Source organism: Phyllobates terribilis, unplaced genomic scaffold (genome assembly GCF_046119375.1).
Source record: "Phyllobates terribilis strain yellow unplaced genomic scaffold, ASM4611937v1 Scaffold_8__6_contigs__length_399053987, whole genome shotgun sequence".
NCBI lineage: Eukaryota > Metazoa > Chordata > Amphibia > Anura > Dendrobatidae > Phyllobates > Phyllobates terribilis.
The window spans coordinates 234671459-234743547 of record NW_027362768.1 but is presented as its reverse complement, the minus strand read 5'-3'; positions in this window follow the sequence as shown (position 1 = coordinate 234743547).

Genomic DNA, 72089 nt, shown 5'->3' with positions numbered 1-72089 from the left:
TGAAAACGACTAAATATCAAGGACTCATTGGTCAAATCGCTCTGGAACTGAAATCGGAACGCTCACTGACATTTCCCCTATCTGAAAGTCTGATGAACGCCGGAAAAATAACAAAGTCCAAAAAAAAAAATTTTTCAACTTTTTTCAATTTTACCCCCGTGGGATATATATTCTACCCACACACATTTGGAACTCTCCTGGGGTACCCTCACACATATTATTCCCTCATTTAGTGGATATTTTCACAAAAAAGTGAAATTTTCAAAAATCCAGAAAATTGGCTGAAAACAACTAAATATCAAGGACTCAATGGGCGAATCGCTCTGGAACTGAAATCGGAATGCTCACTAACATTTCCCCTATCTGAAAGTCTGATAAACGTAGGAAAAATGACAAAGTCCAAAAAAAAAAATTTTTTCAACTTTTTTCAATTTTACCCCCGTGGGATATATATTCTACCCACACACATTTGGAACTCTCCTGGGGTACCCTCACACATATTATTCCCTCATTTAGTGGATATTTTCACAAAAAAGTGACATTTTCAAAAATCCAGAAAATTGTCTGAAAACGACTAAATATCAAGGACTCATTGGTCAAATCGCTCTGGAACTGAAATCGGAACGCTCATTGACATTTCCCCTATCTGAAAGTCTGATAAACGCAGGAAAAATGACTAAGTCCAAAAAAAAAAATTTTTAAACTTTTTAAAATTTTACCCCCGTGGGATATATATTCTACACATTTGGAACTCTCCTGGGGTACCCTCACACATATTATTCCCTTATTTTGTTGATATTTTCACAAAAAATTAAAATTTTCAAAAATCAAGAAAATTGGCTGAAAGCGACTTAATATCAAGGAATCATTGGGCGAATCGCTCTGGAACTGAAATCGGAACGCTCACTGACATTTCCCCTATCTGAAAGTCTGATAAACGCGGGAAAAATGACTAAGTCCAAAAAAAATTTTTTTTCAACTTTTTTCAATTGTACCCCCGTGGGATATATATTCTACCCACACACATTTGGAACTCTCCTGGGGTACCCTCACACATATTATTCCCTCATTTAGTTGATATTTTCACAAAAAAGTGAAATTTTACAAAATCCAGAAAATTGGCTGAAAACGACTTAATATCAAGGAATCATTGGGCGAATCGCTCTGGAACTGAAATCGGAACGCTCACTGACATTTCCCCTATCTGAAAGTCTGATAAACGCCGGAAAAATAAAGTCCAAAAAAAAATATTTTTCAACTTTTTTCAATTTTACCCCCGTGGGATATATATTCTACCCACACACATTTGGAACTCTCCTGGGGTACCCTCACACATATTATTCCCTCATTTAGTGGATATTTTCACAAAAAAGTGAAATTTTCAAAAATCCAGAAAATTGGCTGAAAACGACTAAATATCAAGGACTCATTGGGCAAATCGCTCTGGAACTGAAATCGGAACGCTCATTGACATTTCCCCTATCTGAAAGTCTGATAAACGCAGGAAAAATGACTAAGTCCAAAAAAAAAAATTTTTAAACTTTTTAAAATTTTACCCCCGTGGGATATATATTCTACACATTTGGAACTCTCCTGGGGTACCCTCACACATATTATTCCCTTATTTTGTTGATATTTTCACAAAAAATTAAAATTTTCAAAAATCAAGAAAATTGGCTGAAAGCGACTTAATATCAAGGAATCATTGGGCGAATCGCTCTGGAACTGAAATCGGAACGCTCACTGACATTTCCCCTATCTGAAAGTCTGATAAACGCGGGAAAAATGACTAAGTCCAAAAAAGATTTTTTTTCAACTTTTTTCAATTGTACCCCCGTGGGATATATATTCTACCCACACACATTTGGAACTCTCCTGGGGTACCCTCACACATATTATTCCCTCATTTAGTTGATATTTTCACAAAAAAGTGAAATTTTACAAAATCCAGAAAATTGGCTGAAAACGACTTAATATCAAGGAATCATTGGGCGAATCGCTCTGGAACTGAAATCGGAACGCTCACTGACATTTCCCCTATCTGAAAGTCTGATAAACGCCGGAAAAATAAAGTCCAAAAAAAAATATTTTTCAACTTTTTTCAATTTTACCCCCGTGGGATATATATTCTACCCACACACATTTGGAACTCTCCTGGGGTACCCTCACACATATTATTACCTCATTTAGTTGATATTTTCACAAAAAAGTAAAATTTTCAAAAATCAAGAAAATTGGCTGAAAGCGACTTAATATCAAGGAATTATTGGGCGAATCGCTCTGGAACTGAAATCGGAACGCTCACTGACATTTCCCCTATCTGAAAGTCTGATAAACGCGGGAAAAATGACTAAGTCCCAAAAAAAAATTTTTCAACTTTTTTCAATTTTACCCCCGTGGGATATTTATTCTACCCAAACACATTTGTAACTCTCCTGGGGTACCCTCACACATATTATTCCCACATTTAGTGGATATTTTCGCAAAAAAGTGAAATTTTCAAAAATCCAGAAAATTGGCTGAAAACGACTTTATATCAAGGACTCATTGGGTGAATCGCTCTGGAACTGAAATCGGAATGCTCACTGACATTTCCCCTATCTGAAAGTCTGATAAACGCCGGAAGAATAAAGTCCAAAAAAAAAATTTTTTCAACTTTTTTCAATTTTACCCCCGTGGGATATATATTCTACCCACACACATTTGGAACTCTCCTGGGGTACCCTCACACATATTATTCCCTCATTTAGTGGATATTTTCACAAAAAAGTGAAATTTTCAAAAATCCAGAAAATTGGCTGAAAACGACTAAATATCAAGGACTCATTGGGCAAATCGCTCTGGAACTGAAATCGGAACGCTCACTGACATTTCCCCTATCTGAAAGTCTGCTAAACGCCGGAAAAATAACTAAGTCCAAAAAAAAAAAATTTTTCAACTTTTTTCAATTTTACCCCCGTGGGATATATATTCTACCCACACACATTTGGAACTCTCCTGGGGTACCCTCACACATATTATTCCCTCATTTAGTGGATATTTTCACAAAAAAGTGAAATTTTCAAAAATCCAGAAAATTGGCTGAAAACGACTAAATATCAAGGACTCATTGGGCAAATCGCTCTGGAACTGAAATCGGAACGCTCATTGACATTTCCCCTATCTGAAAGTCTGATAAACGCAGGAAAAATGACTAAGTCCAAAAAAAAAAATTTTTAAACTTTTTAAAATTTTACCCCCGTGGGATATATATTCTACACATTTGGAACTCTCCTGGGGTACCCTCACACATATTATTCCCTTATTTTGTTGATATTTTCACAAAAAATTAAAATTTTCAAAAATCAAGAAAATTGGCTGAAAGCGACTTAATATCAAGGAATCATTGGGCGAATCGCTCTGGAACTGAAATCGGAACGCTCACTGACATTTCCCCTATCTGAAAGTCTGATAAACGCGGGAAAAATGACTAAGTCCCAAAAAAAAATTTTTCAACTTTTTTCAATTTTACCCCCGTGGGATATATATTCTACCCAAACACATTTGTAACTCTCCTGGGGTACCCTCACACATATTATTCCCACATTTAGTGGATATTTTCGCAAAAAAGTGAAATTTTCAAAAATCCAGAAAATTGGGTGAAAACGACTTTATATCAAGGACTCATTGGGTGAATCGCTCTGGAACTGAAATCGGAATGCTCACTGACATTTCCCCTATCTGAAAGTCTGATAAACGCCGGAAGAATAAAGTCCAAAAAAAAAATTTTTTCAACTTTTTTCAATTTTACCCCCGTGGGATATATATTCTACCCACACACATTTGGAACTCTCCTGGGGTACCCTCACACATATTATTCCCTCATTTAGTGGATATTTTCACAAAAAAGTGAAATTTTCAAAAATCCAGAAAATTGGCTGAAAACGACTAAATATCAAGCACTCAATGGGCGAATCGCTCTGGAGCTGAAATCGGAATGCTCACTAACATTTCCCCTATCTGAAAGTCTGATAAACGTAGGAAAAATGACTAAGTCCAAAAAAAAAATTTTTTTCAACTTTTTTCAATTTTACCCCCGTGGGATATATATTCTACGCACACACATTTGGAACTCTCCTGGGGTACCCTCACACATATTATTCCCTCATTTAGTGGATATTTTCACAAAAAAGTGAAATTTTCAAAAATCCAGAAAATTCGCTGAAAACGACTAAATATTAAGGACTCATTGGTCAAATCGCTCTGGAACTGAAATCGGAACGCTCACTGACATTTCCCCTATCTGAAAGTCTGATAAACGCCGGAAAAATAACAAAGTCCAAAAAAAAAAATTTTTCAACTTTTTTCAATTTTACCCCCGTGGGATATATATTCTACCCACACACATTTGGAACTCTCCTGGGGTACCCTCACATATTATTCCCTCATTTAGTGGATATTTTCACAAAAAAGTGAAATTTTCAAAAATCCAGAAAATTGGCTGAAAACGACTAAATATCAAGCACTCAATGGGCGAATCGCTCTGGAACTGAAATCGGAATGCTCACTAACATTTCCCCTATCTGAAAGTCTGATAAACGTAGGAAAAATGACTAAGTCCAAAAAAAAATATTTTTTCAACTTTTTTCAATTTTACCCCCGTGGGATATATATTCTACCCACACACATTTGGAACTCTCCTGGGGTACCCTCACACATATTATTCCCTCATTTAGTGGATATTTTCACAAAAAAGTGAAATTTTCAAAAATCCAGAAAATTGGCTGAAAACGACTAAATATCAAGGACTCATTGGGCAAATCGCTCTGGAACTGAAATCGGAACGCTCACTGACATTTCCCCTATCTGAAAGTGTGATAAACGCAGGAAAAATGACTAAGTCCAAAAAAAAAAATTTTTAAACTTTTTTAAATTTTACCCCCGTGGGATATATATTATACCCACACACATTTGGAACTCTCCTGGGGTACCCTCACACATATTATTCCCTCATTTAGTTGATATTTTCACAAAATAGTAAAATTTTCAAAAATCAAGAAAATTGGCTGAAAGCGACTTAATATCAAGGAATCATTGGGCGAATCACTCTGGAACTGAAATCGGAACGCTCACTGACATTTCCCCTATCTGAAAGTCTGATAAACGCCGGAAGAATAAGGTCCAAAAAAATAATTTTTTCAACTTTTTTCAATTTTACCCCCGTGGGATATATATTCTACCCACACACATTTGGAACTCTCCTGGGGTACCCTCACACATATTATTCCCTCATTTAGTGGATATTTTCACAAAAAAGTGAAATTTTCAAAAATCCAGAAAATTGGCTGAAAACAACTAAATATCAAGGACTCATTGGGCAAATCGCTCTGGAACTGAAATCGGAACGCTCACTGACATTTCCCCTATCTGAAAGTCTGATAAACGCAGGAAAAATGACTAAGTCCAAAAAAAAAAATTTTTCAACTTTTTTCAATTTTACCCCCATGGGATATATATTCTACCCACACACATTTGGAACTCTCCTGGGGTACCCTCACACATATTATTCCCTCATTTAGTGGATATTTTCACAAAAAAGTGAAATTTTCAAAAATCCAGAAAATTGGCTGAAAACGACTAAATATCAAGGACTCATTGGGCAAATCGCTCTGGAACTGAAATCGGAACGCTCACTGACATTTCCCCTATCTGAAAGTCTGATAAACGTAGGAAAAATGACTAAGTCCAAAAAAAAAAATTTTTAAACTTTTTTAAATTTTACCCCCGTGGGATATATATTCTACCCACACACATTTGGAACTCTCCTGGGGTACCCTCACACATATTATTCCCTCATTTAGTTGATATTTTCACAAAAAAGTAAAATTTTCAAAAATCAAGAAAATTGGCTGAAAGCGACTTAATATCAAGGAATCATTGGGCGAATCGCTCTGGAACTGAAATCGGAACGCTCACTGACATTTCCCCTATCTGAAAGTCTGATAAACGCGGGAAAAATGACTAAGTCCAAAAAAAAAATTTTTCAAGTTTTTTCAATTTTACCCCCTTGGGATATATATTCTACCCAAACACATTTGGAACTCTCCTGGGGTACCCTCACACATATTATTCCCTCATTTAGTGGATATTTTCACAAAAAAGTGAAATTTTCAAAAATCCAGAAAATTGGCTGAAAACGACTAAATATCAAGGACTCATTGGGTGAATCGCTCTGGAACTGAAATCGGAATGCTCACTGACATTTCCCCTATCTGAAAGTCTGATAAACTTAGGAAAAATGACTAAGTCCAAAAAAAAATTTTTTTTCAACTTTTTTCAATTTTACCCCCGTGGGATATATATTCTACCCACACACATTTGGAACTCTCCTGGGGTACCCTCACACATATTATTCCCTTATTTTGTTGATATTTTCACAAAAAATTAAAATTTTCAAAAATCAAGAAAATTGGCTGAAAGCGACTTAATATCAAGGAATCATTGGGCGAATCGCTCTGGAACTGAAATCGGAACGCTCACTGACATTTCCCCTATCTGAAAGTCTGATAAACGCGGGAAAAATGACTAAGTCCAAAAAAAATTTTTTTTCAACTTTTTTCAATTGTACCCCCGTGGGATATATATTCTACCCACACACATTTGGAACTCTCCTGGGGTACCCTCACACATATTATTCCCTCATTTAGTTGATATTTTCACAAAAAAGTGAAATTTTACAAAATCCAGAAAATTGGCTGAAAACGACTTAATATCAAGGAATCATTGGGCGAATCGCTCTGGAACTGAAATCGGAACGCTCACTGACATTTCCCCTATCTGAAAGTCTGATAAACGCCGGAAAAATAAAGTCCAAAAAAAAATATTTTCCAACTTTTTTCAATTTTACCCCCGTGGGATATATATTCTACCCACACACATTTGGAACTCTCCTGGGGTACCCTCACACATATTATTACCTCATTTAGTTGATATTTTCACAAAAAAGTAAAATTTTCAAAAATCAAGAAAATTGGCTGAAAGCGACTTAATATCAAGGAATTATTGGGCGAATCGCTCTGGAACTGAAATCGGAACGCTCACTGACATTTCCCCTATCTGAAAGTCTGATAAACGCGGGAAAAATGACTAAGTCCCAAAAAAAAATTTTTCAACTTTTTTCAATTTTACCCCCGTGGGATATATATTCTACCCAAACACATTTGTAACTCTCCTGGGGTACCCTCACACATATTATTCCCACATTTAGTGGATATTTTCGCAAAAAAGTGAAATTTTCAAAAATCCAGAAAATTGGCTGAAAACGACTTTATATCAAGGACTCATTGGGTGAATCGCTCTGGAACTGAAATCGGAATGCTCACTGACATTTCCCCTATCTGAAAGTCTGATAAACGCCGGAAGAATAAAGTCCAAAAAAAAAATTTTTTCAACTTTTTTCAATTTTACCCCCGTGGGATATATATTCTACCCACACACATTTGGAACTCTCCTGGGTTACCCTCACACATATTATTCCCTCATTTAGTGGATATTTTCACAAAAAAGTGAAATTTTCAAAAATCCAGAAAATTGGCTGAAAACGACTAAATATCAAGGACTCATTGGGCAAATCGCTCTGGAACTGAAATCGGAACGCTCACTGACATTTCCCCTATCTGAAAGTCTGCTAAACGCCGGAAAAATAACTAAGTCCAAAAAAAAAAAATTTTTCAACTTTTTTCAATTTTACCCCCGTGGGATATATATTCTACCCACACACATTTGGAACTCTCCTGGGGTACCCTCACACATATTATTCCCTCATTTAGTGGATATTTTCACAAAAAAGTGAAATTTTCAAAAATCCAGAAAATTGGCTGAAAATGACTAAATATCAAGGACTCATTGGGCAAATCGCTCTGGAACTGAAATCGGAACGCTCATTGACATTTCCCCTATCTGAAAGTCTGATAAACGCAGGAAAAATGACTAAGTCCAAAAAAAAAAATTTTTAAACTTTTTAAAATTTTACCCCCGTGGGATATATATTCTACACATTTGGAACTCTCCTGGGGTACCCTCACACATATTATTCCCTTATTTTGTTGATATTTTCACAAAAAATTAAAATTTTCAAAAATCAAGAAAATTGGCTGAAAGCGACTTAATATCAAGGAATCATTGGGCGAATCGCTCTGGAACTGAAATCGGAACGCTCACTGACATTTCCCCTATCTGAAAGTCTGATAAACGCGGGAAAAATGACTAAGTCCAAAAAAAATTTTTTTTCAACTTTTTTCAATTGTACCCCCGTGGGATATATATTCTACCCACACACATTTGGAACTCTCCTGGGGTACCCTCACACATATTATTCCCTCATTTAGTTGATATTTTCACAAAAAAGTGAAATTTTACAAAATCCAGAAAATTGGCTGAAAACGACTTAATATCAAAGAATCATTGGGCGAATCGCTCTGGAACTGAAATCGGAACGCTCACTGACATTTCCCCTATCTGAAAGTCTGATAAACGCCGGAAAAATAAAGTCCAAAAAAAAATATTTTTCAACTTTTTTCAATTTTACCCCCGTGGGATATATATTCTACCCACACACATTTGGAACTCTCCTGGGGTACCCTCACACATATTATTCCCTCATTTAGTTGATATTTTCACAAAAAAGTAAAATTTTCAAAAATCAAGAAAATTGGCTGAAAGCGACTTAATATCAAGGAATTATTGGGCGAATCGCTCTGGAACTGAAATCGGAACGCTCACTGACATTTCCCCTATCTGAAAGTCTGATAAACGCGGGAAAAATGACTAAGTCCCAAAAAAAAATTTTTCAACTTTTTTCAATTTTACCCCCGTGGGATATATATTCTACCCAAACACATTTGTAACTCTCCTGGGGTACCCTCACACATATTATTCCCACATTTAGTGGATATTTTCGCAAAAAAGTGAAATTTTCAAAAATCCAGAAAATTGGCTGAAAACGACTTTATATCAAGGACTCATTGGGTGAATCGCTCTGGAACTGAAATCGGAATGCTCACTGACATTTCCCCTATCTGAAAGTCTGATAAACGCCGGAAGAATAAAGTCCAAAAAAAAATTTTTTTCAACTTTTTTCAATTTTACCCCCGTGGGATATATATTCTACCCACACACATTTGGAACTCTCCTGGGGTACCCTCACACATATTATTCCCTCATTTAGTGGATATTTTCACAAAAAAGTGAAATTTTCAAAAATCCAGAAAATTGGCTGAAAACGACTAAATATCAAGCACTCAATGGGCGAATCGCTCTGGAGCTGAAATCGGAATGCTCACTAACATTTCCCCTATCTGAAAGTCTGATAAACGTAGGAAAAATGACTAAGTCCAAAAAAAAAAATTTTTTCAACTTTCTTGAATTTTACCCCCGTGGGATATATATTCTACGCACACACATTTGGAACTCTCCTGGGGTACCCTCACACATATTATTCCCTCATTTAGTGGATATTTTCACAAAAAAGTGAAATTTTCAAAAATCCAGAAAATTCGCTGAAAACGACTAAATATTAAGGACTCATTGGTCAAATCGCTCTGGAACTGAAATCGGAACGCTCACTGACATTTCCCCTATCTGAAAGTCTGATAAACGCCGGAAAAATAACAAAGTCCAAAAAAAAAAATTTTTCAACTTTTTTCAATTTTACCCCCGTGGGATATATATTATACCCACACACATTTGGAACTCTCCTGGAGTACCCTCACACATTTTATTCCCTCATTTAGTGGATATTTTCGCAAAAAAGTGAAATTTTCAAAAATCCAGAAAATTGGCTGAAAACGACTAAATATCAAGGACTCATTGGGTGAATCGCTCTGGAACTGAAATCGGGACGCTCACTGACATTTGCCCTATCGGAAAGTCTGATAAACGCCGGAAAAATGATTAAGTCCAAAAAAAAAAATTTTTCAACTTTTTTCAATTTTACCCCCGTGGGATATATATTCTACCCACACACATTTGGAACTCTCCTGGGGTAACCTCACACATATCATTCCCTCATTTAGTGGATATTTTCACAAAAAAGTGAAATTTTCAAAAATCCAGAAAATTGACTGAAAGCGACTAAATATCAAGGACTCATTGGGCGAATCGCTCTGGAACTGAAATCGGAACGCTCACTGACATTTGCCCTATCTGAAAGTCTGATAAACGGCGGAAAAATGACTAAGTCGAAAAAAAAAAATGTTTCAACATTTTTCAATTTTACCCCCGTGGGATATATATTCTACCCACACACATTTGGAACTCTCCTGGGGTACCCTCACACATATTATTCCCTCATTTAGTTGAAATTTTCACAAAAAAGTGAAATTTTACAAAATCCAGAAAATTGGCTGAAAACGACTTAATATCAAGGAATCATTGGGCGAATCGCTCTGGAACTGAAATCAGAACGCTCACTGACATTTCCCCTATCTGAAAGTCTGATAAACGCCGGAAAAATAAAGTCCAAAAAAAAATTTTTTTCAACTTTTTTCAATTTTACCCCCGTGGGATATATATTCTACCCACACACATTTGGAACTCTCCTGGGGTACGCTCACACATATTATTCCCTCATTTAGTGGATATTTTCACAAAAAAGTGAAATTTTCAAAAATCCAGAAAATTGGCTGAAAACGACTAAATATCAAGCACTCAATGGGCGAATCGCTCTGGAGCTGAAATCGGAATGCTCACTAACATTTCCCCTATCTGAAAGTCTGATAAACGTAGGAAAAATGACTAAGTCCAAAAAAAAAATTTTTCAACTTTTTTCAATTTTACCCCCGTGGGATATATATTCTACCCACACACATTTGGAACTCTCCTGGGGTACCCTCACACATATTATTCCCTCATTTAGTGGATATTTTCACAAAAAAGTGAAATTTTCAAAAATCCAGAAAATTGGCTGAAAACGACTAAATATCAAGGACTCATTGGGCAAATCGCTCTGGAACTGAAATCGGAACGCTCACTGACATTTCCCCTATCTGAAAGTCTGATAAACGCAGGAAAAATAACTAAGTCCAAAAAAAAAAATTTTTAAACTTTTTTAAATTTTACCCCCGTGGGATATATATTCTACCCACACACATTTGGAACTCTCCTGGGGTACCCTCACACATATTATTCCCTCATTTAGTTGATATTTTCACAAAAAAGTAAAATTTTCAAAAATCAAGAAAATTGGCTGAAAGCGACTTAATATCAAGGAATCATTGGGCGAATCGCTCTGGAACTGAAATCGGAACGCTCACTGACATTTCCCCTATCTGAAAGTCTGATAAACGCGGGAAAAATGACTAAGTCCAAAAAAAAAATTTTTCAAGTTTTTTCAATTTTACCCCCTTGGGATATATATTCTACCCAAACACATTTGGAACTCTCCTGGGGTACCCTCACACATATTATTCCCTCATTTAGTGGATATTTTCACAAAAAAGTGAAATTTTCAAAAATCCAGAAAATTGGCTGAAAACGACTAAATATCAAGGACTCATTGGGTGAATCGCTCTGGAACTGAAATCGGAATGCTCACTGACATTTCCCCTATCTGAAAGTCTGATAAACGCAGGAAAAATGACTAAGTCCCAAAAAAAATTTTTTTCAACTTTTTTCAATTTTACCCCCGTGGGATATATATTCTACCCACACACATTTGGAACTCTCCTGGGGTACCCTCACACATATTATTCCCTCATTTAGTTGATATTTTCACAAAAAAGTGAAATTTTACAAAATCCAGAAAATTGGCTGAAAACGACTTAATATCAAGGAAACATTGGGCGAATCGCTCTGGAACTGAAATCGGAACGCTCACTGACATTTCCCCTATCTGAAAGTCTGATAAACGCCGGAAAAATAAAGTCCAAAAAAAAAATTTTTTCAACTTTTTTCAATTTTACCCCCGTGGGATATATATTCTACCCACACACATTTGGAACTCTCCTGGGGTACCCTCACACATATTATTCCCTCATTTAGTGGATATTTTCACAAAAAAGTGACATTTTCAAAAATCCAGAAAATTGGCTGAAAACGACTAAATATCAAGCACTCAATGGGCGAATCGCTCTGGAGCTGAAATCGGAATGCTCACTAACATTTCCCCTATCTGAAAGTCTGATAAACGTAGGAAAAATGACTAAGTCCAAAAAAAAAATTTTTTTCAACTTTTTTCAATTTTACCCCCGTGGGATATATATTCTACCCACACACATTTGGAACTCTCCTGGGGTACCCTCACACATATTATTCCCTCATTTAGTGGATATTTTCACAAAAAAGTGAAATTTTCAAAAATCCAGAAAATTGGCTGAAAACGACTAAATATCAAGGACTCATTGGGCAAATCGCTCTGGAGCTGAAATCGGAATGCTCACTAACATTTCCCCTATCTGAAAGTCTGATAAACGTAGGAAAAATGACTAAGTCCAAAAAAAAAATTTTTTTCAACTTTTTTCAATTTTACCCCCGTGGGATATATATTATACCCACACACATTTGGAACTCTCCTGGAGTACCCTCACACATTTTATTCCCTCATTTAGTGGATATTTTCGCAAAAAAGTGAAATTTTCAAAGATCCAGAAAATTGGCTGAAAACGACTAAATATCAAGGACTCATTGGGCGAATCGCTCTGGAACTGAAATCGGAACGCTCACTGACATTTGCCCTATCTGAAAGTCTGATAAACGGCGGAAAAATGACTAAGTCGAAAAAAAAAAATGTTTCAACATTTTTCAATTTTACCCCCGTGGGATATATATTCTACCCACACACATTTGGAACTCTCCTGGGGTACCCTCACATATATTATTCCCTCATTTAGTGGATATTTTCACAAAAAAGTGAAATTTTCAAAAATCCAGAAAATTGGCTGAAAACGACTAAATATCAAGCACTCAATGGGCGAATCGCTCTGGAACTGAAAACGGAATGCTCACTAACATTTCCCCTATCTGAAAGTCTGATAAACGTAGGAAAAATGACTAAGTCCAAAGAAAAAAATTTTTTCAACTTTTTTCAATTTTACCCCCGTGGGATATATATTCTACCCACACACATTTGGAACTCTCCTGGGGTACCCTCACACATATTATTCCCTCATTTAGTTGAAATTTTCACAAAAAAGTGAAATTTTACAAAATCCAGAAAATTGGCTGAAAACGACTTAATATCAAGGAATCATTGGGCGAATCGCTCTGGAACTGAAATCAGAACGCTCACTGACATTTCCCCTATCTGAAAGTCTGATAAACGCCGGAAAAATAAAGTCCAAAAAAAAAATTTTTTCAACTTTTTTCAATTTTACCCCCGTGGGATATATATTCTACCCACACACATTTGGAACTCTCCTGGGGTACCCTCACACATATTATTCCCTCATTTAGTGGATATTTTCACAAAAAAGTGAAATTTTCAAAAATCCAGAAAATTGGCTGAAAACGACTAAATATCAAGCACTCAATGGGCGAATCGCTCTGGAGCTGAAATCGGAATGCTCACTAACATTTCCCCTATCTGAAAGTCTGATAAACGTAGGAAAAATGACTAAGTCCAAAAAAAAAATTTTTTTCAACTTTTTTCAATTTTACCCCCGTGGGATATATATTCTACCCACACACATTTGGAACTCTCCTGGGGTACCCTCACACATATTATTCCCTCATTTAGTGGATATTTTCACAAAAAAGTGAAATTTTCAAAAATCCAGAAAATTCGCTGAAAACGACTAAATATTAAGGACTCATTGGTCAAATCGCTCTGGAACTGAAATCGGAATGCTCACTGACATTTCCCCTATCTGAAAGTCTGATAAACGCCGGAAAAATAACAAAGTCCAAAAAAAAAAATTTTTCAACTTTTTTCAATTTTACCCCCGTGGGATATATATTATACCCACACACATTTGGAACTCTCCTGGAGTACCCTCACACATATTATTCCCTCATTTAGTTGATATTTTCACAAAAAAGTGAAATTTTACAAAATCCAGAAAATTGGCTGAAAACGACTTAATATCAAGGAATCATTGGGCGAATCGCTCTGGAACTGAAATCGGGACGCTCACAAACATTTGCCCTATCGGAAAGTCTGATAAACGCCGGAAAAATAACAAAGTCCAAAAAAAAAAATTTTTCAACTTTTTTCAATTTTACCCCCGTGGGATATATATTCTACCCACACACATTTGGAACTCTCCTGGGGTACCCTCACACATATTATTCCCTCATTTAGTGGATATTTTCACAAAAAAGTGAAATTTTCAAAAATCCAGAAAATTGGCTGAAAACGACTAAATATCAAGCACTCAATGGGCGAATCGCTCTGGAACTGAAAACGGAATGCTCACTAACATTTCCCCTATCTGAAAGTCTGATAAACGTAGGAAAAATGACTAAGTCCAAAGAAAAAAATTTTTTCAACTTTTTTCAATTTTACCCCCGTGGGATATATATTCTACCCACACACATTTGGAACTCTCCTGGGGTACCCTCACACATATTATTCCCTCATTTAGTGGATATTTTCACAAAAAAGTGAAATTTTCAAAAATCCAGAAAATTGGCTGAAAACGACTAAATATCAAGGACTCATTGGGCAAATCGCTCTGGAGCTGAAATCGGAATGCTCACTAACATTTCCCCTATCTGAAAGTCTGATAAACGTAGGAAAAATGACTAAGTCCAAAAAAAATATTTTTTTCAACTTTTTTCAATTTTACCCCCGTGGGATATATATTATACCCACACACATTTGGAACTCTCCTGGAGTACCCTCACACATTTTATTCCCTCATTTAGTGGATATTTTCGCAAAAAAGTGAAATTTTCAAAAATCCAGAAAATTGGCTGAAAACGACTAAATATCAAGGACTCATTGGGCGAATCGCTCTGGAACTGAAATCGGAACGCTCACTGACATTTGCCCTATCTGAAAGTCTGATAAACGGCGGAAAAATGACTAAGTCGAAAAAAAAAAATGTTTCAACATTTTTCAATTTTACCCCCGTGGGATATATATTCTACCCACACACATTTGGAACTCTCCTGGGGTACCCTCACATATATTATTCCCTCATTTAGTGGATATTTTCACAAAAAAGTGAAATTTTCAAAAATCCAGAAAATTGGCTGAAATCGACTAAATATCAAGCACTCAATGGGCGAATCGCTCTGGAACTGAAAACGGAATGCTCACTAACATTTCCCCTATCTGAAAGTCTGATAAACGTAGGAAAAATGACTAAGTCCAAAGAAAAAAATTTTTTCAACTTTTTTCAATTTTACCCCCGTGGGATATATATTCTACCCACACACATTTGGAACTCTCCTGGGGTACCCTCACACATATTATTCCCTCATTTAGTGGATATTTTCACAAAAAAGTGACATTTTCAAAAATCCAGAAAATTGGCTGAAAACGACTAAATATCAAGGACTCATTGGTCAAATCGCTCTGGAACTGAAATCGGAACGCTCACTGACATTTCCCCTATCTGAAAGTCTGATAAACGCCGGAAAAATAACAAAGTCCAAAAAAAAAAATTTTTCAACTTTTTTCAATTTTACCCCCGTGGGATATATATTCTACCCACACACATTTGGAACTCTCCTGGGGTACCCTCACACATATTATTCCCTCATTTAGTGGATATTTTCGCAAAAAAGTGAAATTTTCAAAAATCCAGAAAATTGGCTGAAAACGACTAAATATCAAGCACTCAATGGGCGAATCGCTCTGGAACTGAAATCGGAATGCTCACTAACATTTCCCCTATCTGAAAGTCTGATAAACGTAGGAAAAATGACTAAGTCCAAAAAAAAAAATTTTTTCAACTTTTTTCAATTTTACCCCCGTGGGATATATATTCTACCCACACACATTTGGAAATCTCCTGGGGTACCCTCACACATATTATTCCCTCATTTAGTGGATATTTTCACAAAAAAGTGAAATTTTCAAAAATCCAGAAAATTGGCTGAAAACGACTAAATATTAAGGACGCATTGGTCAAATCGCTCTGGAACTGAAATCGGAACGCTCACTGACATTTCCCCTATCTGAAAGTCTGATAAACGCCGGAAAAATAACAAAGTCCAAAAAAAAAAATTTTTCAACTTTTTTCAATTTTACCCCCGTGGGATATATATTATACCCACACACATTTGGAACTCTCCTGGAGTACCCTCACACATTTTATTCCCTCATTTAGTGGATATTTTCGCAAAAAAGTGAAATTTTCAAAAATCCAGAAAATTGGCTGAAAACGACTAAATATCAAGGACTCATTGGGTGAATCGCTCTGGAACTGAAATCGGGACGCTCACTGACATTTGCCCTATCGGAAAGTCTGATAAATGCCGGAAAAATGATTAAGTCCAAAAAAAAAAATTTTTCAACTTTTTTCAATTTTACCCCCGTGGGATATATATTCTACCCACACACATTTGGAACTCTCCTGGGGTAACCTCACACATATCATTCCCTCATTTAGTGGATATTTTCACAAAAAAGTGAAATTTTCAAAAATCCAGAAAATTGACTGAAAGCGACTAAATATCAAGGACTCATTGGGCGAATCGCTCTGGAACTGAAATCGGAACGCTCACTGACATTTGCCCTATCTGAAAGTCTGATAAACGGCGGAAAAATGACTAAGTCGAAAAAAAAAATGTTTTAACATTTTTCAATTTTACCCCCGTGGGATATATATTCTACCCACACACATTTGGAACTCTCCTGGGGTACGCTCACACATATTATTCCCTCATTTAGTGGATATTTTCACAAAAAAGTGAAATTTTCAAAAATCCAGAAAATTGGCTGAAAACGACTAAATATCAAGCACTCAATGGGCAAATCGCTCTGGAACTGAAATCGGAATGCTCACTAACATTTCCCCTATCTGAAAGTCTGATAAACGTAGGAAAAATGACAGTCCAAAAAAAAAAATGTTTCAACATTTTTCAATTTTACCCCCGTGGGATATATATTCTACCCACACACATTTGGAACTCTCCTGGGGTACGCTCACACATATTATTCCCTCATTTAGTGGATATTTTCACAAAAAAGTGAAATTTTCAAAAATCCAGAAAATTGGCTGAAAACGACTAAATATCAAGCACTCAATGGGCAAATCGCTCTGGAACTGAAATCGGAACACTCACTGACATTTCCCCTATCTGAAAGTCTGATAAACGGCGGAAAAATGACTAAGTCGAAAAAAAAAAATGTTTCAACATTTTTCAATTTTACCCCCGTGGGATATATATTCTACCCACACACATTTGGAACTCTCCTGGGGTACCCTCACATATATTATTCCCTCATTTAGTGGATATTTTCACAAAAAAGTGAAATTTTCAAAAATCCAGAAAATTGGCTGAAAACGACTAAATATCAAGCACTCAATGGGCGAATCGCTCTGGAACTGAAAACGGAATGCTCACTAACATTTCCCCTATCTGAAAGTCTGATAAACGTAGGAAAAATGACTAAGTCCAAAGAAAAAAATTTTTTCAACTTTTTTCAATTTTACCCCCGTGGGATATATATTCTACCCACACACATTTGGAACTCTCCTGGGGTACCCTCACACATATTATTCCCTCATTTAGTGGATATTTTCACAAAAAAGTGACATTTTCAAAAATCCAGAAAATTGGCTGAAAACGACTAAATATCAAGGACTCATTGGTCAAATCGCTCTGGAACTGAAATCGGAATGCTCACTGACATTTCCCCTATCTGAAAGTCTGATAAACGCCGGAAAAATAACAAAGTCCAAAAAAAAAAATTTTTCAACTTTTTTCAATTTTACCCCCGTGGGATATATATTCTACCCACACACATTTGGAACTCTCCTGGGGTACCCTCACACATATTATTCCCTCATTTAGTGGATATTTTCGCAAAAAAGTGAAATTTTCAAAAATCCAGAAAATTGGCTGAAAACGACTAAATATCAAGGACTCATTGGGCGAATCGCTCTGGAACTGAAATCGGAACGCTCACTGACATTTGTCCTATCTGAAAGTCTGATAAACGGCGGAAAAATGACTAAGTCGAAAAAAAAAATGTTTCAACATTTTTCAATTTTACCCCCGTGGGATATATATTCTACCCACACACATTTGGAACTCTCCTGGGGTACCCTCACACATATTATTCCCTCATTTAGTGGATATTTTCAAAAAAAATTGAAATTTTCAAAAATCCAGAAAATTGGCTGAAAACGACTAAATATCAAGCACTCAATGGGCGAATCGCTCTGGAACTGAAATCGGAATGCTCACTAACATTTCCCCTATCTGAAAGTCTGATAAACGTAGGAAAAATGACTAAGTCCAAAAAAAAAAATTTTTTCAACTTTTTTCAATTTTACCCCCGTGGGATATATATTCTACCCACACACATTTGGAACTCTCCTGGGGTACCCTCACACATATTATTCCCTCATTTAGTGGATATTTTCACAAAAAAGTGAAAATTTCAAAAATCCAGAAAATTGGCTGAAAACGACTAAATATCAAGCACTCAATGGGCGAATCGCTCTGGAACTGAAATCGGAATGCTCACTAACATTTCCCCTATCTGAAAGTCTGATAAACGTAGGAAAAATGACTAAGTCCAAAAAAAAAAATTTTTTCAACTTTTTTCAATTTTACCCCCGTGGGATATATATTCTACCCACACACATTTGGAAATCTCCTGGGGTACCCTCACACATATTATTCCCTCATTTAGTGGATATTTTCACAAAAAAGTGAAATTTTACAAAATCCAGAAAATTGGCTGAAAACGACTAAATATCAAGGACTCATTAGGCAAATCGCTCTGGAACTGAAATCGGAACGCTCACTGACATTTCCCCTATCTGAAAGTCTGATAAACGCCGGAAAAATAAAGTCCAAAAAAAAAATTTTTTCAACTTTTTTCAATTTTACCCCCGTGGGATATATATTCTACCCACACACATTTGGAACTCTCCTGGGGTACCCTCACACATATTATTCCCTCATTTAGTGGATATTTTCACAAAAAAGTGAAATTTTCAAAAATCCAGAAAATTGGCTGAAAACGACTAAATATTAAGGACTCATTCGTCAAATCGCTCTGGAACTGAAATCGGAACGCTCACTGACATTTCCCCTATCTGAAAGTCTGATAAACGCCGGAAAAATAACAAAGTCCAAAAAAAAAAATTTTTCAACTTTTTTCAATTTTACCCCCGTGGGATATATATTCTACCCACACACATTTGGAACTCTCCTGGGGTACGCTCACACATATTATTCCCTCATTTAGTGGATATTTTCACAAAAAAGTGAAATTTTCAAAAATCCAGAAAATTGGCTGAAAACGACTAAATATCAAGCACTCAATGGGCAAATCGCTCTGGAACTGAAATCGGAATGCTCACTAACATTTCCCCTATCTGAAAGTCTGATAAACGTAGGAAAAATGACAGTCCAAAAAAAAAAATGTTTCAACATTTTTCAATTTTACCCCCGTGGGATATATATTCTACCCACACACATTTGGAACTCTCCTGGGGTACGCTCACACATATTATTCCCTCATTTAGTGGATATTTTCACAAAAAAGTGAAATTTTCAAAAATCCAGAAAATTGGCTGAAAACGACTAAATATCAAGGACTCAATGGGCGAATCGCTCTGGAGCTGAAATCGGAATGCTCACTAACATTTCCCCTATCTGAAAGTCTGATAAACGTAGGAAAAATAACAAAGTCCAAAAAAAAAAATTTTTCAACTTTTTTCAATTTTACCCCCGTGGGATATATATTATACCCACACACATTTGGAACTCTCCTGGAGTACCCTCACACATTTTATTCCCTCATTTAGTGGATATTTTCGCAAAAAAGTGAAATTTTCAAAAATCCAGAAAATTGGCTGAAAACGACTAAATATCAAGGACTCATTGGGTGAATCGCTCTGGAACAGAAATCGGGACGCTCACTGACATTTGCCCTATCGGAAAGTCTGATAAACGCCGGAAAAATGATTAAGTCCAAAAAAAAAAATTTTTCAACTTTTTTCAATTTTACCCCCGTGGGATATATATTCTACCCACACACATTTGGAACTCTCCTGGGGTACGCTCACACATATTATTCCCTCATTTAGAGGATATTTTCACAAAAAAGTGAAATTTTCAAAAATCCAGAAAATTGGCTGAAAACGACTAAATATCAAGCACTCAATGGGCAAATCGCTCTGGAACTGAAATCGGAATGCTCACTAACATTTCCCCTATCTGAAAGTCTGATAAACGTAGGAAAAATGACAGTCCAAAAAAAAAAATTTTTTCAACTTTTTTCAATTTTACCCCCGTGGGATATATATTCTACCCACACACATTTGGAACTCTCCTGGGGTACCCTCACACATATTATTCCCTCATTTAGTGGATATTTTCACAAAAAAGTGACATTTTCAAAAATCCAGAAAATTGGCTGAAAACGACTAAATATCAAGGACTCATTGGTCAAATCGCTCTGGAACTGAAATCGGAACACTCACTGACATTTCCCCTATCTGAAAGTCTGATAAACGCCGGAAAAATAACAAAGTCCAAAAAAAAAAATTTTTCAACTTTTTTCAATTTTACCCCCGTGGGATATATATTCTACCCACACACATTTGGAACTCTCCTGGAGTACCCTCACACATTTTATTCCCTCATTTAGTGGATATTTTCGCAAAAAAGTGAAATTTTCAAAAATCCAGAAAATTGGCTGAAAACGACTAAATATCAAGGACTCATTGGGTGATTCGCTCTGGAACTGAAATCGGAACGCTCACTGACATTTGCCCTATCGGAAAGTCTGATAAACGCCGGAAAAATGTTTAAGTCCAAAAAAAAAATTTTTCAACTTTTTTCAATTTTACCCCCGTGGGATATATATTCTACCCACACACATTTGGAACTCTCCTGGGGTAACCTCACACATATCATTCCTTCATTTAGTGGATATTTTCACAAAAAAGTGACATTTTCAAAAATCCAGAAAATTGGCTGAAAACGACTAAATATCAAGCACTCAATGGGCAAATCGCTCTGGAACTGAAATCGGAATGCTCACTAACATTTCCCCTATCTGAAAGTGTGATAAACGTAGGAAAAATGACAGTCCAAAAAAAAAATTTTTTTCAACTTTTTTCAATTTTACCCCCGTGGGATATACATTCTACCCACACACATTTGGAATTCTCCTGGGGTACCCTCACACATTTTATTCCCTCATTTAGTGGATATTTTCACAAAAAAGTGAAATTTTACAAAATCTAGAAAATTGGCTGAAAACGACTAAATATCAAGGACTCATTAGGCAAATCGCTCTGGAACTGAAATCGGAATGCTCACTGACATTTCCCCTATCTGAAAGTCTGATAAACGCAGGAAAAATGACTAAGTCCAAAAAAAAAAATTTTTCAACTTTTTTCAATTTTACCCCCGTGGGATATATATTCTACCCACACACATTTGGTACTCTCCTGGGGTACCCTCACACATATTATTCCCTCACTTAGTGGATATTTTCACAAAAAAGTGAAATTTTCAAAAATCCAGAAAATTGGCTGAAAGTGGCTAAATATCAAGGACTCATTGGTCGAATCGCTCTGGAATTGAAATCGGAACGCTCACTGACATTTCCCCTATCTGAAAGTCTGATAAACGCAGGAAAAATGACTAAGTCCAATAAAAAATGTTTTCAACTTTTTTCAATTTTACCCCCGTGGGATATATATTCTACCCACACACATTTGGCACTCTCCTGGGGTACCCTCACACATATTATTCCCTCATTTAGTGGATATTTTCACAAAAAATTGAAATTTTCAAAAATCCAGAAAATTGGCTGAAAACGACTAAATATCAAGGACTCATTAGGCAAATCGCTCTGGAACTGAAATCGGAACGCTCACTGACATTTCCCCTATCTGAAAGTCTGATAAACGCAGGAAAAATGACTAAGTCCAAAAAAAAAAATTTTTTCAACTTTTTTCAATTTTACCCCCGTGGGATATATATTCTACCCACACACATTTGGAACTGTCCTGGGGTACCCTCACACATATTATTCCCTCATTTAGTGGATATTTTCACAAAAAAGTGAAATTTTCAAAAATCCAGAAAATTGTCTGAAAACGACTAAATATTAAGGACTCATTGGTCAAATCGCTCTGGAACTGAAATCGGAACGCTCACTGACATTTCCCCTATCTGAAAGTCTGATAAACGCCGGAAAAATAACAAAGTCCAAAAAAAAAAATTTTTCAACTTTTTTCAATTTTACCCCCGTGGGATATATATTATACCCACACACATTTGGAACTCTCCTGGAGTACCCTCACACATTTTATTCCCTCATTTAGTGGATATTTTCGCAAAAAAGTGAAATTTTCAAAAATCCAGAAAATTGGCTGAAAACGACTAAATATCAAGGACTCATTGGGTGAATCGCTCTGGAACAGAAATCGGGACGCTCACTGACATTTGCCCTATCGGAAAGTCTGATAAACGCCGGAAAAATGATTAAGTCCAAAAAAAAAAATTTTTCAACTTTTTTCAATTTTACCCCCGTGGGATATATATTCTACCTACACACATTTGGAACTCTCCTGGGGTAACCTCACACATATCATTCCCTCATTTAGTGGATATTTTCACAAAAAAGTGAAATTTTCAAAAATCCAGAAAATTGACTGAAAGCGACTAAATATCAAGGACTCATTGGGCGAATCGCTCTGGAACTGAAATCGGAACGCTCACTGACATTTGCCCTATCTGAAAGTCTGATAAACGGCGGAAAAATGACTAAGTCGAAAAAAAAAAATGTTTCAACATTTTTCAATTTTACCCCCGTGGGATATATATTCTACCCACACACATTTGGAACTCTCCTGGGGTACGCTCACACATATTATTCCCTCATTTAGTGGATATTTTCACAAAAAAGTGAAATTTTCAAAAATCCAGAAAATTGGCTGAAAACGACTAAATATCAAGCACTCAATGGGCAAATCGCTCTGGAACTGAAATCGGAATGCTCACTAACATTTCCCCTATCTGAAAGTCTGATAAACGTAGGAAAAATGACAGTCCAAAAAAAAAAATTTTTTCAACTTTTTTCAATTTTACCCCCGTGGGATATATATTCTACCCACACACATTTGGAACTCTCCTGGGGTACCCTCACACATATTATTCCCTCATTTAGTGGATATTTTCACAAAAAAGTGACATTTTCAAAAATCCAGAAAATTGGCTGAAAACGACTAAATATCAAGGACTCATTGGTCAAATCGCTCTGGAACTGAAATCGGAACACTCACTGACATTTCCCCTATCTGAAAGTCTGATAAACGCCGGAAAAATAACAAAGTCCAAAAAAAAAAATTTTTCAACTTTTTTCAATTTTACCCCCGTGGGATATATATTCTACCCACACACATTTGGAACTCTCCTGGAGTACCCTCACACATTTTATTCCCTCATTTAGTGGATATTTTCGCAAAAAAGTGAAATTTTCAAAAATCCAGAAAATTGGCTGAAAACGACTAAATATCAAGGACTCATTGGGTGATTCGCTCTGGAACTGAAATCGGAACGCTCACTGACATTTGCCCTATCGGAAAGTCTGATAAACGCCGGAAAAATGTTTAAGTCCAAAAAAAAAATTTTTCAACTTTTTTCAATTTTACCCCCGTGGGATATATATTCTACCCACACACATTTGGAACTCTCCTGGGGTAACCTCACACATATCATTCCTTCATTTAGTGGATATTTTCACAAAAAAGTGACATTTTCAAAAATCCAGAAAATTGGCTGAAAACGACTAAATATCAAGCACTCAATGGGCAAATCGCTCTGGAACTGAAATCGGAATGCTCACTAACATTTCCCCTATCTGAAAGTGTGATAAACGTAGGAAAAATGACAGTCCAAAAAAAAAATTTTTTTCAACTTTTTTCAATTTTACCCCCGTGGGATATACATTCTACCCACACACATTTGGAATTCTCCTGGGGTACCCTCACACATTTTATTCCCTCATTTAGTGGATATTTTCACAAAAAAGTGAAATTTTACAAAATCTAGAAAATTGGCTGAAAACGACTAAATATCAAGGACTCATTAGGCAAATCGCTCTGGAACTGAAATCGGAATGCTCACTGACATTTCCCCTATCTGAAAGTCTGATAAACGCAGGAAAAATGACTAAGTCCAAAAAAAAAAATTTTTCAACTTTTTTCAATTTTACCCCCGTGGGATATATATTCTACCCACACACATTTGGTACTCTCCTGGGGTACCCTCACACATATTATTCCCTCACTTAGTGGATATTTTCACAAAAAAGTGAAATTTTCAAAAATCCAGAAAATTGGCTGAAAGTGGCTAAATATCAAGGACTCATTGGTCGAATCGCTCTGGAATTGAAATCGGAACGCTCACTGACATTTCCCCTATCTGAAAGTCTGATAAACGCAGGAAAAATGACTAAGTCCAATAAAAAATGTTTTCAACTTTTTTCAATTTTACCCCCGTGGGATATATATTCTACCCACACACATTTGGCACTCTCCTGGGGTACCCTCACACATATTATTCCCTCATTTAGTGGATATTTTCACAAAAAATTGAAATTTTCAAAAATCCAGAAAATTGGCTGAAAACGACTAAATATCAAGGACTCATTAGGCAAATCGCTCTGGAACTGAAATCGGAACGCTCACTGACATTTCCCCTATCTGAAAGTCTGATAAACGCAGGAAAAATGACTAAGTCCAAAAAAAAAAATTTTTTCAACTTTTTTCAATTTTACCCCCGTGGGATATATATTCTACCCACACACATTTGGAACTGTCCTGGGGTACCCTCACACATATTATTCCCTCATTTAGTGGATATTTTCACAAAAAAGTGAAATTTTCAAAAATCCAGAAAATTGTCTGAAAACGACTAAATATTAAGGACTCATTGGTCAAATCGCTCTGGAACTGAAATCGGAACGCTCACTGACATTTCCCCTATCTGAAAGTCTGATAAACGCCGGAAAAATAACAAAGTCCAAAAAAAAAAATTTTTCAACTTTTTTCAATTTTACCCCCGTGGGATATATATTATACCCACACACATTTGGAACTCTCCTGGAGTACCCTCACACATTTTATTCCCTCATTTAGTGGATATTTTCGCAAAAAAGTGAAATTTTCAAAAATCCAGAAAATTGGCTGAAAACGACTAAATATCAAGGACTCATTGGGTGAATCGCTCTGGAACAGAAATCGGGACGCTCACTGACATTTGCCCTATCGGAAAGTCTGATAAACGCCGGAAAAATGATTAAGTCCAAAAAAAAAAATGTTTCAACATTTTTCAATTTTACCCCCGTGGGATATATATTCTACCCACACACATTTGGAACTCTCCTGGGGTACGCTCACACATATTATTCCCTCATTTAGTGGATATTTTCACAAAAAAGTGAAATTTTCAAAAATCCAGAAAATTGGCTGAAAACGACTAAATATCAAGCACTCAATGGGCAAATCGCTCTGGAACTGAAATCGGAATGCTCACTAACATTTCCCCTATCTGAAAGTCTGATAAACGTAGGAAAAATGACAGTCCAAAAAAAAAAATTTTTTCAACTTTTTTCAATTTTACCCCCGTGGGATATATATTCTACCCACACACATTTGGAACTCTCCTGGGGTACCCTCACACATATTATTCCCTCATTTAGTGGATATTTTCACAAAAAAGTGACATTTTCAAAAATCCAGAAAATTGGCTGAAAACGACTAAATATCAAGGACTCATTGGTCAAATCGCTCTGGAACTGAAATCGGAACACTCACTGACATTTCCCCTATCTGAAAGTCTGATAAACGCCGGAAAAATAACAAAGTCCAAAAAAAAAAATTTTTCAACTTTTTTCAATTTTACCCCCGTGGGATATATATTCTACCCACACACATTTGGAACTCTCCTGGAGTACCCTCACACATTTTATTCCCTCATTTAGTGGATATTTTCGCAAAAAAGTGAAATTTTCAAAAATCCAGAATATTGGCTGAAAACGACTAAATATCAAGGACTCATTGGGTGATTCGCTCTGGAACTGAAATCGGAACGCTCACTGACATTTGCCCTATCGGAAAGTCTGATAAACGCCGGAAAAATGTTTAAGTCCAAAAAAAAAATTTTTCAACTTTTTTCAATTTTACCCCCGTGGGATATATATTCTACCCACACACATTTGGAACTCTCCTGGGGTAACCTCACACATATCATTCCTTCATTTAGTGGATATTTTCACAAAAAAGTGACATTTTCAAAAATCCAGAAAATTGGCTGAAAACGACTAAATATCAAGCACTCAATGGGCAAATCGCTCTGGAACTGAAATCGGAATGCTCACTAACATTTCCCCTATCTGAAAGTGTGATAAACGTAGGAAAAATGACAGTCCAAAAAAAAAATTTTTTTCAACTTTTTTCAATTTTACCCCCGTGGGATATACATTCTACCCACACACATTTGGAATTCTCCTGGGGTACCCTCACACATTTTATTCCCTCATTTAGTGGATATTTTCACAAAAAAGTGAAATTTTACAAAATCTAGAAAATTGGCTGAAAACGACTAAATATCAAGGACTCATTAGGCAAATCGCTCTGGAACTGAAATCGGAATGCTCACTGACATTTCCCCTATCTGAAAGTCTGATAAACGCAGGAAAAATGACTAAGTCCAAAAAAAAAAATTTTTCAACTTTTTTCAATTTTACCCCCGTGGGATATATATTCTACCCACACACATTTGGTACTCTCCTGGGGTACCCTCACACATATTATTCCCTCATTTAGTGGATATTTTCACAAAAAATTGAAATTTTCAAAAATCCAGAAAATTGGCTGAAAACGACTAAATATCAAGGACTCATTGGGCAAATTGCTCTGGAACTGAAATCGGAACGCTCACTGACATTTCCCCTATCTGAAAGTCTGATAAACGCAGGAAAAATGACTAAGTCCCAAAAAAAATTTTTTTCAACTTTTTTCAATTTTACCCCCGTGGGATATATATTCTACCCACACACATTTGGAACTCTCCTGGGGTACCCTCACACATATTATTCCCTCATTTAGTGGATATTTTCACAAAAAAGTGACATTTTCAAAAATCCAGAAAATTGGCTGAAAACGACTAAATATCAAGGACTCATTGGTCAAATCGCTCTGGAACTGAAATCGGAACGCTCACTGACATTTCCCCTATCTGAAAGTCTGATAAACGCCGGAAAAATAACAAAGTCGAAAAAAGAAAATTTTTCAACTTTTTTCAATTTTACCCCCGTGGGATATATATTCTACCCACACACATTTGGAACTCTCCTGGGGTACCCTCACACATATTATTCCCTCATTTAGTGGATATTTTCACAAAAAAGTGACATTTTCAAAAATCCAGAAAATTGGCTGAAAACGACTAAATATCAAGGACTCACTGGTCAAATCGCTCTGGAACTGAAATCGGAACGCTCACTGACATTTCCCCTATCTGAAAGTCTGATAAACGCCGGAAAAATAACAAAGTCGAAAAAAAAAAATTTTTCAACTTTTTTCAATTTTACCCCCGTGGGATATATATTCTACCCACACACATTTGGAACTCTCCTGGGGTACCCTCACACATATTATTCCCTCATTTAGTGGATATTTTCACAAAAAAGTGACATTTTCAAAAATCCAGAAAATTGGCTGAAAACGACTAAATATCAAGGACTCATTGGTCAAATCGCTCTGGAACTGAAATCGGAACGCTCACTGACATTTCCCCTATCTGAAAGTCTGATAAACGCCGGAAAAATAACAAAGTCGAAAAAAAAAAATTTTTCAACTTTTTTCAATTTTACCCCCGTGGGATATATATTCTACCCACACACATTTGGAACTCTCCTGGAGTACCCTCACACATTTTATTCCCTCATTTAGTGGATATTTTTGCAAAAAAGTGAAATTTTCAAAAATCCAGAAAATTGGCTGAAAACGACTAAATATCAAGGACTCATTGGTCAAATCGCTCTGGAACTGAAATCGGAACGCTCACTGACATTTGCCCTATCTGAAAGTCTGATAAACGGCGGAAAAACGACTAAGTCGAAAAAAAAAAATGTTTCAACATTTTTCAATTTTACCCCCGTGGGATATATATTCTACCCACACACATTTGGAACTCTCCTGGGGTACCCTCACACATTTTATTCCCTCATTTAGTGGATATTTTCGCAAAAAAGTGAAATTTTCAAAAATCCAGAAAATTGGCTGAAAACGACTAAATATCAAGGACTCATTGGGTGAATCGCTCTGGAACTGAAATCGGAATGCTCACTGACATTTGCCCTATCGGAAAGTCTGATAAACGCCAGAAAAATTATTAAGTCCAAAAAAAAAAATTTTTCAACTTTTTTCAATTTTACCCCCGTGGGATATATATTCTACCCACACACATTTGGAACTCTCCTGGGATACCCTCACACATATCATTCCCTCATTTAGTGGATATTGTCACAAAAAAGTGAAATTTTCAAAAATCCAGAAAATTGGCTGAAAACGACTAAATATCAAGGACTCATTGGGCAAATTGCTCTGGAACTGAAATCGGAACGCTCACTGACATTTCCCCTATCTGAAAGTCTGATAAACGCAGGAAAAATGACTAAGTCCCAAAAAAAATTTTTTTCAACTTTTTTCAATTTTACCCCCGTGGGATATATATTCTACCCACACACATTTGGAACTCTCCTGGGGTACCCTCACACATATTATTCCCTCATTTAGTGGATATTTTCACAAAAAAGTGACATTTTCAAAAATCCAGAAAATTGGCTGAAAACGACTAAATATCAAGGACTCATTGGTCAAATCGCTCTGGAACTGAAATCGGAACGCTCACTGACATTTCCCCTATCTGAAAGTCTGATAAACGCCGGAAAAATAACAAAGTCGAAAAAAAAAAATTTTTCAACTTTTTTCAATTTTACCCCCGTGGGATATATATTCTACCCACACACATTTGGAACTCTCCTGGGGTACCCTCACACATATTATTCCCTCATTTAGTGGATATTTTCACAAAAAAGTGACATTTTCAAAAATCCAGAAAATTGGCTGAAAACGACTAAATATCAAGGACTCACTGGTCAAATCGCTCTGGAACTGAAATCGGAACGCTCACTGACATTTCCCCTATCTGAAAGTCTGATAAACGCCGGAAAAATAACAAAGTCGAAAAAAAAAAATTTTTCAACTTTTTTCAATTTTACCCCCGTGGGATATATATTCTACCCACACACATTTGGAACTCTCCTGGGGTACCCTCACACATATTATTCCCTCATTTAGTGGATATTTTCACAAAAAAGTGACATTTTCAAAAATCCAGAAAATTGGCTGAAAACGACTAAATATCAAGGACTCATTGGTCAAATCGCTCTGGAACTGAAATCGGAACGCTCACTGACATTTCCCCTATCTGAAAGTCTGATAAACGCCGGAAAAATAACAAAGTCGAAAAAAAAAAATTTTTCAACTTTTTTCAATTTTACCCCCGTGGGATATATATTCTACCCACACACATTTGGAACTCTCCTGGAGTACCCTCACACATTTTATTCCCTCATTTAGTGGATATTTTTGCAAAAAAGTGAAATTTTCAAAAATCCAGAAAATTGGCTGAAAACGACTAAATATCAAGGACTCATTGGTCAAATCGCTCTGGAACTGAAATCGGAACGCTCACTGACATTTGCCCTCTCTGAAAGTCTGATAAACGGCGGAAAAATGACTAAGTCGAAAAAAAAAAATGTTTCAACATTTTTCAATTTTACCCCCGTGGGATATATATTCTACCCACACACATTTGGAACTCTCCTGGGGTACCCTCACACATTTTATTCCCTCATTTAGTGGATATTTTCGCAAAAAAGTGAAATTTTCAAAAATCCAGAAAATTGGCTGAAAACGACTAAATATCAAGGACTCATTGGGTGAATCGCTCTGGAACTGAAATCGGAATGCTCACTGACATTTGCCCTATCGGAAAGTCTGATAAACGCCAGAAAAATTATTAAGTCCAAAAAAAAAAATTTTTCAACTTTTTTCAATTTTACCCCCGTGGGATATATATTCTACCCACACACATTTGGAACTCTCCTGGGATACCCTCACACATATCATTCCCTCATTTAGTGGATATTGTCACAAAAAAGTGAAATTTTCAAAAATCCAGAAAATTGGCTGAAAACGACTAAATATCAAGGACTCATTGGGCAAATTGCTCTGGAACTGAAATCGGAACGCTCACTGACATTTCCCCTATCTGAAAGTCTGATAAACGCAGGAAAAATGACTAAGTCCCAAAAAAATTTTTTTCAACTTTTTTCAATTTTACCCCCGTGGGATATATATTCTACCCACACACATTTGGAACTCTCCTGGGGTACCCTCACACATATTATTCCCTCATTTAGTGGATATTTTCACAAAAAAGTGACATTTTCAAAAATCCAGAAAATTGGCTGAAAACGACTAAATATCAAGGACTCATTGGTCAAATCGCTCTGGAACTGAAATCGGAACGCTCACTGACATTTCCCCAATCTGAAAGTCTGATAAACGCCGGAAAAATAACAAAGTCGAAAAAAAAAAATTTTTCAACTTTTTTCAATTTTACCCCCGTGGGATATATATTCTACCCACACACATTTGGAACTCTCCTGGAGTACCCTCACACATTTTATTCCCTCATTTAGTGGATATTTTTGCAAAAAAGTGAAATTTTCAAAAATCCAGAAAATTGGCTGAAAACGACTAAATATCAAGGACTCATTGGGTGAATCGCTCTGGAACTGAAATCGGAATGCTCACTGACATTTGCCCTATCGGAAAGTCTGATAAACGCCGGAAAAATGATAAAGTCCAAAAAAAAAAATTTTTCAACTTTTTTCAATTTTACCCCCGTGGGATACATATTCTACCCACACACATTTGGAACTCTCCTGGGGTACCCTCACACATATCATTCCCTCATTTAGTGGATATTTTCGCAAAAAAGTGAAATTTTCAAAAATCCAGAAAATTGGCTGAAAACGACTAAATATCAAGGACTCATTGGGCAAATTGCTCTGGAACTGAAATCGGAACGCTCACTGACATTTCCCCTATCTGAAAGTCTGATAAACGTCGGAAAAATGACTAAGTCCAAAAAAAAATTTTTTTCAACTTTTTTCAATTTTACCCCCGTGGGATATATATTCTACCCACACACATTTGGAACTCTCCTGGGGTACCCTCACACATATTATTCACTCATTTAGTGGATATTTTCACAAAAAAGTGAAATTTTACAAAATCTAGAAAATTGGCTGAAAACGACTAAATATCAAGGTCTCATTAGGCAAATCGCTCTGGAACTGAAATCGGAATGCTCACTGACATTTCCCCTATCTGAAAGTCTGATAAACGCAGGAAAAATGACTAAGTCCAAAAAAAAAATTTTTTCAACTTTTTTCAATTTTACCCCCGTGGGATATATATTCTACCCACACACATTTGGTACTCTCCTGGGGTACCCTCACACATATTATTCCCTCATTTAGTGGATATTTTCACAAAAAAGTTAAATTTTCAAAAAAATCCAGAAAATTGGCTGAAAGTGGCTAAATATCAAGGACTCATTGGGCGAATCGCTCTGGAATTGAAATCGGAACGCTCACTGACATTTCCCCTATCTGAAAGTCTGATAAACATCGGAAAAATGACTAAGTCCAAAAAAAAAGTTTTTCAACTTTTTTCAATTTTACCACCGTGGGATATATATACTACCCACACACATTTGGCACTCTCCTGGGGTACTCTCACACATATTATTCCCTCATTTAGTGGATATTTTCACAGAAAAGTGAAATTTTCAAAAATCCAGAAAAATGGCTGAAAACGACTAAATATCAAGCACTCAATGGGCGAATCGCTCTGGAGCTGAAATCGGAATGCTCACTAACATTTCCCCTATCTGAAAGTCTGATAAACGTAGGAAAAATGACTAAGTCCAAAAAAAAATTTTTTTTCAACTTTTTTCAATTTTACCCCCGTGGGATATATATTCTACCCACACACATTTGGAACTCTCCTGGAGTACCCTCACACATTTTATTCCCTCATTTAGTGGATATTTTTGCAAAAAAGTGAAATTTTCAAAAATCCAGAAAATTGGCTGAAAACGACTAAATATCAAGGACTCATTGGGTGAATCGCTCTGGAACTGAAATCGGAATGCTCACTGACATTTGCCCTATCGGGAAGTCTGATAAACGCCGGAAAAATGATAAAGTCCAAAAAAAAAAATTTTTCAACTTTTTTCAATTTTACCCCCGTGGGATACATATTCTACCCACACACATTTGGAACTCTCCTGGGGTACCCTCACACATATCATTCCCTCATTTAGTGGATATTTTCACAAAAAAGTGAAATTTTCAAAAATCCAGAAAATTGGCTGAAAACGACTAAATATCAAGGACTCATTGGGTGAATCGCTCTGGAACTGAAATCGGAACGATCACTGACATTTGCCCTATCGGAAAGTCTGATAAACGCCGGAAAAATGATTAAGTCCAAAAAAAAAAATTTTTCAACTTTTTTCAATTTTACCCTCGTGGGATATATATTCTACCCACACACATTTGGAACTCTCCTGGGGTACCCTCACACATATTATTCCCTCATTTAGTGGATATTTTCACAAAAAAGTGAAATTTTCAAAAATCCAGAAAATTGGCTGAAAACGACTAAATATCAAGGACTCATTGGGCAAATTGCTCTGGAACTGAAATCGGAACGCTCACTGACATTTCCCCTATCTGAAAGTCTGATAAACGCAGGAAAAATGACTAAGTCCCAAAAAAAATTTTTTTCAACTTTTTTCAATTTTACCCCCGTGGGATATATATTCTACCCACACACATTTGGAACTCTCCTGGGGTACCCTCACACATATTATTCCCTCATTTAGTGGATATTTTCACAAAAAAGTGACATTTTCAAAAATCCAGAAAATTGGCTGAAAACGACTAAATATCAAGGACTCATTGGTCAAATCGCTCTGGAACTGAAATCGGAACGCTCACTGACATTTCCCCTATCTGAAAGTCTGATAAACGCCGGAAAAATAACAAAGTCGAAAAAAAAAAATTTTTCAACTTTTTTCAATTTTACCCCCGTGGGATATATATTCTACCCACACACATTTGGAACTCTTCTGGGGTACCCTCACACATATTATTCCCTCATTTAGTGGATATTTTCACAAAAAAGTGACATTTTCAAAAATCCAGAAAATTGGCTGAAAACGACTAAATATCAAAGACTCATTGGTCAAATCGCTCTGGAACTGAAATCGGAACGCTCACTGACATTTCCCCAATCTGAAAGTCTGATAAACGCCGGAAAAATAACAAAGTCGAAAAAAAAAAATTTTTCAACTTTTTTCAATTTTACCCCCGTGGGATATATATTCTACCCACACACATTTGGAACTCTCCTGGGGTACCCTCACACATATTATTCACTCATTTAGTGGATATTTTCACAAAAAAGTGAAATTTTACAAAATCTAGAAAATTGGCTGAAAACGACTAAATATCAAGGACTCATTAGGCAAATCGCTCTGGAACTGAAATCGGAATGCTCACTGACATTTCCCCTATCTGAAAGTCTGATAAACGCAGGAAAAATGACTAAGTCCAAAAAAAAAATTTTTTCAACTTTTTTCAATTTTACCCCCGTGGGATATATATTCTACCCACACACATTTGGTACTCTCCTGGGGTACCCTCACACATATTATTCCCTCATTTAGTGGATATTTTCACAAAAAAGTTAAATTTTCAAAAAAATCCAGAAAATTGGCTGAAAGTGGCTAAATATCAAGGACTCATTGGGCGAATCGCTCTGGAATTGAAATCGGAACGCTCACTGACATTTCCCCTATCTGAAAGTCTGATAAACATCGGAAAAATGACTAAGTCCAAAAAAAAAGTTTTTCAACTTTTTTCAATTTTACCACCGTGGGATATATATACTACCCACACACATTTGGCACTCTCCTGGGGTACTCTCACACATATTATTCCCTCATTTAGTGGATATTTTCACAGAAAAGTGAAATTTTCAAAAATCCAGAAAAATGGCTGAAAACGACTAAATATCAAGCACTCAATGGGCGAATCGCTCTGGAGCTGAAATCGGAATGCTCACTAACATTTCCCCTATCTGAAAGTCTGATAAACGTAGGAAAAATGACTAAGTCCAAAAAAAAATTTTTTTTCAACTTTTTTCAATTTTACCCCCGTGGGATATATATTCTACCCACACACATTTGGAACTCTCCTGGGGTACCCTCACACATATTATTCCCTCATTTAGTGGATATTTTCACAAAAAAGTGAAATTTTCAAAAATCCAGAAAATTGGCTGAAAACGACTAAATATCAAGCACTCAATGGGCAAATCGCTCTGGAACTGAAATCGGAATGCTCACTAACATTTCCCCTATCTGAAAGTCTGATAAACGTAGGAAAAATGACTAAGTCCAAAAAAAAATTTTTTTTCAACTTTTTTCAATTTTACCCCCGTGGGATATATATTCTACCCACACACATTTGGAACTCTCCTGGAGTACCCTCACACATTTTATTCCCTCATTTAGTGGATATTTTTGCAAAAAAGTGAAATTTTCAAAAATCCAGAAAATTGGCTGAAAACGACTAAATATCAAGGACTCATTGGGTGAATCGCTCTGGAACTGAAATCGGAATGCTCACTGACATTTGCCCTATCGGGAAGTCTGATAAACGCCGGAAAAATGATAAAGTCCAAAAAAAAAAATTTTTCAACTTTTTTCAATTTTACCCCCGTGGGATACATATTCTACCCACACACATTTGGAACTCTCCTGGGGTACCCTCACACATATCATTCCCTCATTTAGTGGATATTTTCACAAAAAAGTGAAATTTTCAAAAATCCAGAAAATTGGCTGAAAACGACTAAATATCAAGGACTCATTGGGTGAATCGCTCTGGAACTGAAATCGGAACGATCACTGACATTTGCCCTATCGGAAAGTCTGATAAACGCCGGAAAAATGATTAAGTCCAAAAAAAAAAATTTTTCAACTTTTTTCAATTTTACCCTCGTGGGATATATATTCTACCCACACACATTTGGAACTCTCCTGGGGTACCCTCACACATATTATTCCCTCATTTAGTGGATATTTTCACAAAAAAGTGAAATTTTCAAAAATCCAGAAAATTGGCTGAAAACGACTAAATATCAAGGACTCATTGGGCAAATTGCTCTGGAACTGAAATCGGAACGCTCACTGACATTTCCCCTATCTGAAAGTCTGATAAACGTCGGAAAAATGACTAAGTCCAAAAAAAAATTTTTTTCAACTTTTTTCAATTTTACCCCCGTGGGATATATATTCTACCCACACACATTTGGAACTCTCCTGGGGTACCCTCACACATATTATTCCCTCATTTAGTGGATATTTTCACAAAAAAGTGACATTTTCAAAAATCCAGAAAATTGGCTGAAAACGACTAAATATCAAGGACTCATTGGTCAAATCGCTCTGGAACTGAAATCGGAACGCTCACTGACATTTCCCCTATCTGAAAGTCTGATAAACGCCGGAAAAATAACAAAGTCGAAAAAAAAAAATTTTTCAACTTTTTTCAATTTTACCCCCGTGGGATATATATTCTACCCACACACATTTGGAACTCTTCTGGGGTACCCTCACACATATTATTCCCTCATTTAGTGGATATTTTCACAAAAAAGTGACATTTTCAAAAATCCAGAAAATTGGCTGAAAACGACTAAATATCAAAGACTCATTGGTCAAATCGCTCTGGAACTGAAATCGGAACGCTCACTGACATTTCCCCTATCTGAAAGTCTGATAAACGCCGGAAAAATAACAAAGTCGAAAAAAAAAAATTTTTCAACTTTTTTCAATTTTACCCCCGTGGGATATATATTCTACCCACACACATTTGGAACTCTCCTGGAGTACCCTCACACATTTTATTCCCTCATTTAGTGGATATTTTTGCAAAAAAGTGAAATTTTCAAAAATCCAGAAAATTGGCTGAAAACGACTAAATATCAAGGACTCATTGGGTGAATCGCTCTGGAACTGAAATCGGAATGCTCACTGACATTTGCCCTATCGGAAAGTCTGATAAACGCCGGAAAAATGATAAAGTCCAAAAAAAAAAATTTTTCAACTTTTTTCAATTTTACCCCCGTGGGATACATATTCTACCCACACACATTTGGAACTCTCCTGGGGTACCCTCACACATATCATTCCCTCATTTAGTGGATATTTTCGCAAAAAAGTGAAATTTTCAAAAATCCAGAAAATTGGCTGAAAACGACTAAATATCAAGGACTCATTGGGCAAATTGCTCTGGAACTGAAATCGGAACGCTCACTGACATTTCCCCTATCTGAAAGTCTGATAAACGTCGGAAAAATGACTAAGTCCAAAAAAAAATTTTTTTCAACTTTTTTCAATTTTACCCCCGTGGGATATATATTCTACCCACACACATTTGGAACTCTCCTGGGGTACCCTCACACATATTATTCACTCATTTAGTGGATATTTTCACAAAAAAGTGAAATTTTACAAAATCTAGAAAATTGGCTGAAAACGACTAAATATCAAGGACTCATTAGGCAAATCGCTCTGGAACTGAAATCGGAATGCTCACTGACATTTCCCCTATCTGAAAGTCTGATAAACGCAGGAAAAATGACTAAGTCCAAAAAAAAAATTTTTTCAACTTTTTTCAATTTTACCCCCGTGGGATATATATTCTACCCACACACATTTGGTACTCTCCTGGGGTACCCTCACACATATTATTCCCTCATTTAGTGGATATTTTCACAAAAAAGTTAAATTTTCAAAAATCCAGAAAATTGGCTGAAAGTGGCTAAATATCAAGGACTCATTGGGCGAATCGCTCTGGAATTGAAATCGGAACGCTCACTGACATTTCCCCTATCTGAAAGTCTGATAAACATCGGAAAAATGACTAAGTCCAAAAAAAAAGTTTTTCAACTTTTTTCAATTTTACCACCGTGGGATATATATACTACCCACACACATTTGGCACTCTCCTGGGGTACTCTCACACATATTATTCCCTCATTTAGTGGATATTTTCACAGAAAAGTGAAATTTTCAAAAATCCAGAAAAATGGCTGAAAACGACTAAATATCAAGCACTCAATGGGCGAATCGCTCTGGAGCTGAAATCGGAATGCTCACTAACATTTCCCCTATCTGAAAGTCTGATAAACGTAGGAAAAATGACTAAGTCCAAAAAAAAATTTTTTTTCAACTTTTTTCAATTTTACCCCCGTGGGATATATATTCTACCCACACACATTTGGAACTCTCCTGGGGTACCCTCACACATATTATTCCCTCATTTAGTGGATATTTTCACAAAAAAGTGAAATTTTCAAAAATCCAGAAAATTGGCTGAAAACGACTAAATATCAAGCACTCAATGGGCAAATCGCTCTGGAACTGAAATCGGAATGCTCACTAACATTTCCCCTATCTGAAAGTCTGATAAACGTAGGAAAAATGACTAAGTCCAAAAAAAAATTTTTTTTCAACTTTTTTCAATTTTACCCCCGTGGGATATATATTCTACCCACACACATTTGGAACTCTCCTGGAGTACCCTCACACATTTTATTCCCTCATTTAGTGGATATTTTTGCAAAAAAGTGAAATTTTCAAAAATCCAGAAAATTGGCTGAAAACGACTAAATATCAAGGACTCATTGGGTGAATCGCTCTGGAACTGAAATCGGAACGATCACTGACATTTGCCCTATCGGAAAGTCTGATAAACGCCGAAAAAATGATTAAGTCCAAAAAAAAAAATTTTTCAACTTTTTTCAATTTTACCCTCGTGGGATATATATTCTACCCACACACATTTGGAACTCTCCTGGGGTACCCTCACACATATTATTCCCTCATTTAGTGGATATTTTCACAAAAAAGTGAAATTTTACAAAATCTAGAAAATTGGCTGAAAACGACTAAATATCAAGGACTCATTAGGCAAATCGCTCTGGAACTGAAATCGGAATGCTCACTGACATTTCCCCTATCTGAAAGTCTGATAAACGCAGGAAAAATGACTAAGTCCAAAAAAAAAATTTTTTCAACTTTTTTCAATTTTACCCTCGTGGGATATATATTCTACCCACACACATTTGGAAATCTCCTGGGGTACCCTCACACATTTTATTCCCTCATTTAGTGGATATTTTTGCAAAAAAGTGAAATTTTCAAAAATCCAGAAAATTGGCTGAAAACGACTAAATATCAAGGACTCATTGGGCAAATTGCTCTGGAACTGAAATCGGAACGCTCACTGACATTTCCCCTATCTGAAAGTCTGATAAACGTCGGAAAAATGACTAAGTCCAAAAAAAAAATTTTTCAACTTTTTTCAATTTTACCCCCGTGGGATATATATTCTACCCACACACATTTGGAACTCTCCTGGGGTACCCTCACACATATTATTCACTCATTTAGTGGATATTTTCACAAAAAAGTGAAATTTTAAAAAATCTAGAAAATTGGCTGAAAACGACTAAATATCAAGGACTCATTAGGCAAATCGCTCTGGAACTGAAATCGGAATGCTCACTGACATTTCCCCTATCTGAAAGTCTGATAAACGCAGGAAAAATGACTAAGTCCAAAAAAAAAATTTTTTCAACTTTTTTCAATTTTACCCCCGTGGGATATATATTCTACCCACACACATTTGGTACTCTCCTGGGGTACCCTCACACATATTATTCCCTCATTTAGTGGATATTTTCACAAAAAAGTGAAATTTTCAAAAATCCAGAAAATTGGCTGAAAGTGGCTAAATATCAAGGACTCATTGGGCGAATCGCTCTGGAATTGAAATCGGAACGCTCACTGACATTTCCCCTATCTGAAAGTCTGATAAACGTCGGAAAAATGACTAAGTCCAAAAAAAAAAATTTTTCAACTTTTTTCAATTTTACCACCGTGGGATATATATACTACCCACACACATTTGGCACTCTCCTGGGGTACTCTCACACATATTATTCCCTCATTTAGTGGATATTTTCACAAAAAAGTGAAATTTTCAAAAATCCAGAAAAATGGCTGAAAACGACTAAATATCAAGCACTCAATGGGCGAATCGCTCTGGAGCTGAAATCGGAATGCTCACTAACATTTCCCCTATCTGAAAGTCTGATAAACGTAGGAAAAATGACTAAGTCCAAAAAAAAATTTTTTTTCAACTTTTTTCAATTTTACCCCCGTGGGATATATATTCTACCCACACACATTTGGAACTCTCCTGGGGTACCCTCACACATATTATTCCCTCATTTAGTGGATATTTTCACAAAAAAGTGAAATTTTCAAAAATCCAGAAAATTGGCTGAAAACGACTAAATATCAAGCACTCAATGGGCAAATCGCTCTGGAACTGAAATCGGAATGCTCACTAACATTTCCCCTATCTGAAAGTCTGATAAACGTAGGAAAAATGACTAAGTCCAAAAAAAAAATTTTTTTCAACTTTTTTCAATTTTACCCCCGTGGGATATATATTCTACCCACACACATTTGGAACTCTCCTGGAGTACCCTCACACATTTTATTCCCTCATTTAGTGGATATTTTTGCAAAAAAGTGAAATTTTCAAAAATCCAGAAAATTGGCTGAAAACGACTAAATATCAAGGACTCATTGGGTGAATCGCTTTGGAACTGAAATCGGAATGCTCACTGACATTTGCCCTATCGGAAAGTCTGATAAACGCCGGAAAAATGATAAAGTCCAAAAAAAAAAATTTTTCAACTTTTTTCAATTTTACCCCCGTGGGATACATATTCTACCCACACACATTTGGAACTCTCCTGGGGTACCCTCACACATATCATTCCCTCATTTAGTGGATATTTTCACAAAAAAGTGAAATTTTCAAAAATCCAGAAAATTGGCTGAAAACGACTAAATATCAAGGACTCATTGGGTGAATCGCTCTGGAACTGAAATCGGAACGCTCACTGACATTTGCCCCCATCGGAAAGTCTGATAAACGCCGGAAAAATGATTAAGTCCAAAAAAAAAATTTTTCAACTTTTTTCAATTTTACCCCCGTGGGATATATATTCTACCCACACACATTTGGAACTCTCCTGGGGTACCCTCACACATATTATTCCCTCATTTAGTGGATATTTTCACAAAAAAGTGAAATTTTCAAAAATCCAGAAAATTGGCTGAAAACGACTAAATATCAAGGACTCATTGGGCAAATTGCTCTGGAACTGAAATCGGAACGCTCACTGACATTTCCCCTATCTGAAAGTCTGATAAACGTCGGAAAAATGACTAAGTCCAAAAAAAAAATTTTTTCAACTTTTTTCAATTTTACCCCCGTGGGATATATATTCTACCCACACACATTTGGAACTCTCCTGGGGTACCCTCACACATATTATTCCCACATTTAGTGGATATTTTCGCAAAAAAGTGAAATTTTCAAAAATCCAGAAAATTGGCTGGAAACGACTAAATATCAAGGACTCATTGGGCAAATCGCTCTGGAACTGAAATCGGAACGCTCACTGACATTTGTCCTATCTGAAAGTCTGATAAACTGCGGAAAAATGACTAAGTCGAAAAAAAAAAATTTTTCAACTTTTTTTAATTTTACCCCCGTGGGATATATATTCTACCCAAACACATTTGGAACTCTCCTGGGGTACCCTCACACATATTATTCCCTCATTTAGTGGATATTTTCACAAAAAAGTAAAATTTTCAAAAATCCAGAAAATTGGCTGAAAACGACTAAATATCAAGGACTCATTGGGCAAATCGCTCTGGAACTGAAATCGGAATGCTCACTGACATTTCCCCTATCTGAAAGTCTGATAAACGCCGGAAAAATGACTAAGTCCAAAAAAAAAAATTTTTCAACTTTTTTCAATTTTACCCCCGTGGGATATATATTCTACCCACACACATTTGGAGCTCTCCTGGGGTACCCTCACTCATATTATTCCCTCATTTAGTGGATATTGTCACAAAAAAAGTGAAATTTTCAAAAATCCAGAAAATTGGCTGAAAACGACTAAATATCAAGGACTCATTGGGTGAATCGCTCTGGAACTGAAATCGGAACGCTCACTGACATTTCCCCTATCTGAAAGTCTGATAAACGCAGGAAAAATGACTAAGTCCAATAAAAAATTTTTTCAACTTTTTTCAATTTTACCCCCGTGGGATATATATTCTACCCACACACATTTCGCACTCTCCTGGGGTACCCTCACACATATTATTCCCTCATTTAGTGGATATTTTAAAAAAAAATTGAAATTTTCAAAAATCCAGAAAATTGGCTGAAAACGACTAAATATCAAGGACTCATTGGGCAAATCGCTCTGGAACTGAAATCGGAACGCTCACTGACATTTCCCCTATCTGAAAGTCTGATAAACGTCGGAAAAATGACTAAGTCCAAAAAAAAAAATTTTTCAACTTTTTTCAATTTTACCACCGTGGGATATATATACTACCCACACACATTTGGCACTCTCCTGGGGTACTCTCACACATATTATTCCCTCATTTAGTGGATATTTTCACAAAAAATTTAAATTTTCAAAAATCCAGAAAATTGGCTGAAAGCGACTAAATATCAAGGACTCATTGGGCAAATCGCTCTGGAACTGAAATCGGAACACTCACTGACATTTGCCCTATCTGAAAGTCTGATAAACGCCGGAAAAATAAAGTCCAAAAAAAAATTTTTTTCAACTTTTTTCAATTTTACCCCCGTGGGATATATATTCTACCCACACACATTTGGAACTCTCCTGGAGTACCCTCACACATTTTATTCCCTCATTTAGTGAGTATTTTCGCAAAAAAGTGAAATTTTCAAAAATCCAGAAAATTGGCTGAAAACGACTAAATATCAAGGACTCATTGGGTGAATCGCTCTGGAACTGAAATCGGAACGCTCACTGACATTTGCCCTATCGGAAAGTCTGATAAACGCCGGAAAAATGATTAAGTCCAAAAAAAAAAATTTTTCAACTTTTTTCAATTTTACCCCCGTGGGATATATATTCTACCCACACACATTTGGAACTCTCCTGGGGTACCCTCACACATATCATTCCCTCATTTAGTGGATATTTTCACAAAAAAGTGAAATTTTACAAAATCTAGAAAATTGGCTGAAAACGACTAAATATCAAGGACTCATTAGGCAAATCGCTCTGGAACTGAAATCGGAATGCTCACTGACATTTCCCCTATCTGAAAGTCTGATAAACGCAGGAAAAATGACTAAGTCCAAAAAAAAAATTTTTTCAACTTTTTTCAATTTTACCCCCGTGGGATATATATTCTACCCACACACATTTGGTACTCTCCTGGGGTACCCTCACACATATTATTCCCTCATTTAGTGGATATTTTCACAAAAAAGTGAAATTTTCAAAAATCCAGAAAAATGGCTGAAAACGACTAAATATCAAGCACTCAATGGGCGAATCGCTCTGGAGCTGAAATCGGAATGCTCACTAACATTTCCCCTATCTGAAAGTCTGATAAACGTAGGAAAAATGACTAAGTCCAAAAAAAAATTTTTTTTCAACTTTTTTCAATTTTACCCCCGTGGGATATATATTCTACCCACACACATTTGGAACTCTCCTGGGGTACCCTCACACATATTATTCCCTCATTTAGTGGATATTTTCACAAAAAAGTGAAATTTTCAAAAATCCAGAAAATTGGCTGAAAACGACTAAATATCAAGCACTCAATGGGCAAATCGCTCTGGAACTGAAATCGGAATGCTCACTAACATTTCCCCTATCTGAAAGTCTGATAAACGTAAGAAAAATGACTAAGTCCAAAAAAAAAAATTTTTTCAACTTTTTTCAATTTTACCCCCGTGGGATATATATTCTACCCACACACATTTGGAACTCTCCTGGAGTACCCTCACACATTTTATTCCCTCATTTAGTGGATATTTTTGCAAAAAAGTGAAATTTTCAAAAATCCAGAAAATTGGCTGAAAACGACTAAATATCAAGGACTCATTGGGTGAATCGCTCTGGAACTGAAATCGGAACGCTCACTGACATTTCCCCTATCTGAAAGTCTGATAAACGTCGGAAAAATGACTAAGTCCCAAAAAAAAATTTTTTCAACTTTTTTCAATTTTACCCCCGTGGGATATATATTCTACCCACACACATTTGGAACTCTCCTGGGGTACCCTCACACATATTATTCCCTCATTTAGTGGATATTTTCACAAAAAATTGAAATTTTCAAAAATCCAGAAAATTGGCTGAAAACGACTAAATATCAAGGACTCATTGGGCAAATTGCTCTGGAACTGAAATCGGAACGCTCACTGACATTTCCCCTATCTGAAAGTCTGATAAACGTCGGAAAAATGACAAAGTCCAAAAAAAAAAATTTTTCAACTTTTTTCAATTTTACCACCGTGGGATATATATACTACCCACACACATTTGGCACTCTCCTGGGTTACTCTCACACATATTATTCCCTCATTTAGTGGATATTTTCACAAAAAATTTAAATTTTCAAAAATCCAGAAAATTGGCTGAAAGCGACTAAATATCAAGGACTCATTGGGCAAATCGCTCTGGAACGGAAATCGGAACACTCACTGACATTTGCCCTATCTGAAAGTCTGATAAACGCCGGAAAAAAAAAGTCCAAAAAAAAAATTTTTTCAACTTTTTTCAATTTTACCTCCCGTGGGATATATATTCTACCCACACACATTTGGAACTCTCCTGGGGTACCCTCACACATATTATTCCCTCATTTAGTGGATATTTTCACAAAAAAGTGAAATTTTCAAAAATCCAGAAAATTGGCTGAAAACGACTAAATATCAAGCACTCAATGGGCGAATCGCTCTGGAGCTGAAATCAGAATGCTCACTAACATTTCCCCTATCTGAAAGTCTGATAAACGTAGGAAAAATGACTAAGTCCAAAAAAAAAATTTTTTCAACTTTTTTCAATTTTACCCCCTTGGGATATACATTCTAACCACACACATTTGGAACTCTCCTGGGGTACCCTCACACATATTATTCCCTCATTTAGTGGATATTTTCACAAAAAAGTGAAATTTTCAAAAATCCAGAAAATTGGCTGAAAACGACTAAATATCAAGGACTCATTGGGTGAATCGCTCTGGAACTGAAATCGGAACGCTCACTGACATTTGCCCTATCGGAAAGTCTGATAAACGCCGGAAAAATGATTAAGTCCAAAAAAAAAAATTTTTCAACTTTTTTCAATTTTACCCCCGTGGGATATATATTCTACCCACACACATTTGGAACTCTCCTGGGGTACCCTCACACATATCATTCCCTCATTTAGTGGATATTTTCACAAAAAAGTGAAATTTTCAAAAATCCAGAAAATTGGCTGAAAGCGACTAAATATCAAGGACTCATTGGGCGAATCGCTCTGGAACTGAAATCGGAACGCTCACTGACATTTCCCCTATCTGAAAGTCTGATAAACGCCGGAAAAATGACTAAGTCCAAAAAAAAAAATTTTTCAACTTTTTTCAATTTTACCCCCGTGGGATATATATTCTACCCACACACATTTGGAGCTCTCCTGGGGTACCCTCACTCATATTATTCCCTCATTTAGTGGATATTGTCACAAAAAAAGTGAAATTTTCAAAAATCCAGAAAATTGGCTGAAAACGACTAAATATCAAGGACTCATTGGGTGAATCGCTCTGGAACTGAAATCGGAACGCTCACTGACATTTCCCCTATCTGAAAGTCTGATAAACGCAGGAAAAATGACTAAGTCCAATAAAAAATTTTTTCAACTTTTTTCAATTTTACCCCCGTGGGATATATATTCTACCCACACACATTTGGCACTCTCCTGGGGTACCCTCACACATATTATTCCCTCATTTAGTGGATATTTTCAAAAAAAATTGAAATTTTCAAAAATCCAGAAAATTGGCTGAAAACGACTAAATATCAAGGACTCATTGGGCAAATCGCTCTGGAACTGAAATCGGAACGCTCACTGACATTTCCCCTATCTGAAAGTCTGATAAACGTCGGAAAAATGACTAAGTCCAAAAAAAAAAATTTTTCAACTTTTTTCAATTTTACCACCGTGGGATATATATACTACCCACACACATTTGGCACTCTCCTGGGGTATTCTCACACATATTATTCCCTCATTTAGTGGATATTTTCACAAAAAATTTAAATTTTCAAAAATCCAGAAAATTGGCTGAAAGCGACTAAATATCAAGGACTCATTGGGCAAATCGCTCTGGAACTGAAATCGGAACACTCACTGACATTTGCCCTATCTGAAAGTCTGATAAACGCCGGAAAAATAAAGTCCAAAAAAAAAATTTTTTCAACTTTTTTCAATTTTACCCCCGTGGGATATATATTCTACCCACACACATTTGGTACTCTCCTGGGGTACCCTCACACATATTATTCCCTCATTTAGTGGATATTTTCACAAAAAAGTGAAATTTTCAAAAATCCAGAAAATTGGCTGAAAGTGGCTAAATATCAAGGTCTCATTGGGCGAATCGCTCTGAAATTGAAATCGGAACGCTCACTGACATTTCCCCTATCTGAAAGTCTGATAAACGCAGGAAAAATGACTAAGTCCAAAAAAAAAAATTTTTCAACTTTTTTCAATTTTACCACCGTGGGATATATATACTACCCACACACATTTGGCACTCTCCTGGGGTACTCTCACACATATTATTCCCTCATTTAGTGGATATTTTCACAAAAAATTTAAATTTTCAAAAATCCAGAAAATTGGCTGAAAGCGACTAAATATCAAGGACTCATTGGGCAAATCGCTCTGGAACTGAAATCGGAACACTCACTGACATTTGCCCTATCTGAAAGTCTGATAAACGGCCGAAAAATGACTAAGTCGAAAAAAAAATGTTTCAACATTTTTCAATTTTACCCCCGTGGGATATATATTCTACCCACACACATTTGGAACTCTCCTGGGGTACCCTCACACATATTATTCCCTCATTTAGTGGATATTTTCACAAAAAAGTGAAATTTTCAAAAATCCAGAAAATTGGCTGAAAACGACTAAATATCAAGCACTCAATGGGCGAATCGCTCTGGAACTGAAATCGGAATGCTCTCTAACATTTCCCCTATCTGAAAGTCTGATAAACGTAGGAAAAATGACTAAGTCCAAAAAAAAAAATGTTTCCACATTTTTCAATTTTACCCCCGTGGGATATATATTCTACCCACACACATTTGGAACTCTCCTGGGGTACCCTCACACATATTATTCCCTCATTTAGTGGATATTTTCACAAAAATGTGAAATTTTCAAAAATCCAGAAAATTGGCTGAAAACGACTAAATATCAAGGACTCATTGGGCGAATCGCTCTGGAACTGAAATCGGAATGCTCACTGACATTTGCCCTATCGGAAAGTCTGATAAACGCCGGAAAAATGACTAAGTCCAAAAAAAAAAATTTTTCACCTTTTTTCAATTTTACCCCCGTGGGATATATATTCTACCCACACACATTTGGAACTCTCCTGGGGTACCCTCACACATATTCCCTCATTTAGTGGATATTTTCACAAAAAAGTGAAATGTTCAAAAATCCAGAAAATTGGCTGAAAACGACTAAATATCAAGCACTCATTGGGCGAACCGCTCTGGAACTGAAATCGGAATGCTCACTGACATTTGCCCTGTCTGAAAGTCTGATAAACGCAGGAAAAATGACTAAGTCCAAAAAAAAAATTTTTTCAACTTTTTTCAATTTTACCCCCTTGGGATATACATTCTAACCACACACATTTGGAACTCTCCTGGGGTACCCTCACACATATTATTCCCTCATTTAGTGGATATTTTCACAAAAAAGTGAAATTTTCAAAAATCCAGAAAATTGGCTGAAAACGACTAAATATCAAGGACTCATTGGGTGAATCGCTCTGGAACTGAAATCGGAACGCTCACTGACATTTGCCCTATCGGAAAGTCTGATAAACGCCGGAAAAATGATTAAGTCCAAAAAAAAAAATTTTTCAACTTTTTTCAATTTTACCCCCGTGGGATATATATTCTACCCACACACATTTGGAACTCTCCTGGGGTACCCTCACACATATCATTCCCTCATTTAGTGGATATTTTCACAAAAAAGTGAAATTTTCAAAAATCCAGAAAATTGGCTGAAAGCGACTAAATATCAAGGACTCATTGGGCGAATCGCTCTGGAACTGAAATCGGAACGCTCACTGACATTTCCCCTATCTGAAAGTCTGATAAACGCCGGAAAAATGACTAAGTCCAAAAAAAAAAATTTTTCAACTTTTTTCAATTTTACCCCCGTGGGATATATATTCTACCCACACACATTTGGAGCTCTCCTGGGGTACCCTCACTCATATTATTCCCTCATTTAGTGGATATTGTCACAAAAAAAGTGAAATTTTCAAAAATCCAGAAAATTGGCTGAAAACGACTAAATATCAAGGACTCATTGGGTGAATCGCTCTGGAACTGAAATCGGAACGCTCACTGACATTTCCCCTATCTGAAAGTCTGATAAACGCAGGAAAAATGACTAAGTCCAATAAAAAATTTTTTCAACTTTTTTCAATTTTACCCCCGTGGGATATATATTCTACCCAAACACATTTGGAACTCTCCTGGGGTACCCTCACACATATTATTCCCTCATTTAGTGGATATTTTCACAAAAAAGTAAAATTTTCAAAAATCCAGAAAATTGCTGGAAACGACTAAATATCAAGGACTCATTGGGCAAATCGCTCTGGAACTGAAATCGGAACGCTCACTGACATTTGTCCTATCTGAAAGTCTGATAAACTGCGGAAAAATGACTAAGTCGAAAAAAAAAAATTTTTCAACTTTTTTTAATTTTACCCCCGTGGGATATATATTCTACCCAAACACATTTGGAACTCTCCTGGGGTACCCTCACACATATTATTCCCTCATTTAGTGGATATTTTCACAAAAAAGTAAAATTTTCAAAAATCCAGAAAATTGGCTGAAAGCGACTAAATATCAAGGACTCATTGGGCAAATCGCTCTGGAACTGAAATCGGAACACTCACTGACATTTGCCCTATCTGAAAGTCTGATAAACGCCGGAAAAATAAAGTCCAAAAAAAAAATTTTTTCAACTTTTTTCAATTTTACCCCCGTGGGATATATATTCTACCCACACACATTTGGTACTCTCCTGGGGTACCCTCACACATATTATTCCCTCATTTAGTGGATATTTTCACAAAAAAGTGAAATTTTCAAAAATCCAGAAAATTGGCTGAAAGTGGCTAAATATCAAGGTCTCATTGGGCGAATCGCTCTGAAATTGAAATCGGAACGCTCACTGACATTTCCCCTATCTGAAAGTCTGATAAACGCAGGAAAAATGACTAAGTCCAAAAAAAAAAATTTTTCAACTTTTTTCAATTTTACCACCGTGGGATATATATACTACCCACACACATTTGGCACTCTCCTGGGGTACTCTCACACATATTATTCCCTCATTTAGTGGATATTTTCACAAAAAATTTAAATTTTCAAAAATCCAGAAAATTGGCTGAAAGCGACTAAATATCAAGGACTCATTGGGCAAATCGCTCTGGAACTGAAATCGGAACACTCACTGACATTTGCCCTATCTGAAAGTCTGATAAACGGCCGAAAAATGACTAAGTCGAAAAAAAAATGTTTCAACATTTTTCAATTTTACCCCCGTGGGATATATATTCTACCCACACACATTTGGAACTCTCCTGGGGTACCCTCACACATATTATTCCCTCATTTAGTGGATATTTTCACAAAAAAGTGAAATTTTCAAAAATCCAGAAAATTGGCTGAAAACGACTAAATATCAAGCACTCAATGGGCGAATCGCTCTGGAACTGAAATCGGAATGCTCTCTAACATTTCCCCTATCTGAAAGTCTGATAAACGTAGGAAAAATGACTAAGTCCAAAAAAAAAAATGTTTCCACATTTTTCAATTTTACCCCCGTGGGATATATATTCTACCCACACACATTTGGAACTCTCCTGGGGTACCCTCACACATATTATTCCCTCATTTAGTGGATATTTTCACAAAAATGTGAAATTTTCAAAAATCCAGAAAATTGGCTGAAAACGACTAAATATCAAGGACTCATTGGGCGAATCGCTCTGGAACTGAAATCGGAATGCTCACTGACATTTGCCCTATCGGAAAGTCTGATAAACGCCGGAAAAATGACTAAGTCCAAAAAAAAAAATTTTTCACCTTTTTTCAATTTTACCCCCGTGGGATATATATTCTACCCACACACATTTGGAACTCTCCTGGGGTACCCTCACACATATTCCCTCATTTAGTGGATATTTTCACAAAAAAGTGAAATGTTCAAAAATCCAGAAAATTGGCTGAAAACGACTAAATATCAAGCACTCATTGGGCGAACCGCTCTGGAACTGAAATCGGAATGCTCACTGACATTTGCCCTGTCTGAAAGTCTGATAAACGCAGGAAAAATGACTAAGTCCAAAAAAAAAAATTTTTCAACTTTTTTCAATTTTACACCCGTGGGATATACATTCTACCCACACACATTTGGAACTCTCCTGGGGTACCCTCACACATATTATTCCCTCATTTAGTGGATATTTTCACAAAAAAGTGAAATTTTCAAAAATCCAGAAAATTGGCTGAAAACGATTAAATATCAAGGACTCATTGGGCAAATCGCTCTGGAACTGAAATCGGAACGCTCACTGACATTTCCCCTATCTGAAAGTCTGATACACGTCGGAAAAATGACTAAGTCCAAAAAAAAAATTTTTTCAACTTTTTTCAATTTTACCCCCGTGGGATATATATTCTACCCACACACATTTGGCACTCTCCTGGGGTACCCTCACACATATTATTCCCTCATTTAGTGGATATTTTCACAAAAAAGTGAAATTTTCAAAAATCCAGAAAATTGGCTGAAAGCGACTAAATATCAAGGACTCATTGGGCAAATCGCTCTGGAACTGAAATCGAAACGCTCACTGACATTTGCCCTATCTGAAAGTCTGATAAACGCAGGAAAAATGACTAAGTCCAAAAAAAAAAATTTTTCAACTTTTTTCAATTTTACACCCGTGGGATATACATTCTACCCACACACATTTGGAACTCTCCTGGGGTACCCTCACACATATTATTCCCTCATTTAGTGGATATTTTCACAAAAAAGTGAAATTTTCAAAAATCCAGAAAATTGGCTGGAAACGACTAAATATCAAGGACTCATTGGGCAAATCGCTCTGGAACTGAAATCGGAACGCTCACTGACATTTCCCCTATCTGAAAGTCTGATAAACGCCGGAAAAATGACTAAGTCCAAAAAAAAAAATTTTTCAACTTTTTTCAATTTTACCCCCGTGGGATATATATTCTACCCACACACATTTGGAGCTCTCCTGGGGTACCCTCACTCATATTATTCCCTCATTTAGTGGATATTGTCACAAAAAAAGTGAAATTTTCAAAAATCCAGAAAATTGGCTGAAAACGACTAAATATCAATGACTCATTGGGTGAATCGCTCTGGAACTGAAATCGGAACGCTCACTGACATTTCCCCTATCTGAAAGTCTGATAAACGCAGGAAAAATGACTAAGTCCAATAAAAAATTTTTTCAACTTTTTTCAATTTTACCCCCGTGGGATATATATTCTACCCACACACATTTGGAACTCTCCTGGGGTACCCTCACACATATTATTCCCTCATTTAGTGGATATTTTCACAAAAAAGTGAAATTTTCAAAAATCCAGAAAATTGGCTGAAAACGACTAAATATCAAGCACTCAATGGGCGAATCGCTCTGGAACTGAAATCGGAATGCTCTCTAACATTTCCCCTATCTGAAAGTCTGATAAACATAGGAAAAATGACTAAGTCCAAAAAAAAAAAAATTTTTCAACTTTTTTCAATTTTACGCCCGTGGGATATATATTCTACCCACACACATTTGGAACTCTCCTGGGGTACCCTCACACATATTATTACCTCATTTAGTGGATATTTTCACAAAAAAGTGAAATTTTCAAAAATCCAGAATATTGGCTGAAAACGACTAAATATCAAGCACTCAATGGGCGAATCACTCTGGAACTGAAATCGAAACGTTCACTGACATTTGCCCTATCTGAAAGTCTGATAAACGCAGGAAAAATGACTAAGTCCAAAAAAAAAAATTTTTCAACTTTTTTCAATTTTACACCCGTGGGATATACATTCTACCCACACACATTTGGAACTCTCCTGGGGTACCCTCACACATATTATTCCCTCATTTAGTGGATATTTTCACAAAAAAGTGAAATTTTCAAAAATCCAGAAAATTGCTGGAAACGACTAAATATCAAGGACTCATTGGGCAAATCGCTCTGGAACTGAAATCGGAACGCTCACTGACATTTGTCCTATCTGAAAGTCTGATAAACTGCGGAAAAATGACTAAGTCGAAAAAAAAAAATTTTTCAACTTTTTTTAATTTTACCCCCGTGGGATATATATTCTACCCAAACACATTTGGAACTCTCCTGGGGTACCCTCACACATATTATTCCCTCATTTAGTGGATATTTTCACAAAAAAGTAAAATTTTCAAAAATCCAGAAAATTGGCTGAAAACGACTAAATATCAAGGACTCATTGGGCAAATCGCTCTGGAACTGAAATCGGAACGCTCACTGACATTTCCCCTATCTGAAAGTCTGATAAACGCCGGAAAAATGACTAAGTCCAAAAAAAAAAATTTTTCAACTTTTTTCAATTTTACCCCCGTGGGATATATATTCTACCCACACACATTTGGAGCTCTCCTGGGGTACCCTCACTCATATTATTCCCTCATTTAGTGGATATTGTCACAAAAAAAGTGAAATTTTCAAAAATCCAGAAAATTGGCTGAAAACGACTAAATATCAATGACTCATTGGGTGAATCGCTCTGGAACTGAAATCGGAACGCTCACTGACATTTCCCCTATCTGAAAGTCTGATAAACGCAGGAAAAATGACTAAGTCCAATAAAAAATTTTTTCAACTTTTTTCAATTTTACCCCCGTGGGATATATATTCTACCCACACACATTTGGAACTCTCCTGGGGTACCCTCACACATATTATTCCCTCATTTAGTGGATATTTTCACAAAAAAGTGAAATTTTCAAAAATCCAGAAAATTGGCTGAAAACGACTAAATATCAAGCACTCAATGGGCGAATCGCTCTGGAACTGAAATCGGAATGCTCTCTAACATTTCCCCTATCTGAAAGTCTGATAAACATAGGAAAAATGACTAAGTCCAAAAAAAAAAAAATTTTTCAACTTTTTTCAATTTTACGCCCGTGGGATATATATTCTACCCACACACATTTGGAACTCTCCTGGGGTACCCTCACACATATTATTACCTCATTTAGTGGATATTTTCACAAAAAAGTGAAATTTTCAAAAATCCAGAATATTGGCTGAAAACGACTAAATATCAAGCACTCAATGGGCGAATCACTCTGGAACTGAAATCGAAACGTTCACTGACATTTGCCCTATCTGAAAGTCTGATAAACGCAGGAAAAATGACTAAGTCCAAAAAAAAAAATTTTTCAACTTTTTTCAATTTTACACCCGTGGGATATACATTCTACCCACACACATTTGGAACTCTCCTGGGGTACCCTCACACATATTATTCCCTCATTTAGTGGATATTTTCACAAAAAAGTGAAATTTTCAAAAATCCAGAAAATTGCTGGAAACGACTAAATATCAAGGACTCATTGGGCAAATCGCTCTGGAACTGAAATCGGAACGCTCACTGACATTTGTCCTATCTGAAAGTCTGATAAACTGCGGAAAAATGACTAAGTCGAAAAAAAAAAATTTTTCAACTTTTTTTAATTTTACCCCCGTGGGATATATATTCTACCCAAACACATTTGGAACTCTCCTGGGGTACCCTCACACATATTATTCCCTCATTTAGTGGATATTTTCACAAAAAAGTAAAATTTTCAAAAATCCAGAAAATTGGCTGAAAACGACTAAATATCAAGGACTCATTGGGTGAATCGCTCTGGAACTGAAATCGGAACGCTCACTGACATTTCCCCTATCTGAAAGTCTGATAAACGCAGGAAAAATGACTAAGTCCAATAAAAAATTTTTTCAACTTTTTTCAATTTTACCCCCGTGGGATATATATTCTACCCACACACATTTGGCACTCTCCTGGGGTACCCTCACACATATTATTCCCTCATTTAGTGGATATTTTCAAAAAAAATTGAAATTTTCAAAAATCCAGAAAATTGGCTGAAAACGACTAAATATCAAGGACTCATTGGGCGAATCGCTCTGGAACTGAAATCGGAATGCTCTCTAACATTTCCCCTATCTGAAAGTCTGATAAACGTAGGAAAAATGACTAAGTCCAAAAAAAAAAATGTTTCCACATTTTTCAATTTTACCCCCGTGGGATATATATTCTACCCACACACATTTGGAACTCTCCTGGGGTACCCTCACACATATTATTCCCTCATTTAGTGGATATTTTCACAAAAATGTGAAATTTTCAAAAATCCAGAAAATTGGCTGAAAACGACTAAATATCAAGGACTCATTGGGCGAATCGCTCTGGAACTGAAATCGGAATGCTCACTGACATTTGCCCTATCGGAAAGTCTGATAAACGCCGGAAAAATGACTAAGTCCAAAAAAAAAAATTTTTCACCTTTTTTCAATTTTACCCCCGTGGGATATATATTCTACCCACACACATTTGGAACTCTCCTGGGGTACCCTCACACATATTCCCTCATTTAGTGGATATTTTCACAAAAAAGTGAAATGTTCAAAAATCCAGAAAATTGGCTGAAAACGACTAAATATCAAGCACTCATTGGGCGAACCGCTCTGGAACTGAAATCGGAATGCTCACTGACATTTGCCCTGTCTGAAAGTCTGATAAACGCAGGAAAAATGACTAAGTCCAAAAAAAAAAATTTTTCAACTTTTTTCAATTTTACACCCGTGGGATATACATTCTACCCACACACATTTGGAACTCTCCTGGGGTACCCTCACACATATTATTCCCTCATTTAGTGGATATTTTCACAAAAAAGTGAAATTTTCAAAAATCCAGAAAATTGGCTGAAAACGACTAAATATCAAGGACTCATTGGGCAAATCGCTCTGGAACTGAAATCGGAACGCTCACTGACATTTCCCCTATCTGAAAGTCTGATAAACGTCGGAAAAATGACTAAGTCCAAAAAAAAAATTTTTTCAACTTTTTTCAATTTTACCCCCGTGGGATATATATTCTACCCACACACATTTGGCACTCTCCTGGGGTACCCTCACACATATTATTCCCTCATTTAGTGGATATTTTCACAAAAAAGTGAAATTTTCAAAAATCCAGAAAATTGGCTGAAAGCGACTAAATATCAAGGACTCATTGGGCAAATCGCTCTGGAACTGAAATCGAAACGCTCACTGACATTTCCCTAATCTGAAAGTCTGATAAACGCAGGAAAAATGACTAAGTCCCAAAAAAAAATTTTTTTAACTTTTTTCAATTTTACCCCCGTTGGATATATATTCTACCCACACACATTTGGAACTCTCCTGGGGTACCCTCACACATATTATTCCCTCATTTAGTGGATATTTTCACAAAAAAGTGAAATTTTCAAAAATCCAGAAAATTGGCTGAAAACGACTAAATATCAAGGACTCATTGGGCGAATCGCTCTGGAACTGAAATCGGAACGCTCACTGACATTTGTCCTATCTGAAAGTCTGATAAACTGCGGAAAAATGACTAAGTCGAAAAAAAAAAATTTTTCAACTTTTTTTAATTTTACCCCCGTGGGATATATATTCTACCCAAACACATTTGGAACTCTCCTGGGGTACCCTCACACATATTATTCCCTCATTTAGTGGATATTTTCACAAAAAAGTAAAATTTTCAAAAATCCAGAAAATTGGCTGAAAACGACTAAATATCAAGGACTCATTGGGCAAATCGCTCTGGAACTGAAATCGGAACGCTCACTGACATTTCCCTAATCTGAAAGTCTGATAAACGCAGGAAAAATGACTAAGTCCCAAAAAAAAAATTTTTTTACTTTTTTCAATTTTACCCCCGTGGGATATATATTCTACCCACACACATTTGGAACTCTCCTGGGGTACCCTCACACATATTATTCCCTCATTTAGTGAATATTTTCACAGAAAAGTGAAATTTTCAAAAATCCAGAAAATTGGCAGAAAACGACTAAATATCAAGGACTCATTGGGTGAATCGCTCTGGAACTGAAATCGGAACGCTCACTGACATTTGCCCTATCTGAAAGTCTGATAAACGGCCGAAAAATGACTAAGTCGAAAAAAAAATGTTTCAACATTTTTCAATTTTACCCCCGTGGGATATATATTCTACCCACACACATTTGGAGCTCTCCTGGGGTACCCTCACTCATATTATTCCCTCATTTAGTGGATATTGTCACAAAAAAAGTGAAATTTTCAAAAATCCAGAAAATTGGCTGAAAACGACTAAATATCAATGACTCATTGGGTGAATCGCTCTGGAACTGAAATCGGAACGCTCACTGACATTTCCCCTATCTGAAAGTCTGATAAACGCAGGAAAAATGACTAAGTCCAATAAAAAATTTTTTCAACTTTTTTCAATTTTACCCCCGTGGGATATATATTCTACCCACACACATTTGGAACTCTCCTGGGGTACCCTCACACATATTATTCCCTCATTTAGTGGATATTTTCACAAAAAAGTGAAATTTTCAAAAATCCAGAAAATTGGCTGAAAACGACTAAATATCAAGCACTCAATGGGCGAATCGCTCTGGAACTGAAATCGGAATGCTCTCTAACATTTCCCCTATCTGAAAGTCTGATAAACGTAGGAAAAATGACTAAGTCCAAAAAAAAAAAAATTTTTCAACTTTTTTCAATTTTACGCCCGTGGGATATATATTCTACCCACACACATTTGGAACTCTCCTGGGGTACCCTCACACATATTATTCCCTCATTTAGTGGATATTTTCACAAAAAAGTGAAATTTTCAAAAATCCAGAAAATTGGCTGGAAACGACTAAATATCAAGGACTCATTGGGCAAATCGCTCTGGAACTGAAATCGAAACGCTCACTGACATTTGTCCTATCTGACAGTCTGATAAACTGCGGAAAAATGACTAAGTCGAAAAAAAAAAATTTTTCAACTTTTTTTAATTTTACCCCCGTGGGATATATATTCTACCCAAACACATTTGGAACTCTCCTGGGGTACCCTCACACATATTATTCCCTCATTTAGTGGATATTTTCACAAAAAAGTAAAATTTTCAAAAATCCAGAAAATTGGCTGAAAACGACTAAATATCAAGGAATCATTGGGTGAATCGCTCTGGAACTGAAATCGGAACGCTCACTGACATTTCCCCTATCTGAAAGTCTGATAAACGCAGGAAAAATGACTAAGTCCAATAAAAAATTTTTTCAACTTTTTTCAATTTTACCCCCGTGGGATATATATTCTACCCACACACATTTGGCACTCTCCTGGGGTACCCTCACACATATTATTCCCTCATTTAGTGGATATTTTCAAAAAAAATTGAAATTTTCAAAAATCCAGAAAATTGGCTGAAAACGACTAAATATCAAGGACTCATTGGGCAAATCGCTCTGGAACTGAAATCGGAACGCTCACTGACATTTCCCCTATCTTAAAGTCTGATAAACGTCGGAAAAATGACTAAGTTCAAAAAAAAAAATTTTTCAACTTTTTTCAATTTTACCACCGTGGGATATATATACTACCCACACACATTTGGCACTCTCCTGGGGTATTCTCACACATATTATTCCCTCATTTAGTGGATATTTTCACAAAAAAGTGAAATTTTCAAAAATCCAGAAAATTGGCTGAAAACGACTAAATATCAAGCACTCAATGGGCGAATCGCTCTGGAGCTGAAATCGGAATGCTCACTAACATTTCCCCTATCTGAAAGTCTGATAAACGTAGGAAAAATGACTAAGTCCAAAAAAAAAAAAATTTTCAACTTTTTTCAATTTTACCCCCGTGGGATATATATTCTACCCACACACATTTGGAACTCTCCTGGAGTACCCTCACACATTTTATTCCCTCATTTAGTGAATATTTTCGCAAAAAAGTGAAATTTTCAAAAATCCAGAAAATTGGCTGAAAACGACTAAATATCAAGGACTCATTGGGTGAATCGCTCTGGAACTGAAATCGGAACGCTCACTGACATTTGCCCTATCGGAAAGTCTGATAAACGCCGGAAAAATGATTAAGTCCAAAAAAAAAAAATTTTTCAACTTTTTTCAATTTTACCCCCGTGGGATATATATTCTACCCACACACATTTGGAACTCTCCTGGGGTACCCTCACACATATCATTCCCTCATTTAGTGGATATTTTCACAAAAAAGTGAAATTTTCAAAAATCCAGAAAATTGGCTGAAAGCGACTAAATATCAAGGACTCATTGGGCGAATCGCTCTGGAACTGAAATCGGAACGCTCACTGACATTTGCCCTATCTGAAAGTCTGATAAACGGCCGAAAAATGACTAAGTCGAAAAAAAAATGTTTCAACATTTTTCAATTTTACCCCCGTGGGATATATATTCTACCCACACACATTTGGAACTCTCCTGGGGTACCCTCACACATATTATTCCCTCATTTAGTGGATATTTTCACAAAAAAGTGAAATTTTCAAAAATCCAGAAAATTGGCTGAAAACGACTAAATATCAAGCACTCAATGGGCGAATCGCTCTGGAACTGAAATCGGAATGCTCTCTAACATTTCCCCTATCTGAAAGTCTGATAAACGTAGGAAAAATGACTAAGTCCAAAAAAAAAAATGTTTCAACATTTTTCAATTTTACCCCCGTGGGATATATATTCTACCCACACACATTTGGAACTCTCCTGGGGTACCCTCACACATATTATTCCCTCATTTAGTGGATATTTTCACAAAAATGTGAAATTTTCAAAAATCCAGAAAATTGGCTGAAAACGACTAAATATCAAGGACTCATTGGGCGAATCGCTCTGGAACTGAAATCGGAATGCTCACTGACATTTGCCCTATCGGAAAGTCTGATAAACGCCGGAAAAATGACTAAGTCCAAAAAAAAAAATTTTTCACCTTTTTTCAATTTTACCCCCGTGGGATATATATTCTACCCACACACATTTGGAACTCTCCTGGGGTACCCTCACACATATTCCCTCATTTAGTGGATATTTTCACAAAAAAGTGAAATGTTCAAAAATCCAGAAAATTGGCTGAAAACGACTAAATATCAAGCACTCATTGGGCGAACCGCTCTGAAACTGAAATCGGAATGCTCACTGACATTTGCCCTGTCTGAAAGTCTGATAAACGCAGGAAAAATGACTAAGTCCAAAAAAAAAAATTTTTCAACTTTTTTCAATTTTACACCCGTGGGATATACATTCTACCCACACACATTTGGAACTCTCCTGGGGTACCCTCACACATATTATTCCCTCATTTAGTGGATATTTTCACAAAAAAGTGAAATTTTCAAAAATCCAGAAAATTGGCTGAAAACGACTAAATATCAAGGACTCATTGGGCAAATCGCTCTGGAACTGAAATCGGAACGCTCACTGACATTTCCCCTATCTGAAAGTCTGATAAACGTCGGAAAAATGACTAAGTCCAAAAAAAAAATTTTTTCAACTTTTTTCAATTTTACCCCCGTGGGATATATATTCTACCCACACACATTTGGCACTCTCCTGGGGTACCCTCACACATATTATTCCCTCATTTAGTGGATATTTTCACAAAAAAGTGAAATTTTCAAAAATCCAGAAAATTGGCTGAAAGCGACTAAATATCAAGGACTCATTGGGCAAATCGCTCTGGAACTGAAATCGGAACGCTCACTGACATTTGCCTAATCTGAAAGTCTGATAAACGCAGGAAAAATGACTAAGTCCCAAAAAAAAAATTTTTTAACTTTTTTCAATTTTACCCCCGTTGGATATATATTCTACCCACACACATTTGGAACTCTCCTGGGGTACCCTCACACATATTATTCCCTCATTTAGTGGATATTTTCACAAAAAAGTGAAATTTTCAAAAATCCAGAAAATTGGCTGAAAACGACTAAATATCAAGGACTCATTGGGCGAATCGCTCTGGAACTGAAATCGGAACGCTCACTGACATTTGTCCTATCTGAAAGTCTGATAAACTGCGGAAAAATGACTAAGTCGAAAAAAAAAAAAATTTCAACTTTTTTTAATTTTACCCCCGTGGGATATATATTCTACCCACACACATTTGGAACTCTCCTGGGGTACCCTCACACATATTATTCCCTCATTTAGTGGATATTTTCACAAAAAAGTAAAATTTTCAAAAATCCAGAAAATTGGCTGAAAACGACTAAATATCAAGGACTCATTGGGCAAATCGCTCTGGAACTGAAATCGGAACGCTCACTGACATTTCCCTAATCTGAAAGTCTGATAAACGCAGGAAAAATGACTAAGTCCCAAAAAAAAAATTTTTTTACTTTTTTCAATTTTACCCCCGTGGGATATATATTCTACCCACACACATTTGGAACTCTCCTGGGGTACCCTCACACATATTATTCCCTCATTTAGTGAATATTTTCACAGAAAAGTGAAATTTTCAAAAATCCAGAAAATTGGCAGAAAACGACTAAATATCAAGGACTCATTGGGTGAATCGCTCTGGAACTGAAATCGGAACGCTCACTGACATTTGCCCTATCTGAAAGTCTGATAAACGGCCGAAAAATGACTAAGTCGAAAAAAAAATGTTTCAACATTTTTCAATTTTACCCCCGTGGGATATATATTCTACCCACACACATTTGGAACTCTCCTGGGGTACCCTCACACATATTATTCCCTCATTTAGTGGATATTTTCACAAAAAAGTGAAATTTTCAAAAATCCAGAAAATTGGCTGAAAACGACTAAATATCAAGAACTCATTGGGCGAATCGCTCTGGAACTGAAATCGGAATGCTCACTGACATTTGCCCTATCGGAAAGTCTGATAAACGCCGGAAAAATGACTAAGTCCAAAAAAAAAATTTTTCACCTTTTTTCAATTTTACCCCCGTGGGATATATATTCTACCCACACACATTTGGAACTCTCCTGGGGTACCCTCACACATATTATTCCCTCATTTAGTGGATATTTTCACAAAAAAGTAAAATTTTCAAAAATCCAGAAAATTGGCTGAAAACGACTAAATATCAAGGACTCATTGGGCAAATCGCTCTGGAACTGAAATCGGAACGCTCACTGACATTTCCCCTATCTGAAAGTCTGATAAACGTCGGAAAAATGACTAACTCCAAAAAAAAAATTTTTTCAACTTTTTTCAATTTTACCCCCGTGGGATATATATTCTACCCACACACATTTGGAGCTCTCCTGGGGTACCCTCACTCATATTATTCCCTCATTTAGTGGATATTTTCACAAAAAAAGTGAAATTTTCAAAAATCCAGAAAATTGGCTGAAAACGACTAAATATCAAGGACTCATTGGGCGAATCGCTCTGGAACTGAAATCGGAACGCTCACTGACATTTCCCCTATCTGAAAGTCTGATAAACGCCAGAAAAATAACAAAGTCCAAAAAAAAATTTTTTTCAACTTTTTTCAATTTTACCCCCGTGGGATATATATTCTACCCACACACATTTGGAACTCTCCTGGGGTACCCTCACACATATTATTACCTCATGTAGGGGATATTTCCACAAAAAAGTGAAATTTTCAAAAATCCAGAAAATTGGCTGAAAACGACTAAATATCAAGCACTCAATGGGCGAATCACTCTGGAACTGAAATCGGAACGCTCACTGACATTTGCCCTGTCTGAAAGTCTGATAAACGCAGGAAAATTGACTAAGTCCAAAAAAAAAAATTTATCAACTTTTTTCAATTTTACCCCCGTGGGATATATATTCTACCCACACACATTTGGCACTCTCCTGGGGTACCCTCACACATATTATTCCCTCATTTAGTGGATATTTTCACAAAAAAGTGAAATTTTCAAAAATCCAGAAAATTGGCTGAAAGCGACTAAATATCAAGGACACATTGGGCAAATCGCTCTGGAACTGAAATCGGAACGCTCACTGACATTTCCCTAATCTGAAAGTCTGATAAACGTCGGAAAAATGACTAAGTCCAAAAAAAAAAATTTTTTCAACTTTTTTCAATTTTACCCCCGTGGGATATATATTCTCCCCACACACATTTGGCACTCTCCTGGGGTACCCTCACACATATTATTCCCTCATTTAGTGGATATTTTCACAAAAAAGTGAAATTTTCAAAAATCCAGAAAACTGGCTGAAAGCGACTAAATATCAAGGACACATTGGGCAAATCGCTCTGGAACTGAAATCGGAACGCTCACTGACATTTCCCTAATCTGAAAGTCTGATAAACGCAGGAAAAATGACTAAGTCCCCAAAAAATTTTTTTTTAACTTTTTTAAATTTTACCCCCGTGGGATATATATTCTACCCACACACATTTGGAACTCTCCTGGGGTACCCTCACACATATTATTCCCTCATTTAGTGGATATTTTCACAAAAAAGTGAAATTTTCAAAAATCCAGAAAATTGGCTGAAAACGACTAAATATCAAGGACTCATCGGGCGAATCGCACTGGAACTGAAATCGCAACGCTCACTGACATTTCCCCTATCTGAAGGTCTGATAAACGCCGGAAAAATAACAAAGTCCAAAAAAAAAATTTTTTTCAACTTTTTTCAATTTTACCCCCGTGGGATATATATTCTACCCACACACATTTGGAACTCTCCTGGGGTACCCTCACACATATTATTCAATCATTTAGTGGATATTTTCACAAAAAAGTGAAATTTTCAAAAATCCAGAAAATTGGCTGAAAACGACTAAATATCAAGGACTCATTGGGCAAATCGCTCTGGAACTGAAATCGGAACGCTCACTGACATTTGCCCTATCTGAAAGTCTGATAAACGCCAGAAAAATAACAAAGTCCAAAAAAAAATTTTTTTCAACTTTTTTCAATTTTACCCCCGTGGGATATATATTCTACCCACACACATTTGGAACTCTCCTGGGGTACCCTCACACATATTATTACCTCATGTAGGGGATATTTCCACAAAAAAGTGAAATTTTCAAAAATCCAGAAAATTGGCTGAAAACGACTAAATATCAAGCACTCAATGGGCGAATCACTCTGGAACTGAAATCGGAACGCTCACTGACATTTGCCCTGTCTGAAAGTCTGATAAACGCAGGAAAATTGACTAAGTCCAAAAAAAAAATTTTTTCAACTTTTTTCAATTTTACCCCCGTGGGATATATATTCTACCCACACACATTTGGCACTCTCCTGGGGTACCCTCACACAAATTATTCCCTCATTTAGTGGATATTTTCACAAAAAAAGTGAAATTTTCAAAAATCCAGAAAATTGGCTGAAAACGACTAAATATCAAGGACTCATTGGTCGAATCGCTCTGGAACTGAAATCGGAACGCTCACTGACATTTCCCCTATCTGAAAGTCTGATAAACACCGGAAAAATAAAGTCCAAAAAAAAATTTTTTTCAACTTTTTTCAATTTTACCCCCGTGGGATATATATTCTACCCACACACATTTGGAACTCTCCTGGGGTACCCTCACACATATTATTCCCTCATTTAGTGGATATTTTCGCAAAAAAGTAAAATTTTCAAAAATCCAGAAAATTGGCTGAAAATAACTAAATATCAAGGACTCATTGGGTGAATCGCTCTGGAACTGAAATCGGAACGCTCACTGACATTTGCCCTATCTGAAAGTCTGATAAACGCCGGAAAAATGACTAAGTCCAAAAAAAAAATGTTCAACTCTTTTTAATTTTACCCCCGTGGGATATATATTCTACCCACACACATTTGGAACTCTCCTGGGGTACCCTCACACAAAGTATTCCCTCATTTAGTGGATATTTTCACAAAAAAAGTGAAATTTTCAAAAATCCAGAAAATTGGCTGAAAACGACTAAATATCAAGGACTCATTGGGCGAATCGCTCTGGAACTGAAATCGGAACGCTCACTGACATTTCCACTATCTGAAAGTCTGATAAACGCCAGAAAAATAACAAAGTCCAAAAAAAAAATTTTTTCAACTTTTTTCAATTTTACCCCCGTGGGATATATATTCTACCCACACACATTTGGAACTCTCCTGGGGTACCCTCACACATATTATTCCCTCATTTAGTGGATATTTTCACAAAAAAGTGAAATTTTCAAAAATCCAGAAAATTGGCTGAAAACGACTAAATATCAAGGACTCATTGGGCAAATCGCTCTGGAACTGAAATCGGAACGCTTACTGACATTTCCCCTATCTGAAAGTCTGATAAACGTCAGAAAAATGACTAAGTCCAAAAAAAAAATTTTTTCAACTTTTTTCAATTTTACCCCCGTGGGATATATATTCTACCCACACACATTTGGCACTCTCCTGGGGTACCCTCACACATATTATTCCCTCATTTAGTGAATATTTTCACAAAAAAGTGAAATTTTCAAAAATCCAGAAAATTGGCTGAAAACGACTAAATATCAAGGACTCATTGGGCGAATCGCTCTGGAACTGAAATCAGAACGCTCACTGACATTTGCCCTATCTGAAAGTCTGATAAACACCGGAAAAATAAAGTCCAAAAAAAATTTTTTTTCAACTTTTTTAAATTTTACCCCCGTGGGATATATATTCTACCCACACACATTTGGAACTCTCCTGGGGTACCCTCACACATATTATTCCCTCATTTAGTGGATATTTTCACAAAAAAGTGAAATTTTCAAAAATCCAGAAAATTGGCTGAAAACGACTAAATATCAAGGACACATTGGGCAAATCGCTCTGGAACTGAAATCGGAACGCTCACTGACATTTCCCCTATCTGAAAGTCTGATAAACGCCGGAAAAATGACTAAGTCCAAAAAAAAAAATGTTTCAACTTTTTTCAATTTTACCCCCGTGGGATATATATTCTACCCACACACATTTGGAGCTCTCCTGGGGTACCCTCACTCATATTATTCCCTCATTTAGTGGATATTTTCACAAAAAAAGTGAAATTTTCAAAAATCCAGAAAATTGGCTGAAAACGACTAAATATCAAGGACTCATTGGGCGAATCGCTCTGGAACTGAAATCGGAACGCTCACTGACATTTCCCCTATCTGAAAGTCTGATAAACACCGGAAGAATAAAGTCCAAAAAAAATTTTTTTTCAACTTTTTTCAATTTTACCCCCGTGGGATATATATTCTACCCACACACATTTGGAACTCTCCTGGGGTACCCTCACACATATTATTCCCTCATTTAGTGGATATTTTCACAAAAAAGTGAAATTTTCAAAAATCCAGAAAATTGGCTGAAAACGACTAAATATCAAGGGCTCATTGGGCAAATCGCTCTGGAACTGAAATCGGAACGCTCACTGACATTTCCCCTATCTGAAAGTCTGATAAACGTCGGAAAAATGACTAAGTCCAAAAAAAAATGTTTTCAACTTTTTTCAATTTTACCCCCGTGGGATATATATTCTACCCACACACATTTGGAACTCTCCTGGGGTACCCTCACACAAATTATTCCCTCATTTAGTGAATATTTTCACAAAAAAGTGAAATTTTCAAAAATCCAGAAAATTGGCTGAAAGCGACTAAATATCAAGGACTCATTGGGCGAATTGCTCTGGAACTGAAATCGGAATGCTCACTGACATTTGCCCTATCTGAAAGTCTGATAAACGGAGGAAAAATGACTAAGTCGAAAAAAAAAATTTTTCAACTTTTTTTAATTTTACCCCCGTGGGATATATATTCTACCCACACACATTTGGAACTCTCCTGGGGTACCCTCACACATATTATTCACTCATTTAGTGAATATTTTCACAAAAAGGGAAATTTTCAAAAATCCAGAAAATTGGCTGAAAACGACTAAATATCAAGGACTCAATGGGCGAATCGCTCTGGAATTGAAATCGCAATGCTCACTGACATTTCCCCTATCTGAAAGTCTGATAAACGCCAGAAAAATAACAAAGTCCAAAAAAAAATTTTTTTCAACTTTTTTCAATTTTACCCCCGTGGGATATATATTCTACCCACACACATTTGGAACTCTCCTGGGGTACCCTCACACATATTATTCCCTCATTTAGTGGATATTTTCACAAAAAAGTGAAATTTTCAAAAATCCAGAAAATTGGCTGAAAACGACTAAATATCAAGGACTCATTGGGCAAATCGCTCTGGAACTGAAATCGGAACGCTCACTGACATTTCCCCTATCTGAAAGTCTGATAAACGTCGGAAAAATGACTAAGTCGAAAAAAAAAAAATTTTCAACTTTTTTTAATTTTACCCCCGTGGGATATATATTCTACCCACACACATTTGGAACTCTACTGGGGTACCCTCCCACAAATTATTCCCTCATTTAGTGGATATTTTCACAGAAAAAGTGAAATTTTCAAAAATCCAGAAAATTGGCTGAAAACGACTAAATATCAAGGACTCATTGGGCGAATCGCTCTGGAACTGAAATCGGAACGCTCACTGACATTTCCCCTATCTGAAAGTCTGATAAACACCGGAAAAATAAAGTCCAAAAAAAAATTTTTTTCAACTTTTTTCAATTTTACCCCCGTGGGATATATATTCTACCCACACACATTTGGAACTCTCCTGGGGTACCCTCACACATATTATTCCCTCATTTAGTGGATATTTTCACAAAAAAGTGAAATTTTCAAAAATCCAGAAAATTGGCTGAAAACGACTAAATATCAAGGACACATTGGGCAAATCGCTCTGGAACTGAAATCGGAACGCTCACTGACATTTCCCCTATCTGAAAGTCTGATAAACGCCGGAAAAATGACTAAGTCCAAAAAAAAAAATTTTTCAACTTTTTTCAATTTTACCCCCGTGGGATATATATTCTACCCACACACATTTGGAGCTCTCCTGGGGTACCCTCACTCATATTATTCCCTCATTTAGTGGATATTTTCACAAAAAAAGTGAAATTTTCAAAAATCCAGAAAATTGGCTGAAAACGACTAAATATCAAGGACTCATTGGGCGAATCGCTCTGGAACTGAAATCGGAACGCTCACTGACATTTCCCCTATCTGAAAGTCTGATAAACACCGGAAGAATAAAGTCCATAAAAAATTTTTTTTCAACTTTTTTCAATTTTACCCCCGTGGGATATATATTCTACCCACACACATTTGGAACTCTCCTGGGGTACCCTCACACATATTATTCCCTCATTTAGTGGATATTTTCACAAAAAAGTGAAATTTTCAAAAATCCAGAAAATTGGCTGAAAACGACTAAATATCAAGGACTCATTGGGCAAATCGCTCTGGAACTGAAATCGGAACGCTCACTGACATTTCCCCTATCTGAAAGTCTGATAAACGTCGGAAAAATGACTAAGTCCAAAAAAAAAATGTTTTCAACTTTTTTCAATTTTACCCCCGTGGGATATATATTCTACCCACACACATTTGGAACTCTCCTGGGGTACCCTCACACAAATTATTCCCTCATTTAGTGAATATTTTCACAAAAAAGTGAAATTTTCAAAAATCCAGAAAATTGGCTGAAAGCTACTAAATATCAAGGACTCATTGGGCGAATTGCTCTGGAACTGAAATCAGAACGCTCACTGACATTTCCCCTATCTGAAAGTCTGATAAACGTCGGAAAAATGACTAAGTCCAAAAAAAAAAATTTTTCAACTTTTTTCAATTTTACCCCCATGGGATATATATTCTACCCACACACATTTGGAACTCTCCTGGGGTACCCTCACACATATTATTCCCTCATTTAGTGGATATTTTCACAAAAAAGTGAAATTTTCAAAAATTCAGAAAATTGGCTGAAAACGACTAAATATCAAGGACTCATTGGGCAAATCGCTCTGGAACTGAAATCAGAACGCTCACTGACATTTCCCTTCTGAAAGTCTGATAAACGTCGGAAAAATGACTAAGTCCAAAAAAAAAATTTTTTTAACTTTTTTTAATTTTACCCCCGTGGGATATATATTCTACCCACACACATTTGGAACTCTCCTGGGGTACCCTCACACATATTATTCCCTCATTTAGTGGATATTTTCACAAAAAAGTGAAATTTTCAAAAATCCAGAAAATTGGCTGAAAGCGACTAAATATCAAGGACTCATTGGGCAAATCGCTCTGGAACTGAAATCGGAACGCTCACTGACATTTCCCTAATCTGAAAGTCTGATAAACGCAGGAAAAATGACTAAGTCCCAAAAAAAAATTTTTTTAACTTTTTTTAATTTTACCCCCGTGGGATATATATTCTACCCACACACATTTGGAACTCTCCTGGGGTACCCTCACACATATTATTCCCTCATTTAGTGGATATTTTCACAAAAAAGTGAAATTTTCAAAAATCCAGAAAATTGGCTGATAACGACTAAATATCAAGGACTCATTGGGCAAATCGCTCTGGAACTGAAATCGGAACGCTCACTGACATTTCCCCTATCTGAAAGTCTGATAAACGTCGGAAAAATGACTAAGTCCAAAAAAAAAATTTTTTCAACTTTTTTCAATTTTACCCCCGTGGGATATATATTCTACCCACACACATTTGGCACTCTCCTGGGGTACCCTCACACATATTATTCCCTCATTTAGTGGATATTTTCACAAAAAAGTGAAATTTTCAAAAATCCAGAAAATTGGCTGAAAGCGACTAAATATCAAGGACTCATTGGGCAAATCGCTCTGGAACTGATATCGGAACGCTCACTGACATTTCCCTAATCTGAAAGTCTGATAAACGCAGGAAAAATGACTAAGTCCCAAAAAAAAATTTTTTTAACTTTTTTTAATTTTACCCCCGTGGGATATATATTCTACCCACACACATTTGGAACTCTCCTGGAGTACCCTCACACATATTATTCCCTCATTTAGTGGATATTTTCACAAAAAAGTGAAATTTTCAAAAATCCAGAAAATTGTCTGAAAACGACAAAATATCAAGAACTCATTTGGCGAATCGCTCTGGAACTGAAATCGGAATGCTCACTGTCATTAACCCTATCTGAAAGTCTGATAAACGCCGGAAAAATGACTAAGTCCAAAAAAAATTTTTTTTAACTTTTTTCAACTTTACCCCCGTGAGATATATATTCTACTCACACACATTTGGAACTCCCCTGGGGTACCCTCACACATATTATTCCCTCATTTAGAAGATATTTTCACAAAAAAGTGAAATTTTCAAAAATCCAGAAAATTGGCTGAAAACGACTAAATATCAAGGACTCATTTGGCGAATCGCTCTGGAACTGAAATCGGAACGCTCACTGACATTTGCCCTATCTGAAAGTCTGATAAACGCCGGATAAATGACTAAGCCCCCCCAAAAAATTTTTTTCAACTTTTTTGAATTTTACCCCCGTGGGATATATATTCTACCCACACACATTTGGAACTCTCCTGGAGTACCCTCACACATATTATTCCCTCATTTAGTGGATATTTTCACAAAAAAGTGAAATTTTCAAAAATCCAGAAAATTGTCTGAAAACGACTAAATATCAAGAACTCATTTGGCGAATCGCTCTGGAACTGAAATCGGAACGCTCACTGTCATTTACCCTATCTGAAAGTCTGATAAACGCCGGAAAAATGACTAAGTCCAAAAAAAATTTTTTTTAACTTTTTTCAACTTTACCCCCGTGAGATATATATTCTACTCACACACATTTGGAACTCTCCTGGGGTACCCTCACACATATTATTCCCTCATTTAGTGGATATTTTCACAAAAAAGTGAAATTTTCAAAAATTCAGAAAATTGGCTGAAAACGACTAAATATCAAGGACTCATTGGGCAAATCGCTCTGGAACTGAAATCGGAACGCTCACTGACATTTCTCTTATCTGAAAGTCTGATAAACGTCGGAAAAATGACTAAGTCCAAAAAAAAAATGTTTTCAACTTTTTTCAATTTTACCCCCGTGGGATATATATTCTACCCACACACATTTGGCACTCTCCTGGGGTACCCTCACACATATTATTCCCTCATTTAGTGGATATTTTCACAAAAAAGTGAAATTTTCAAAAATCCAGAAAATTGGCTGAAAGCGACTAAATATCAAGGACTCATTGGGCAAATCACTCTGGAACTGAAATCGGAACGCTCACTGACATTTCCCTAATCTGAAAGTCTGATAAACGCAGGAAAAATAAAGTCCAAAAAAAAATTTTTATCAACTTTTTTCAATTTTACCCCCGTGGGATATATATTCTACCCACACACATTTGGAACTCTCCTGGGGTACCCTCACACATATTATTCCCTCATTTAGTGGATATTTTCACAAAAAAAGTGAAATTTTCAAAAATCCAGAAAATTGGCTGAAAACGACTAAATATCAAGGACTCATTGGGCAAATCGCTCTGGAACTGAAATCGGAACGCTCACTGACATTTCCCCTATCTGAAAGTCTGATAAACGCCGGAAAAATAACAAAGTCCAAAAAAAAAATTTTTTCAACTTTTTTCAATTTTACCCCCGTGGGATATATATTCTACCCACACACATTTGGAACTCTCCTGGGGTACCCTCACACATATTATTACCTCATTTAGTGGATATTTCCACAAAAAAGTGAAATTTTCAAAAATCCAGAAAATTGGCTGAAAACGACTAAATATCAAGCACTCAATGGGCGAATCACTCTGGAACTGAAATCGGAACGCTCACTGACATTTGCCCTCTCTGAAAGTCTGATAAACGCAGGAAAAATGACTAAGTCCAAAAAAAAAAATTTTTCAACTTTTTTCAATTTTACCTCCGTGGGATATATATTCTACCCACACACATTTGGAACTCTCCTGGGGTACCCTCACACATATTATTCCCTCATTTAGTGGATATTTTCACAAAAAAGTGAAATTTTCAAAAATCCAGAAAATTGGCTGAAAACGACTAAATATCAAGGACTCATTGGGCAAATCGCTCTGGAACTGAAATCGGAACGCTCACTGACATTTGCCCTATCGGAAAGTCTGATAAACGGAGGATAAATGACTAAGTCGAAAAAAAAATTTTTCAACTTTTTTTAATTTTACCCCCGTGGGATATATATTCTACCCACACACATTTGGAACTCTCCTGGGGTACCCTCACACATATTATTCCCTCATTTAGTGAATATTTTCACAAAAAAGTGAAATTTTCAAAAATCCAGAAAATTGGCTGAAAACGACTAAATATCAAGGACTCATTGGGCGAATCGCTCTGGAATTGAAATCGCAACGCTCACTGACATTTCCCCTATCTGAAAGTCTGATAAACGCCGGAAAAATAACAAAGTCCAAAAAAAAAATTTTTTCAACTTTTTTCAATTTTACCCCCGTGGGATATATATTCTACCCACACACATTTGGAACTCTCCTGGGGTACCCTCACACATATTATTCCCTCATTTAGTGGATATCTTCACAAAAAAGTGAAATTTTCAAAAATCCAGAGAATTGGCTGAAAACGACTAAATATCAAGGACTCATTGGGCGAATCGCTCTGGAACTGAAATCGGAACGCTCACTGACATTTGCCCTGTCTGAAAGTCTGATAAACGCAGGAAAAATGACTAAGTCAAAAAAAAAAATTTTTTCAACTTATTTTAATTTTACCCCCGTGGGATATATATTCTACCCACACACATTTGGAACTCTCCTGGGGTACTCACACATTTTATTCCCTCATTTAGTGGATATTTTCACAAAAAAGTGAAATTTTCAAAAATTCAGAAAATTGTCTGAAAACGACTAAATATCAAGAACTCATTTGGCGAATCGCTCTGGAACTGAAATCGGAACGCTCACTGTCATTTACCCTATCTGAAAGTTTGATAAACGCCGGAAAAATGACTAAGTCCAAAAAAATTTTTTTTTAACTTTTTTCAACTTTACCCCCGTGGGATATATATTCTACCCACACACATTTGGCACTCTCCTGGGGTACCCTCACACATATTATTCCCTCATTTAGTGGATATTTTCACAAAAAAGTGAAATTTTCAAAAATCCAGAAAATTGGCTGAAAACGACTAAATATCAAGGACTCATTGGGCAAATCGCTCTGGAACTGAAATCGGAACGCTCACTGACATTTCCCTAATCTGAAAGTCTGATAAACGCAGGAAAAATGACTAAGTCCCAAAAAAAAATTTTTTTAACTTTTTTTTTTTAACCCACACACATTTCGAACTCTCCTGGGGTACCCTCACACATATTATTCCCTCATTTAGTGGATATTTTCACAAAAAAGTGAAATTTTCAAAAATCCAGAAAATTGGCTGAAAACGACTAAATATCAAGGACTCATCGGGCG